Below are 60,948 nucleotides of genomic sequence, written 5' to 3'. Positions count from 1 at the left end.
AGATTCATAAAATGGTTTGTGTGGTAAGGGACCTTAAAAATCATGTAGTTCCAACCCCCCTGCCACAGGCAGGGATGTCCTGTACTAGACCAGGTTACTGAGAGCCCCATCCAACCTGGCTTTGAATACTTCAAGGGATGGGACATCCACAGCTTTTCTGGGCAACTGTTCCAGGGCCTCACCACCCTCACAGTAAAGAATTTATTTCTAATATCCAATCTAAGCCTATTCTGACTCTGAGAGACTGTTAGCAGAGCAGCCCCACGATTGTTTACCTTAATATAATCAATGGAATTTAATTGTAAACTGTGTCAGTGTGCATGTCACACCTCCAAAGCTATGAAGCTAAAGCAACAGGGATGGAAACTTTGACCATGTAAGTAGGAATAATTTTTAAACATGGTGTGTCTAGCTAAATATTCTTAGCAAAGCTGTTAATGAATTAATGGGCGAAAAATTATTTAGGTTTCACATTTTTGTTCATTATTAACTCCACTAATCAATTGAATAAATAAGTTTTGACCACTATTTGATATCACTAAAAAACATTGCTATTATTAAAAAAAAAAGTAGTTTGCTCAGAACACCAGAAGACATTTTAGTGATCATTCTGACATCCATATGAAAGAAGTCAGATTTCTGCTTCATGCTTTTTAGACACACCTAGTATATTTGGCATCACTTTTTCTTGGAAGACGGAAGGAGACTGCAAAACCAAGGATATAAATTTTATTGATCAATCTCAAACTTCTGGAAAAATGATCAATAAAATTCCATATTTAGCAGCATAAATTTCTGCTTCATGACAAGATCAGTACTTGTGCAGACACAAATGGCCAACGTAGAAACTTACAGCAGCACCACAAAACAGGTACTTTAAGAAATAATGACTCTTGGAGATCATGGTATTACTCTCACATTTTTTATAGTAAAAGTGTGTAATTTTTCTATTTCAAGATTTTGTCACTCCAATTCCCATCTTTCCCAGAATGTTATAAACCTATCCTTAGCTTTTCTGCATTTTCTGAAAATCCTCTTCCTGCAAGATTTCCACTACTCCCCACCACTGCAATCAACTGGTTTAACCAGTTTCCAAGAGAAAGGCTGGTGGGTAGTCAGGGCAGGGACAGAGAGCTGCCACGTCAGCAACAGGAACTGTTTAGGGTTTTATCACCACCATCTGCTTTTCTCCCTGTTGCAGAGGCTGCAGCCCTCTGCCCCTGGAGCAGAGGGAGCACCTACCTGGTCCCTTGCAAAGGTGGGCAGCTTCACCTGGATTGCTACAGCTGCAGGTTTAAGCCAATGCTGTGACTGGATGTGAGAGGAACATTAACTAGTCTGTATAAATATGTGTATGCTAAAGCCAAAATGATGCGATTGGCCTTCTTCCTTGGCAAGAGTAATGCTGAGCATCAGCAACTTAACTCCGCAAAGGGGAGTAATAACAGTAAACCAGCATTTAGGTAGAAGCCTTTTTCTGAAGCTCTGTAATGGTTTCTGTGCTTTTTATTTTTGAGATGCTCTGCATGCTGCAAAGGGCAAGAGAGCCAAGAGCTAATATGTACCTCCCCTCTGGAAACAGCCTGAGTGTTCTCAGAACAAGCTTCAATTTTCAGGCACTGAAACTATAAACCCCACTTAAATCCTCTGCTTGTACAGAGCTGCTATCCAGTGTCTATCAATTTAAAACACTTTCAAAGGCTGCTCTGGGAGGACTGGGACTGTGCCCATGCCCAAAAGAGCACACTGTTTTTGACACTAATTACATTTACCTTGGATTCTTAAGAAGCCTTTAGGCTGACAGCATTAAAAAAAAAAAAATTGCCAATACCAAGGCACGCTGATTTGTTGGAGCAGTAACTGATCATTTCCATACTTGTTTTACTATTCTCAATCTTCACTATTCAATCCAGCCTGAATCTTCAGAATGAGCCTGAGAAACACAGGACAGGAAGCAAAGGAAAGATGTTCCTGAATCTAAGATGCATCTTCTCATCCTTTCAGAACCATATGATAAATTTTAATCAAATTCATTTAAAAAGTGGTCAGATTATTATTTCCCTTCCCCATAGCATATATAAACTTATGTGAAAGCTGTTAGAAGCTGACTGCAGGTATCAGGCTCTCTTTTTTGACCCTTAGATCCGTTTATTATGTCTTCTTTTCACGGCTTATGATCCCCTCTCTGACCATGTATTTGTGTAATAAGCATGATCTAAGAAAAATGGTTGGCAAGAAAATAAACACACCAAACCCTTGCTTTAATCAAACCAAGCATCTCTTCATCCACTGAGCTTGTAATCTTTGCACTAGGACAATTACGCAGATAAAGAAAAATTATCACAGCCTATTAGGGAAGAGGTAATGATGGCCATTTCAAAGTTGAGTGCAATTAGAAATGCATGCTGATTTATAAGGTAGTTAGTACTCAAACACACTAAGTGCAATCCTGCTAACAAGGCCATTAACAGCTTCTGCAACCCTCCTCTCCTTCATGTCTAATATTGTCAGATTGCTGGTGACAATTAACACATTTGAAGTAATTTATATGAACTTTTAAATTTTTTTTTTTAAAACCCTAGAACAAACCAATTTTTCTGTTCACCCAGAAGAATCCATTGCTGTAGTTGCCTTCCAAAGTACAGGCTGTGTATACCACATCAGATCCATAAAATCTCTTCAATACAATGGTAGACAGTCCTTGTTTTCTACCTTGCACCTGAGTACCATTTTCTCAGATAAGAACAGGCATTTATGGAAAAAAAAGTCACTCTGTTGAGTAAAGGTGAATTTTATTGAAGTGAAGGCCACATGAAAAGGCCACCAAAAACATATTTCCAAACAAAATACTTATCTATCCAGACTAGCAATTCTGAAATTACTACAAATATATGTTTATCTCTTCATACATTTGGTTTCTCAGCTTGTGAGTGGAGACTGCTATTTGCAAGACTTCTAAAAGTGAGATATTTTCACAGTACCAACAATAGTACAACTAGCAGGTAGTTTAGGAGGTATTGGTGCACTGGGTGAAGCTAAGGCATAAGCCAAATGAAGCATGTATGTTTAATCTGGCTTCAAAGTCACTTAGTACAAAGTAAGGAGAATTTTTAGGCATTCCTCCCCAATTTCATAATAGATCATCTCTTATCACAGCAAACAGATGGAGGGAGATAGATGAAGAAGATTTAAATCTAGAAAATAATATAAGCCTGTATTCTCACAGTTCTACTTTGGGGAAGGAGAGTCATGAAAGAAAAAAAAGCAACCTTACTCTCCAGTGTATAATTTCTAACATGGTTCCCTTGGGCCATCCTGAACCCCACATTCAACTGGCCACATCTATACAACAGCCTGACAAGTTCTCATCTTCTTCCTGTCTTGCAGCTGGAGCACTTTTTGCTTGCACAGATGAGTCTCCCCTCCAGACAAAGGGAAAATGAAAGACATAAAACAGCGTTAGAGAGCTGAAAATTCAGCCACAGTGCAGGTTTGGGAACGCTGGATCACTCCTATTTTTGGTTTTTACTTAATATATAATCTGTATAGTGACAGCAGAATTACTATTATTATTATTATTATTTTCATTATTATGCTCTCCTAATGCTTGGGCTGAAGGAAGGCTGTTAAAAGATAAAAAATGGTCCTAAGCTCATAAACATTTTGGGCAAGGCTGATATTTCCTGTGAAACATTCTAATAAATGTGGCACTGTAAAGAAAACAAAAGGAACCAGAAAGCAAAGTCAGCACAGTGCTCTTCCAAAAAGAGCACCACACTATACTAAGAAGCAGCAGTCCTAGTTAAAACTTTAAACTGTTTCTTGAAAGCAAATCACAGCTACAATGCTGTACATTAAAATGCAAATATCTGACATATGAAAAGTTCTCTATGCAAAATAATCCTGTTTCCAGTTCACATTCTTCTGTGCCATTTACTCAATTCTTTTAAACTTTATTTTCTTACAGTCAGTTTACTGCCATATAGGTAAGTTCTGGCAATCTCAGCAACAGAAAACAGTTTAGTAACAATTATTAAAATATTTTTATACTTATTAAGATCTCTATCTTTCATTGTAAAAAAAATATATTAATGCAAGTTGTTCACTCCATTCATAAGTACGGTACTCAAGTTTTACTAAAAACAGTGAGCATGCAGCTCAGACTTGAAAGAAGTGAATAAGCAACTGGTATTTCATACAGCCAGTGATATATGTTACTTGCACACCTTTATTCACAGCTTACAATGTTCAATAATTTACAGTTCTGAAATATGTGCATTTTAAGAGGAACTTGTCACAGCTCTTAAGCAGTAGCAGAGACTAAATCAGGTCAGCAGCAAACGGAGTGTGAACTGAGTGAGACAAAGCCATTCCCTTCTACTCATGTGCTTCCATTGTTAAAGTCACAGCAGGAAGATGACTAGCACTTATTTTTATACATGTTTTAAATCTCTCCTGTTGCTGTTTTGGCATTCTTCTGAGTGACGTTACCAAATCCAGCTGAATAAGGAGTTGGAATCCAGCATCCGAGATCTGGTCCAAATCATTCCATAGGCAAATGCAGAAAGCCTAAACACAGCCTCCTGCTTGCTACCTACAGACACCTAAAAGACTTGTCCCTCACACTACTGTTGATCAGTTCTATGTTCTGAAAGTTCCCAGAGGATGTTTTCCCCAGCAGCACAAACCATAAAGGTTCCAGTTAAAATATATACTGGAAGGGAAGAAAATAGAAGTGCCTAAAACAGTGGAAAGGAATGAAAATACCTAAATAAAACCTGTTGGCTTTGTTGATTGTGTACTGAAATATATGTAACAAGCAAAAAATTAAACCAAAAGCAAACTCACTGAACAGTTTATTCTCAACATGTTGCCATTCAGCTGTTCATATGTTCAGATTACTCTCAGTCTGAAATAAGGCAATATTAAAGGAACAAGCATCTTTTCCTCAGAGCTAAGGTAGATAGGAAAGGAAGAGCCCTATTTAGTATTTGTATGGGTACCAGGGAAAGACTCTCTGTAAAACAACAGAGAATATGAAAATATGAGTGAAATAGACAGAAAGACTCTGGTTTAAACATAAGCAGGATTCAAACATGTGTATGATTTTTAAAACCTTACAAATAAATTAAGATGGAGAAAGGCATGATGGACTATATAAGGGAACAGACAACTGAAGGTAAAAAGAGGTGCTGTGTTGATAATAGAAGAAGAGATGGTAGAAATTTATTTTTCTTGGGAAAAACCTATAACATTCTGTTGAGTAACCTGGAACAGAGACCATCTCATCTGTGCAAATATCTGCGCAAACAATGTACACACACAGGTAATGGAGAGAATAAGATCTTCAATCATTAGAACATTTAAAAAATGCATCTATTGACAAAAGCGTCATTCTTTTCTCTCAAAAGTTGATGTTATGACCTGTGGGCTCAGATTCATTCTTTAGTGTCTTCACTATGACTAAGTCAGTGTGAGTAGTCTTGTCATCCAATTAGAGACATTGTTACAGTAATGGAACATTTTTTCCTGGTCTTTTCCACAAACTTCCACGCTCAGATTAAAAAACCCTAGCTTAAGCCCTTTGTCATAAAGCTTCAGCTCACTTAGGACCTCTGAGTCTTGGAGTACTATCCTAAGGCCTCCACTCCATAGATGCCATTAATCTCTGCTATAGTACCATGACCAAGTGTGACAAGCACTGTATTTCATACAGATTTTTGCACCCTCTACATTTTGTGAACTGTTGCCTTCATGTTCTGCAAAAGCAAAATAATTTAAGAAAGACAACAACTTTAAAGCAGAAAATGCCCTGGTTCTTAAATATCTTACATTTTGTAGCCTTCACAAGAGAGGAAATAATTTTAAATTTCTAAAATGTGCAGACAGTAACACTAACCATATAGATTAGCTAGCTGACAGTGATATGTGAAAGCAACTGTAAACACTTTTAAATGCTTAAAATCTAAACCTAGTTATTCCAGTTAATATAAGGTCAAACTTTTAAACTGATATCAAAAGAACTATCACAGGTTGACAAATTCTGTTTCCAAACTATTTGCAATGAATTTGTCACTTCTCATAGTTCTTATTATCTGTTTTAACATTTTCAGGAAAAATAGTTCACTGCTGCCAGAGCATAACATAGGACCATCTTTCAGAGCTACTGCAGGCTTCTTTCTTAGTGGAGTCTAAAAAACTGAAAAAAACCCACACAAAAATAAAATCCTGTAGTTCAATGATACAACACCAACAGATCTACAGTAAGATTTCTCAGTTTTGCAGCTGCGGAATGTTTTTAAAGATGCAGTGTTTCCACTGTTTTATCGAAGTCCTGACCAGCTGTGGAGGTACGAAGCCCACCCAGAAGGCCGTGAGGTACTCTCTTCTTCACCTGCAGGAGGAAGAAAAATATACTTGATATTATGTTAGACATTTATTATGTCAGACAGTACATCATTTAGTTACATATCCTTGCCTTCATCCTTTTTCAAATGCTGCCCTCAAGCTTGGCAAGAAAGGAATTCACTCTTGGGCTGCCATAGACATGGATTGTACCACCAAATCCACTTGACTTTGGGTACTTAAGAGTGTCTGAAAAAGGTAATTTATCACTGTTCTCCAGAAAAATCCAATCAGTCTTCATTAGAGGGCCAAAACAACATCAACATGCTTTTAACTTAACTTACATCTTGTTTTTCCAAATGCACAGCCTATCATGGGATGCAATACTTGAACACTTCCCTTTTTAATGTGATTTTGTTCACAAGTTTTAAGTTCTGATATGTACATGTGTTGCTTACTGTTTATATTAATTCTAAGATAAAGTATAAGTCAGTTGCTAATGAAGTACAAGAAGCTACAGTTATTGTCATTGAGAAGTGACAAACAATACCTTAAAGAGCATTTAAGAGAAAAAATGCTGCTGAAAGTGTCTCAAGCAGAAACAGAACACTACTGTACACAGAAATCCAGTGTTTATTTCTTGTAAATGCCTAACTATTTTATGTCCTTCCCTAGTTCCTTTATTTCTCCAATGAAGAGCGTATTTTAAGATATTTTTAAATGTATTATATTGAAACTAATATTAGATCTGCAGTACTGCCTTGAGAGGACCACTTGAGTTATCTGTTTAGAACATCTGCAAAGAAAATAATTCAACTATATAAACCTCTATTTTGACAATTTTTTTTAAACTCTATTCAAAACATGAACACACTAAAATTTTCAACTTACCATTGTCTTCCTAAAATGTGAATGTTTCAGAAGAAATTATATTTTATGTCAATTTTATGGTACTTGTTCTGTTTATTGAAAACCGAATAGTAACTTCCTGACAAAGAAAATGGTGTTATGACTGGTTCATTGGCATTATGATACTAAGTTTTGTTTTTTCTCAAAGGTCTACACAACAGACAGCACAGAACTATATCTTTCCCTTTTCACTTTTCCCCTTTTATGTGACAATATTTTGAACACCACCTACCTTGGGCAATTGCAACCAACTTCCCCTTCTCTTCAGGGCTGAGCTGCAACATGGTGTCTATAACTGGGAGCAGCCGTTCCTTCTCGCTTCCTGATTTCAGAAATATGAACTGCAGCAGAACATTCTTCAAGTATTCTAGATTAGCCACAGACTTTTCTCTCTCTTGATTTCTTTCCAATCTTCTTATTTCATTCTTAAGAAGCTGCAGATGAGAAAAAAAAAGTAATACTGCTTGCCTCACTTAATGAGTAATTGAACAAAGGTCTTTTAAAGAGCTAAAAAATTAATTGTACAGCTTGTTTCAAAAAGAATAATGCATGTTTAGCAACATATTCAGGACAAAAATGCAGTGAAAATAAAATATGTGATAATGTTGTAAGAAATATCTTATTAACTAAAAATACCCTTTTGGGATAAAATTTGTGCAGTATACAGATACAATATCAGTGTTAAAATAGTAGTAACAGTGGAACAGTTAAATAACTCAGAAATCTGATTATATTAATTTACAAGCATATTACAAAAGAAAGCTTAGTACATATACAAATGTCTTCAGAAAGCTCACTCATACATTAGTTCATGTGTCTTCTTTTAACAGCTAAAACAGGCTACAAGAACAGGAACCAGACAATGCTTTACTTGGGAATTTCTGCTTTTATGTAAGAGAAAATAGTACAGACTCTTTACTAAACATTAAACTTCCCAACTCAAGAAGTTTTTGTAGAAGCTTTTACTACTACACACTCCTCTCCCACTTCCCCTCAGCCAACTAGAAAATGTGGTGGAAAAAAATCCCAAAAAACTGAAGTATACTCTAGAAGCACTAATTAGACCTGTGGAATAAAAGGCCCTCCCAAATTAAGTTATACATCACCAAATTTTATACACTGGGATTTTCTGACAGATATTTGGTCTAAGAAAGACACCATGGAAATTAGAGCTGTCCTCACATCTCTTGTGTGTCTGCTAACCTTTATTTGTTCCATTAGGATTGCATTGGTTGCTTCTGATTCACGGAGTAATTCATTCAAGTGATCAGCACTCTTAGTTGTTGTGTTTAGTTTCTGTATCAGCTCATCCTTGCTGAGATCTGCTTGCCACTGAGATGGTTCTGCAATTAATTGGAAAAGAATACTAAGAGAAGGAAAAAGCACTTGCATCTACTTCATTACTAACTTAACATCAGAACTTGATTAATGCAGTTTCTTATGAACAGAATTCATGCAAAGTCACAGTGCAGACTTAACAGGCACCAGTGCTGCTGCTGCATGCTTATTTTCTGATCTATTTCTGTTTATATATTAGAAGGAGGCTGGCAAAATAGTGCTAGAGTACCTTGAGATACCTGGTTTAAACTTATACCTTATTTCCTACCCATAAATGGAGATTTTCGATATTTATCCATGAAGTATTCAGCAGACTTTTAAAACAGGATTATACACTACCATGTATTTTTCCGGTTTTTGGGGACTCCTAAAACATTACTTTTCATGCTGGATTTCACTTTCCTAGGAAAAAAAACTTATGAATAAAGTACTGTTCTAATAAGCCTCATTAAGATAAAGAGAAATTTTATCCTTTCACTAACAGGGTTAAATCAGCACTTAACCGTCCCTAGTCGAGACGTATCCAGAATACAAAAATTTCTGTAACAATTCACTGACTTGCTCACCCAATCTTTTCCCTTCAAAAGCTCAGAAATATGACGTCTTTAAATGACTAAAACCTGTAGAAATGTCCTACTGTAAGTCCTTAATCAATGACAAAACTCCTACAAAAGTTCAGGACAGTGTAAACTCAGGGGCACTTGACTAGACTTGTCTTGCATCTAAAAGCATGAAAACACAATGAGCTAAAATATTTTGAGGGCACGAACTTCTGCAACCTATGTAGGCAAGCACTCCTGACAGCCACGTCCTACCTACCAGGCTTTGCTTCTGGTGAGTTCAGCAGTTGCTCCAAGGACTGAACATAGGTGCTGGCTGAGGACACAGACTCTGTGTCTGTTGTTTCCATACCTTCTCCCTCTTCCCTAGCCACAGTGTGCACATCAAGCACAGGAAGGTCAGTGCTCCGCCGCTCTCTCAAGGTCTTCGTTGCTGGATTTGAAACAGCTGGACCTGAAAGATACTTACTGATGTTCATATCAGAATGAAACTGAGAGGGCCATTTCCTAGGTGTGACTGTCAGGGATTGAGAGTGGTACATAAAATAGTCTTCAAAATGCCTGGGAAGGTGAAGTCAAAAGAAAAAGCCAGCTATGCACATAACATTTGTAATAGTAAAATACAGCCTTTCACCTCTGAATGGCTATTCCAATCAAAGTCTGGTTCTAAACTTGACTAGCAATTTGTATTTCAGTGACTGTGAAACCTTAATGCACATCTGCCTGAAGATGTGTTTTACTTACTGTAAGAGTAACAAATATCTTTAATGGAAAACAATTTGCTTTTGTTTCAACCAGTCCTGTGGGAAGTGTAAATTCTTCTGTTTCATTACTGTGTGCATGACCCCTCTACTTCAGTAATAACAGAGCAACTTTTTAAACTGCTACTGCTGCTTGGCAAATGTCCAACTACATCCTGATTAGTGACTATACAGATAAGAAAACAGCACTTGAGATTGAACATAGTAAAATCTTAAATTGGAAGAAGGATCAAATAGCAAGTATAATAAAGAGCATGTATACAAATAAAATTCTTAAAACAGCTTCCAAAACACTTTTCTTTAGCTTTACACTTCATACTTGAGGCAGATGTCCAGCATGCTCCAAAACCTGAAACATGACAAGAATACCAAATATTTTCAAAGTAGTTTCCCTCCATCTGTCTGATACTGCAGAACAGGTATCAGCAGTGCAGATTCTAGAACAGAATTAGTTCCAGTTGGAAGTGACCTACAACAAGTATCTAGTCCAACTGCCTGACCGTGTCAAAAGTTTAAACATTATCAAGGGCATTGTCAAAATGCCTCTGTTTCAGGCATCAATCAAATCAATCAATGGGAAGCCTGTTCCAGAGGATGATCACCCTCTCAGTAAGAAAATGCTTCCTAATGCACAGTCTGAACCTCCTCATGGCAGCTCTGAACCAATCCCACATGTCCTATCACTGAATACCAGGGAGAAGAGCTCAGCACTTCCCTCCTCACTTCCCCCACTCAGGAATCTGTAAGAGAGCCATGAGGTTGCCCTCAGCCTGCTTTCCTCTAAATTAGACCAACCCAGAGTCCTCAGCTGCTCCTCACAGGACACTCCTTCCTGCCCTTAACACCACATTTGTTGCCCTCCTCTGGATGTATTCAAGGACCTCAGGATTCTGAAGCAACAGTAAATAATAACAAGGATGTATTCCTGACTTGGTATCTGTGGACTGATACAGCATGCTGCAGATTTCCCAGAAAAAGTTGCTGGTGATTTCACAGAAGCAAACACTGTAAGCACATTTTAGTTTCAGACTGAGGTACACAAATTGGTAACTAACCCATGAAAACCTGGTATTCTGCCTGGAAGTTACCTCTAGTGCTTGGTTCACTCTTGAGCTGGAAGAGCTGAGCTTCTACTCTGGAGAGTTGCTGCTGAAGTGTCTCTACCGTCTTCCTGTGCTCTTCTTGCAGGTTCCTGACCTGATCTCTGAAGTTGTTCCGGAGAGCTTCATTCTGGGCTGTCAGCTGACTCAACGCCTGGGCATGCTCTGTTTTGATGACCATGTTCTCAGACTGTATTGTGCAGAGCCTGAAAACAGTGCATGCACAAACAGTAAGACACAAGCAGCAAAACACTGTAAGTTTTACATTTCAAAATTTTTATAGTTTGAGGCAGTTTTCAATTTTCATGCGTATGATTATCTTAGAACGATTATGTGTGTAATTTTTTTTCATTTAAAGTCCTCTTTTTACAGGGAAAATCTGAGACTGAAAAAGTTACACATTACTTATTATATGAATGCACTGTGCTATATAAACTTGACTTCTATTTCAGAACAAAAAATTCAGACATCTTTGGGAAATAATGAAAGACTTAAGAGACACTGTGGTCTAAACATTCTTAAATTTTAAAACTGCATCATGACTGTTTATAGAATCATACAGGGCATGTCACTTATACTCCACTTCCTACAACATTTATTTACCAAGCACTTTGGACTTAAAAACACAGGTTTCTAAGGAGGTAAGTTTATTTTTTCTAAACCTCAACTTTTAGTGCAGAGGAGTGTAACTGTTAGCAAGAAAAATGTCAGTAACTCATCAGTTGTACTTGGTTTGGAGGTACTCCAGAAGCAAACCAAGATTGTCACAGGCAAGTAAATACATTAAATAAATAATAATATACAATATAGACATGGTATATACTAATATAATAAATAAAGTCACAAGCAATTAAATGCATTTATGGAAAAACTAATCCCAGAACTTACCCTTATAAGCATACAGACTTAAACAGAGCCAGAGCCGTGTTTAGGTATAAAGGGAATCTATTGTGAAATGGGTTGTTTCCAGAAAAATGCAGAACATAATTTGGTTGACTACAATGAATCATTATGTAGCTATCAGGAACAGATAAAACTGTACAAAGACAGTGACAAGTCAACAGTTCCTAATATCAATCAGTAATTTCTAATCAATACTTCATGTGACAATCTCTGTACCCTAAATAGAGAAGACAATGATAGATGCTTTTTGTGGAGCTCAAATATTAGGTACTCATGTGATTTTAGAGGGAGTGATACAGATTAAACAGATTCTATTCATTTTGAAAGAAAAATTAGGCAAATTAAGCCTCTGGCAAGCATAAACTCAAAGTACAGTACTTTCTGTAAGAAAGGGGCTTGGTGGACAAGAACTGGGTATTTTGTCAGTGAACCTGTTTGCTTTCCATGTAATTACCTTATTTTTTTAAATAGGAAACATCCATAAAATTTAGTAGAGTGGTACAACACAAATGTGGTGCTGGGCATTAGACTTAAAAACAGTCAGTGTGCTTAAAAAAATGTTAATTTTTAGGTCTGATAGTTAAGAGGTAGAAGGTTTGCAGAAAGCTCAAATTCCCCTATCAGCTACTATCTCACTGTCATTGTGGAAGCTTCTGATGGCTTGTGAAAAACAGCAAACAATCCTTGTGAAATCCCTTAACTTTCTCAACAACATGCCTATTTTTTGTGAAGTACAGTTATAGGCTGTTGCATGTTAAGACCTCAAAATTCAAACAAAATAAAATATCCCTATCTTTTCATCAGCAGACCATACTTTTCACGGAGTTCTGCTTCTTTTGCAACAGTCTCTTGCAGCATCTTATTGTGTCTTTCCAGCAGGGTGTCATGTTCAGACTGCAATGCCTGGAGTTCAGATGCATTCATCTGTGAATTATGCTGAGCATCTTGCAGCTTAACTTTAAGTTGATCTATCACCATTTCCAACTGTTCTCTACATGTGGAAGAAAAAGGAATACACAACACGCATTTAAAATAATTATTTCAGAACTTATATGATATCCACAACATTTTGGATAGCTCATCCAATTTGCATATTTATTAATAAATCAACACAACACTAAGACCAAAATAATTTCAGAATGTGGCTACAGCAGAAACAATCAGATTTTGTTTCAATATAGATACAAATAAGTTTGCCACATCCCATCTGAACTGCTGGGAATGCAACTATTAGGGTAGGAAGCATGACTGATAGCACTTTCTACTTCAAGGAGGGACAAAACAGAAGGAAAATAATATATGGGGATCAAATGGGAGAAAAAAATTCTTCTTGAAAGTGGTGAGGCTTTTTTTTCATTTGTTTAGTAAATGCACATCAGTTCAATAAGAACAAATACAGGGGACAAATGGCTGGAGTAGATTTTGAGCAAATTACTAGAAAGCAACATCAAGTCCATAACACATAAACTCAGTTGGTCAGAAACAATTCAAAATCAGGAAGAAAAAAAATCTTAAGTCACACGCATTCTTTTTCTACTGATTTCTGTGTTTATATATGCAGACCCCTCCATTATCTAATGAACTGTGTATCTCACTAATCCTTAGGGTTGATACTTGTAAATAATTTCTTTGGGAACCGTTTGTCATGTGTTTATTGTTTATCCAATTTGTTTTCAAGATGATTCTCTCTCACAAAAAAAATTATCAATAGCAGAACTTCTTAAAATTCTGCAAATAAGAGAATCAAAGAAATTCAGCTCTTACAGTTTGGATGCTTCAAAAGCAAGAATGTTCCAAAAACCCCAAACCAGCCCTAAATCTGAGTCCTCCAACCAGGCACCAGTCGCCCTCTGGTGGATGTTTGGCCGCAATTGCCGGCACCGAATGCGGGTCAGTCAGAAACGAATCCCGGCACTGCACACATAAACGCCCAGTCTGTCACCAAGGGCAGCCATCGGTGACTAATAAAAATAACCTGCACAAATGGATTGACTTCTGCAGTGAGTTGAGACATTTTCTGTAGTGACTATGAATTTACCTGGCTTATGACTGTACTTAAAGGATTTTCAGGGAACTTCTGGAAGTGTAATTCTTTCCTTCCAAGTCTTTCCTTGTATGATACAATATACAGGATTTCATAAACATGCAGTAACTGATGACTGAATTGGCTTTACCTACACCTAACCACTCACTCCTGAAAAAGTTCAACGTGAGCTCAGCTGAACTGAACCAATCTGCTCTTTACCTCTTTGGTGCAAATGGCACTTGGCTACTTCACATTAGAGAAAACCATGTGCCAAGTCTACACAGAATGTGCAAGCTAACTTCTGCTCATGAGAGTCATAAAAAACTTCCTAAGACCTTACTTGTCCTTCCAACTGTAACAATAGGTGATCTACACAAAAATAATGGCTAAAAAGACAAATCCAGATATTAGAAACTAATATAGCACCATTACAGTAGGAACTGACAATACTTCTTCTGTTCAGTCAGGCAGTGCCACAGTCAGATTACAGATCAAGTAAAAATATTAGTTTTACCTTTCTTGTTTGGCTCCTTCAGATTCTGTCCGAGCAGTAGATTTACTCTTTTGCTGTTTTAGAACATTATGAACACGAACTTTGTAGCTTTCAAATTCAGATGTAACAGATGCTTGCTCAGCCTATCACACAGAAAACAAAGCTGTAAGTTATACTATTGACTACTGCTCCCTTATTTCTCTATAATGAAATGCTTCTTACAGGGAAAAAAATTAAAACCACCTGCTTCACTTCCTTCTTTAAAATAGATAATTAAAACAGCGACCACCATAACAAGTTTCTTTAGATTTTTACTGAGTATTATGTAATGTGAAACTTGAGACATTGATTTTCAACATACCAGTATTAAAAGAAAGAATACTTGAAAATTCAAAAACTGCATTCAACTGAGAGATTCATAAGCTAGGGGATCTGTGAACAGCTTTGAATGAAAGCAAAGGTGACAGAAAATACAAGAGGTGTAATTCTGTTTCTCTCCACTACTACAAGGGTGACAAAAATTCTAACGTGCCATAAAGTTATGCATAATTCTGACGAGTTAAGTCAGTCTTGCAATGGTATTACACAGCACCAGATACAGTATTCTAGTTGACTGTAAAGGTGTTTGGTCTGTGTTTTCTTCTAAATTCAGCTATTGCCTGAGTTTCTGTGGACATACAGAAAGCTGCCTCACATCACAGTAGCTTCATCCTTGACTGTACACTATACAGCAAAGATTGTTGCCACCCTTCCAGTACTCATGTTGCACATTCCTCTTAAAAAACAAAACAGCACTGACACAGGTTTTCTTTCTTGGATCTCAGGACAAGCTCATGGATTCACTAATCACTCCCATTTACAGGTAACTAAAATATTCTCATCTCCAAGAGGAGGATTTGGGAAACTTTCCCTTCAGCTGAACTGGTGACTGAAATTCTACAGAACTGACTCTGATTAGCCACTGGTCCAGATTTTCAGAGTTTGTACATTTTGTAGCCACTTTCTTTAGATTAATCCTTTACTTTTCTTCCTGTCAAACTGTGTGAATATTCCTCAGGTACACAGCCTTAAATGTCAGCATGGTTTCTGTTTTCTACTATCTGCTGTGGTGTCCACATGTCCTTTAGAGGGAATTTTCCTTTGCTAATAACCTTGTAATTATATCTATTTTCTCTATTTTCCATATGTAGGGCATCTAAATAGGAAAGCAAATCCTCCAAGAGGTTCAAGCCATGCCAATATGGAAGATCTACAACGTTGCTGATTTCACAGCACCACAGAGCAAACCACCACAGACAGGTATTGTAAGCACCCAGGTATGAAGAATACATTTGTGAAACCGTGATCCATGTGTACCAGCACAACTAAGGCAAACCTCCTGTAGCAGCAATCACAAAGTCTGTCCATTTCAGTTCAGCTTTTTAAAATGCTTTTTTGAGAGGCTGCATTCAGCTGCTGCTTACCTGCAGGATGCACCTACCACCACACCTACCATACAACAGTGCCACAGAGTAGTGCAGTAATCCCCATAAGGTGGTTTGAACATAAGAGTCCTACTATATTTTGAATCTGTTTGTCTCCAATGCAAACATTGCGTCCAGGACCAAACAGGGTTATATGAGCAAAAAATTCCCAGAAATAATAATAAACTTGAGCAACAGTGTCAGCTTTCCACGTAGTTCAGCTACCAATTAAGAAGCTGCTCATATTTCAGTATATTAAAAGGTGTTTGTAAATATATTTTTCCCAGCTTTTTTTTTCTTTGAAGTAGTATCTGTGTTAACTGGTTATATATGAAGCAAGATATATTCAGTTTTTTCATTTTTGCTCTTTTCTTTAAAGACTTTTCTTTTCCCTGAGCATCTTAAATAAACCCTGGGTCCCCACTACCACAAATTTTTCTCTACTGTAAATAGCAGTATGCAAGTCCAGATGTTCTACTCCAAGTGATACACATCAACCAGGACAGTCTGGCCTGTCCTTTACACCACCACTCAATACTGGGGTAATTCACAATTCCTGACAGACAAAAAGAGAGGAGTGAAAAATCTGCAAAATATTTTTGAAGAAGCAAAGAGTGCAGGTAATCTCCCTTCTTAAGCCTCTAAGATTACTTCTTCCACTGGAATACCTGGGCTGCTCTGCACTCCTCTTGCAGGGTTGCAATTTTTTGCTGGCAAGCACTCATTGTACGCTGGTGCTGCTCCGAGGATGATCTCAGCTGCTCCTGAACTTTGTGCTTCTCTGATGTCAGTACAGCCACTTGAATCTGAAAAAGTCAGTGGAAAACTTCACTATCACAAAAACTTTTCTTACTTCTCCAAGGCAACACGCCACTGAGAACCTAGGACTCTACTACAGTAATTCCTGCACAGAAGTGGTGAATACAAAATTAAAATCCAATAAAAATAGAAGAAAAAAATAGACATGGGTTACCACATAATAATTTTTAAAAAGTGATGCTGTTTAAAGAGAGAATTGAAGACATAATTACAATGCTGGGGTGGAAGCATTTAAGAAAGCCAACCTCTCCCCCTTGTCTGCTTCTTTCATTACATTCTAATCCATTTGTATTCCATATACAGATGGACAACACTTAAGATTTTTGCTGACAATGTTGTGCTCTTCTGTTCTTAAACTGAGAAACTTCCATTTTTAAAGAAACATTAAAAAATATATTCCAGTTACAAGCTTCAAACTCCACAGTCCTCTCCTCTGGTGGAAGGGGAAAGAGGAAAAAGAGAGGGTAGATCTTAATGAAATTCATAGGAAAAAATATTTGGGGAAAGCAGCAAACAGACAAAACTCATTTATGAAAAAGAACCAGTAACCTAAAAGTAAAACCAGCACCTCTTTATTCTTCAGCTTATATTCCATGTGCCCAATACAAATCACACTCTCACTACTTAAATGAGAAGACTCATACTAACAAAAAGTGAAGTTTCTTGCCTTATAAGCTTCCACTTGCTGTTGGCTGGCTTCCAGTTCCCCTTTCAATGATGCCTGCAACATTAGGTGGTCATTTTCCTGCAAGATAAAATTACCTGGAGATTAAAAAAACCCCTCCAAACCTCAGTAACCTAAAAATTCAGCTACCAGCTGTTTTTTAAAATCTAGTTTAAAAATAGAATACAGTCATTAGCATATGGACTTACAGCTTGTTTTGAATCAGCCAACTCTTTTTTGGTTTTCACCAGGAGTTGTTTTATCTTGGCATTTCTTTCCTCATCCTGTTGCATAGTTGACTGAAGTGACTCTAAGGCAGAGAAAAACAATTATATGCAAAGGAAACTTCCCCTGTTATATTTCCTTAAAAATGCTGGAAAATATTTTTAAAAATTCTAATAGATTCCTTAAGAGCTGTGAACAAGTAATTTACACTAAGTTCAGTAAACTTTTCCTAAGTTATCACAAAGACCTTGTACATTTGAGCATAGGAAGAAATGGAATTTTCACATGGTAATCAGTAAAGTTTTATGAGTGTGGTATATCTGAATGAAACCCTTGTCAGTCATCAATATTTAGAACTTCTTCATAACTTTATCAGGTAATAAACACAGTATGACAGGAAGGTAAATTGGCTTTTAAGTGCTGAACACTGGATTAAGTGATTGATAACCTAGTAAAGGTTCATCTAAGACAAAATTGCTTTCCTAATGCAACTGTTTTAGTATTCCCTGCAAAGCTCACTTGCTGACTTGAGAAGTTGTTTCTTAATTGTATCTTTTACCACTGTTAACTATACCATAGTGACTCTTCTGTTTATAGTTTACTTACTTATTTCTTCCTGTAGGGTCTCTTGTTTCTGTTTCTGAATCCCTGTTTCTTGCTCAAGATCTTCTATTCTGTTGTCTTTATCAGTAATCTTCTGATTAAGTTCTTTAACTAGCCTTTCATAATCAGCTATTTCCATATCCATCAGTGTACTCTTCTGAGCATCCTGTAAGGTACACAAAATGAAGTTAGAGCTTAGAATTTCCCTTGCCTGCTAAGACTTTTGTAATTTTGTAAAAAACTATATTGAATCAAGAGCTTTGAAACCTATGGCTAGTTCTATCAGTAGGTATTTTGTATGTATTAGTTTTTGTCATCTTCAGTCCTTACAACCAAGGCAATTTCTTAACAGTGCACTATACATGTACTCCAGACATCTGAATTCTATTCTTATTTCTACTCATTAAAGGCCACATAACCCAAGCTAAACAAGCAAAAAATAAAACCAAAACCAATTCCAAAAGTACATTTCAGCTCTTCAAGCACACAACCAGGGGCAAAAGCCCTTACATTCTCTCTTTTGCAAACCTCCAGCTTTAAAAACCTCAGAACAGAAAGGGAGGCATTCAACACAGCCAGATGGGCCAAAATCTTTGGCAGCCCATCAAGCACTAACATGGATAGCAACTCTACCTTTCTGGCCAGTTCTAGTTCTTGCATAGTTTTCTGCAGATGTTTCTTTTCCTTCTGAAGTTGCATCTGAAGCTCCTCCATTTCTCGGAGAGCACCACTATGTTCCTGAAATTTAAGTAGTTGTCAATTATGCAGTCCAGTTTCAAAACAGATGCCAACATCTTTCTATACTTAGACACACACACACACACACACACACACACACACACACACACACACATTTGTGTTGTACAAAGATAGCTGATCCCTTTCTTAGGAAATCACTGTGAACCAGAGAAAAACCAACAATACTATGAAGTGGTTTTCACATTCCGTATAACTACACCTAACCTGAACTGACAGCCTTGCAAAGTTCTTTCAATGAACAGACCAAGTTTTCAAAAAAGTCAAGTAACACAGAGGGAAAATGCAGAACCTGGTCTATGCAAACACAGTTTACAAAGGCCTAACAGAAATCACATCCATTGAAAGTATTGCTTCAGCCCATTTACCATCTCTATGAAGTATTACCTTTGTTTTCTGCTCTCTTAGAAGTTTTTCAGCCTCTAGCTCTTTGTCAGCCTTTGCTTTGGCTCTTTGTATCTCCAGTATCTGAGTTTCCAGCAGCTTAGCATTATTTTGCACTGTTTCAACACGAGCCAGGAGGTCTTCATTAGCAGAGCGTAACTGATCATGCTGAAATTAGCACAGTAGAATGGTAAAAACATAAGCTGAATTTATGTGCAATGTTGACAGATAAAATGTTTTCTGTATTTAAAAAAAATACCCAACACTGATTTCTATCCAAATCCCTTACAAACACCACTCCTACAGATGAGTCTTGTCCAGCTTAATTCTTTTAAACCACATTAATAAACAGGTGAAATTAAGGCCATTAGCACATTTTGGTTATTTTGTTCAGTTAATTTGCCCAGCTTTCTATAAAATGGCAAGAATCAAAATAAATCTGAAAAAAATACTCAAAAACTTATGCTTTCTGCATTATCACCTTCTCCTTGCAACAATACAGTATTTCAAATACACACTTCAAATAGAGCTGCTGCACTATTAACTCCTAAAAGAGGCTGAACTGCAAACTTTGACTGAACCAGCAAGTCTTCCACCAGAACAGAGTGAGAACTCTACTGCATCAGGCATACTTTTGCAATGCCTTTAACAGATTTAATTTTGACATTTTCAATGATGTATCCTGTTCTTTATTTTGCCTCTTAAGAATAAGGTAAAAGTGAAAGATGTCAACTACCTAAACAGTGTTTTATTTACAAATTGTTTACAACAAACTTGAAAAATGCAAAGCCTACATAATCAGCAGAATATATACTATTATTTCTTATTTCTTCCTATTTACTAGGAAGAAATTTACTACTGCTTTTTACTACTGGCTTGTGTTTATAAGGAAACAATGGCCTAGGTGGATCTCTGGTGTATGGGGCCTGGGAGTTTAAATCCTAAATACCAAACCCATTGCAGTTAGCTCTGGAAAAATGTGTCTCACAGCCCCTTAATTACTATTTTAGACTTTTCTGAATGCCACTATAGTACTCTCCAATGCATCTTAAAGTCTAATCCTTGTGAAAAATGCGAAATTCATAACAAATTTAGTATATTTAAACATTTTGTTGAGTAAATAAAAAAATAAAAAAACCAAAGCCAAATTTTGTTGAAGAAATAGAAGAAAAAATGTCTCAGTTAAAGGTTACTGCACTTTATGAGAAGTGTAGGTGTGCAGTCAGGAGAAACACTGCAAGTTTGATACTTGCAGCAGAGCTGTAGGTCCAAAATCAAGCCAGAGATGATCTGCTCTTTTCTGTGAGTTGACCTGGGATAAATTCAACTCTTTCTATTGACAAAGTCAGACATTCTAGATATAGTTATCTATGTCATGGCCCAGGTAAGGTATCGGATGTTGAAAAGGAACAAACCACTCTGAATTTCAAGTTACTATTTAAAACACATGTAGGTTATGAAACTAGAGTAACAATCACATGATTAGGACTTGCACCCAATAGGCAGAATTAATTTTTATGGTACTTATCAATGGATCAGACCCACATACAGAACTGACCTGCTGAGATGACACCTGTAGCTGTCTTGTGAGGTCCTCTATCTGACGTTCCAGATTATTTGCTCTGTCTTTTTCAGAATCCAGCTGCTCTCCTTGCTTGTCGTACTCCATCAAAAGATTCTTAACACATACAAACACAAAGGCATAATTTTTCACAAGATGTATTGCATAAGCACATTCTATACCTCTGAGGTGTGTTTATCTAGTATTACATTACATGAGTTGTCTTACTGCAACATCAGCAATATCAGAATGAAATTAAAGCTATCATTCCATTGCAGGCTCTGGGAGAAAATCCTTTGAGTTCATGACATTCTAGAATAATTCAGGTTGGAAGACAGCTCAGCAGGTGTCACCCTCCTACTTAAAGAAAGGTCAGCAGTGAGATGAGACCAGGATACTCAGAGCTTTGTCCAATCATGTCTTTCCAAGGACCTGCCTCCAAGATTGGAGATGGCTACTCCACTAAGCAATCTATTCCAAAGCTTAACCATTCTCATAGCATGAAAATGTTTATTCATTTAAACAGTTGGAATCTCTCCTTTCAATTGAGGACTACTGTCTTATCTTGTACCACCATTAATAACCTGACTCTCCTCCCTTCATAACGTCTTTGTAGGTACTGGAAGACTCCTATCAGGCTCCCTCAAAGTTTTCTGCAGGCTGAGCAGCTTCTCATCACTTATTCCAGTCCCTTGACCAACCTGCCATCCTTCCACTGAAATCACTTCAAGTTATCAATGTCTTTCTTGTATTTGGGGGGAGAAGGAGGAACAAGAGTCGATGTAATACTCCCAATGATGTCACAGAATAATTTAGATGGGAGATGACCTTTAAGATCATTGAATCCAACTGTAAACCTAGCACTGCCAAATCCACCACTAACATATGTCCTTAAGTGCTGTGTTTACCTCATATACTTGTATATAAAGTGCTTGCTGTGTTTACTTATCGTACTTTAAATATCATCAGGGAGGGTGATTCCATTGCATCTCTGTTCTCATGCTCAAGCACTCTTCTTGTAAAGAAACTGTTCCTAATATCCATCTAAACTTCCTCTGGTAGAACTTAAGGACAATTCCCTCTGTCCTATCTTGTTGCTTGAGAGAAAAGACTGATCCCCACCTGACTACACCCTCCTTTCAGGTATTTGAGAGAGTGATAAGCCTCCCCTGAGCCTGCTGTTCTCCAGACTACCTAACCCCAGTTCCCTCAGCTTCTCCTCCTAAGTCTTACAGGGAACAGCTTTCTCCTGGAGAAGCAATGCTGACTCATCATCTGCTTCTGCTTCATGTGCCTAGATATGTGCTCCAAGAAGACTTGCTCCCAGGAAATTACAAGTTTGTCTTTATCATTTAAGGATTTTCAAACTGATCTTCAATTTTTTTAACTTCTCAGAATTCACAGGGATGTATGTTTTGCCTAGCAACACATTGCTTGGTATGCATGATACAGAGTCAAAAGAGTTAAAAATAGCATTCCAGTAGAAAGAAAGTGTCTCATTTTCTTCTGACAACAGCTGCATGGTTCCCTTAAGAGAACCTTACACTTCTTGATTCTGGTATTTAACTGCACAATTTCTTTTGCGAAACATAATTGTGCAAGTAAATAGCAATGTATATCCAGGCTAGGCTTCAAACCCAAAGTATTTTCTGACAGATTACCGTCTTTTGTGAATGCAGCACTATTCTTACCTTATAGCTTTCAGCTCCTTGAATTACATCTTTCATTGAAGCAGACAATTGGTCTTTTTCTGATCGAACGAATTCCAACTCTTCCTTCAGAGTCTGCACCTTATTAAAAAGAAGTGTGTGCCATTAAAACAAAGCCCTCCATGCAAAATCTTCTTCATATTAGGAATTAGTCAGGGTACCTCTTTTCGGCTGGCATCTAATTCTTTCTTGGCTTTCACAGCAACCACTTTAATTTTATTTAGCTTCTCTCCTTTTTCAGCAGATTCTTTTTCAAGCATCCCTAAAAGAAATACATAAGAAAGTTAAAAATTACACCCTTCCATTTCTTCCCAAGAAATGAAATTAAGCGAAATTCAATTAGAACACAAACATCAGCATGACTTTAAAACCAAACAAAATATAAAGCATGGGGTGGTGTTGGAGTGTTTCATTCAGTCAAACATTTAATTTGAAGCTAAAACATCCAGACATACAGAGAACTTAGGGGCAATCTTTCCCTGGACAATCTTTCCCTGTTTCAGAAGCTTCCATCACAGTTAGGAGTGATATTCCTGTCTACTTCTACATAAATTTAACAACTCAGAAGCATTTTCCTGCTCTTGTGTTGGGATAACTGCAATAAAACAACAGTAGATTTGGCACTGTTGCTTCCCTTTCCTTCTGGTAGCCTTGGGGATTCCTACTGATAAATTTCCCACATTAAAAAATAAAGATTAAATCCACTACACTGTTTATAGACAGATGTACAGAAAAAGAAAAAGCCTTAAAATATCAAATCATATCCAACTAAAAAATGCTAACATTTTAAATTCCCAATGGAAGGAATACTGTAGGAAGATGCATTAATATCCACTTCCCCATCTTCCTCGACTTGTGGAAATACAGGACAATCATGCAAAGAAAGAAAAGGTAACAATCCAAAGAAGCCAGATCATTTATATAAAAGAAAAAAAGTGAGAAAGATACCAATTTTCTCTTGAAGCTCTGCTACTGAAGATTGCTCATCAGTTTTCTCAGTCATTGTTTCCATTAAATTCTGTATTATAAACAAAGATATAAGAAGTATTACAAACATTTCTTTGTGGTACCTGTTTTGTCCCTAACAAGCCACCAGAAGTTTCAGCTACATCTCAAACTGCCCATGTTCTTACATGGAAGAACATGGACCAGGAAAGCCTTTATGAGCAGCTTTGTATCAGCTTGATGAAAGTACAGTTATGCTAAAAGCAGAACATTCCAATCTTTTAAGAGCTGCTTTCCATCCAGTTGCAGAATGAGGGTGTCTCCCTTTTTTTATCCTGTCCAAGGATAAAAAAGGGGAGACACCCTCATTATGCAACTGTCAGCTTTACAAAACCAGCAATTCCCAAGACCTGAAGCTAATGCAGATGAAGAAGTTTTGTTTGAGATGGAACCACAGAAAGCTAGAGGTGAAAGATTATGAGGTTAGGTAGTCCATCTAGTCAGTTGATTGTTTCAAGGGATATTGATAGGAATAAAGGTTCAAGTACAAGCAACTTTTGTCAAAAAAGCATTATGATTGGTTTTGTTTCATTTTTTTTTTTCTGGGGGGAAGAAGGGAATTCTGAGGTGCTAGAAAACTCAGAAATATGTGCTTTCTACAAGGGAGACTCACTTTCAGGCCAAGGGGAAAAAAAGGAAGAAAAAAAAAAAAACAGAAAAGAGAGAATTGAAAGTATTTTTTGAACCTTAATTTTGAAGACTTTAGAGGTTTAGTCTTTATACTTCAATAACAAAATATAACCTTTAGAGAACTCAGTTCGTCTTTCACATTTCTAAGCTCAGTTTCCTTCTGTTCCAGAATGAAATTTAAGTCGTCTTGTTTTTCAGATCCTTTTTGCTGTTGTTGTATTTGATTTTCATAAAGAGCAAGTTTTTGACTCATCTCTTCAGTATTAGCTAAAAGATCTTGATTTTCAATCCTTGTTTTTTCACTGGCATTTCTCAACTCCTGGATATCACGTTGAAGCGCTTCTTTTTCAGACAACACTCCTTCCAGTTCTTCTCTCAAAAGATTCTTTTCTTTTTCAAAATCCTGAATCAGGGATCTGTGTTCTCTATGTTGAGCTGCATTTTCTTCCTCTAATCTCTCAACTTCTCGCTGCAAACTAATTACGTCCTCCTCCTTTTGATGAGCAAGGCACTGCTCTTCTTTAATTTTTGACAAGCATTCATTTGCAATTTTTAACAGGTTAAGAGAATCATTTTCTTCATTAGAATCTGAAATGCTGAACCCCACTTGCTCAAGTAAGTGGTATAGCTGAGTTCTTACAAGGGATGTGTGCACTTGTTCATTTTCAAGTAATGTTGATATATGGTCTTTTTCTGCAGTCATCATTTGTAGTTTCTTTTCTAAGTTTTCATACTGCTCTTTCAATAGTGAACAACTATCTTTTTCAGACGTAGTCTTTCCCAGCTCTTCAGTCAATTCACCTTTTTCCTGAATGAGTTTCTTATTTTCCTCATGAAGAGTGTGTACTTCAGATGAAAGCTGCTCTTTTTCATGCACCAGAGATTCAATCTGTTTTTCTAATTGTTCTAGCATTTGAGCATTTTCACCCTTAGAAATGAAAGCTTCATTCAGTCTCTCTGTTAATTCCTCTACCTTTTGCTTCAGGTCATTATTGTCCTGGTTAGCACAATCTACTTCTTGCTGAAGTTCCTGCATTTTAACTTGTTTTTGCTTGCATGTTTCCTGAAGGGTTTCTCTCTCTTCACTCAAGCATTTCACATCATTTAAAATATCCCTGTTTTGATCAGTAAGAGCAGTGATCTTCTCTTCCAGTTTTCTTACAGTAATCTCTTTTTGGTCAACGGAGCTTGCCATTGCACTATTGTCCTCCTGAAGACTAACGATTTTACATTTAAGTTCTTCTGTCTCTTCTGAAAATTTTTTTACTTTTTCCTGGAGGTGATTTACATTTTCAAGAAGAACATCCCTTTCATTGAAAGCAGCCCGGAGTTTCTGTTGCAGTTGACTGACATCAGAAGCCTGCTGTTGTTTCATTGATTCCAACTCCTGGCTGATCTTTCCAGCAGATTCACCTAGCTCAGCCTGTAGAGTTTCCATTGTTTCTCTCAGGCTGTTGTAATTGGACACTGCTTCTTCTTTCTCCTGAGTTACCTTTTCAAGTTGTTCTCTAAGTTCCTGCATTTCAAAAACTAATGCCATCTGTTCTTTTTCAGAACCAGATAACAAAGTTTCATTTAGTTCAGAAATTTCTCTCTGGTGCTGATCTTTCAGAGTCTGAACCTCTAATTTGTGCTCTTTTGCAGCAGTTTCATAGTGCTGTCCTGCTGCTTGAAGCTCCAATTTTAGTTTTTCAATTACACAGCAGTAATCTTCTTTAGTAAGCTGCAATTCATTTATCTTAAAATCCAAGTCTTCCCGCTCATGAAAGTACTCATCCTTCATACGATGGATTTCCTCTTCCAGTTTTGTCTTGACATTGCTCATATAAGTTAACTCATCTTTTAATATACTATGTTGGGACTGGAGTTCTTCTAAACTATGCTCCAGGTACCTAATTTTTTCCTCCATTTTTGCTTTTACACAAGGTTCTTCTTGTGTATCTGCAACATCTATCTTGTTTTCTAAATTTTTATGCAGCACTTCTCTCAGCTGCTCCAAGTCATATTCACGCTGGTCAGTCTGAGCATGCATTTCATCCTTGGCATTTTTCTCTGCCAAATTATGCTGCAACTGATTTATTTGATTTTGCTTTTCTTCATTTTCTTTAGATGATATTTCAATCTGATGCATTAGTTCTGACACCTCTTCCTGATGAGCAGTTTTTAATTTTTTAAGCTCTTCATTCAGATTTTTTATTTCATTATGGTAACACTGAGAGGTGCTTTTAATAGTTTCTTGCAGATTTGTCACTTCTTTGTTTTTGTCTTCATTCACAGCTTCCAACTGCTTGTTCAGACACAAAATTTGATCTTCATAAGTAGATTTAATTCTTTGGACATCATCTTGTAATCTTTTAACTTCTTTTTGACTATCATTGTAACATTCAACCTGTTCCACCAGCTCCATTTGTTTCTTCACTTGTTCATCTAATTCCATCTTCAGCTTTTTTAAATCCTCATTGTGCTTGCATTCTGCATTTGCTAATTCACTCTTCAGAGCTTTTATTTCTTCTATAGAGTCAATTCTTGATTGTTCCAGTTGCTTCTGTAATTCTCCTGTTTTAGCCACTGCAGCCTAAACAAACAAGAAAATTATTAAATACTGGTAATTTAGAACACAATATTTCCAAGTAACTGTTTACAATGATGAATTAGAAAATGTAATAGTTCACAGTTTTAAAAACTGTTATAGCTTTAAATATCTAACTGTATCAGGACAACTCAATTCAGAAGACACTACAGAGAGCATGAGAACATTTGAAAAACGAGGAAGGAAAACTAAGTCCTAGATCATGTTTACCAGCATAATTTCACAAAATGGTCACGACACACTTCAGCTTTAGCAACTATTCTCATAATGCATTAAAGATCAGATTAATTTTAGAGCATCAAATCCAGGTATCTGGAATATAACAATATCCATCAACTGCAAGCAATTCAGTCTTCACTTTATCATTAATTGAGATTATTGATATAATCTCAATATAATACAGGTGCCTTGGCTGACAGGCCCTTTCTTATGAATATCTAAAGGTAAGCCTCACATGAATATCTAAAGGTTTACCTTGTAAAGGTAAACTCGTGCTCCCATGGAAAGACAGAGCTGACAGACTGAAGCCTATGTAGGCTTTTAATGCACAGACTGAATTCTTCTTGCAGCTGTGGATCTAGACAGCAGATACAAGATTTTTTTATTTATTACTATAAACTAGGGGGTACAGAGAAAATATGCTTTAATATATACAGCCTTTAGATTTTTAAAGACTTTTTAAAGATACAGAACACAAGTAAGTGAAGAAAAAGATTAAAATTTGATACACAACAAGGAAATGTAGAAAATAAATAAAATTCTGAAATATTTCAGTAATGTTCTATGGCCCATTTCAGTACCTCTGCTTCTTGCTTTATTTGAACATTTTCTTTTTTCAGAGCTATGCACTGCTGCTGACTTTCAGCTTTTTCCAGAAGCACCACATCCAGCCTTTCTGTGAGAGCCTAATATTAAATGAAAAAGAACACTGAAAGCAGGGTTTCTTAATGATGGAAACAGTGTAGAAACTCACATATAGATTATGACACTTTTTGTAAAATAAACACATCAGTCAGCAATTTAAAAATTGCTTTCAGCCCAAATAAAATTGATATGAAATAGGGAGACTAAAAAAATGATTTTGGGTTCTTTTAAAAATTGTACTTGTGATCAGCTAACTTTTGATTACCAGGTGATGGTGGTGAAGTTCCCTTTCTGCAGAAAAGAGACCTCCATCCAAATTATTCAAAACAGTTCTCTAATTGAGAAATTCCTCCTCACTACCAATTTTCGCTTTCGTATGCTATGACCCTTATCTTGAGAAAAACAGATCCTATAATTATTTCTTGTGACATACTATGGAATTATGTGTTTCTAATCTCATCAAATAATTGATTCAGAACTTTTCTAAATGGCTAAAGTCTTTCTGCAATGGTCACTCCAAAATAAACAAAAGCTGGTCTAACCAGCCAAACAAGGAAAAGTCTTGCTGGGGACATTTGCAGAGTCACAGAATAGTTTGGGTGGGTGGGGACCTTTAAAGGCCATCTAGTCTAACTCCCTCTGCAGTGAGCAGGGACATCTTCCACTCCATCAGGTGGCTCAGAACCCCATTCAACCTGATCTTGAATATTTCCAAGGGTGGGGAATCTACCACCTCTCTGAGCAACCTCTTCCAATGTTTCACTGCCTTCTCTGTAAAAAAATAAATTCTTCCTTATATCTGATCTAAATCAACCCTCTTTTTGTTTAAAACTCCATCATCCCTTGTTCTATTGCAACAGGCCCTTCTGAAGTTTGTCCACATCTTATAAGCTCCCTCCAAGTACTGTAGTGCTGTGGTAAGCTCTGGAAAGTGTACTTTGTACTATTCCTCACAGAACCAAGAGTGTTTGCTGGCAAGTGGAGTAAGGATGTGAGGGGAGAAGGGAAAAAAAAGGTTTTAGGAAGTGTCTTGGACTCCTGCAGATTGATTACATTCAATTTGAATAATGGTTTTCAAGCTATTGACTTTTTACCAAATTATTTCTGTGGATTTATTTCAGCTAACTTTACATAATACAATAGAAAACAATCACATATTCCTACCTGAATAATATCATCACCTCCTGCAGTAGCTGCTTTAGATCTGAGTTCTTCAATTTCTTTCTCCAGTTCTTAAAATGTAAAGAAATGTTACAGTATGAATTGATGCTGCATCACAGTAGCAAATTTTAGTAAATCCTGTGCCTGACAACACTTCTATTCAAATCAGAGAAGTCTTTTACTTCACCAATTTTTGTTTGTTACTCAGTGATAGACAGGACTAACAGAAAGAGAACAAATATTCAGTACTACTTCTCCAGTCCTGACACTGAGCATGGTTTCCTGAGGAAGCAAAACTTCCTGGCTTGGATAGAGGGACAACAGATAGAAATTCTTCTAAAGATCATCCATTTTACCTTCTATTTCATAATCAATTTAAGTCAGAGGAAAGATACTCAGTTTCTACTGTTTCTCTAAAAATAGGCAGCAAGCAGAAGAACAAGATCTTATGAATAACCACACTGAGGAAAAGCCTGGTACAGCCCATTCTGTATCCTTATTGTTTCAGAGGGCAGCTACCAGCAGTCAGCATAACTGTCATTCCAAACGAGGGGAAGTGACACCAGTCCAAGTAGTGGGCCACTGGAGAAAAAGAGACTGTAGAGTGGGCAAGGACAGCACATGAGAGGACAGATTTACAGGTACTTTTAGGTGTTAAGCATAAAAATTTGTTTGATATATTTTAAAATTTCCTGTTAAGGCAATAAATGATCAAATGTGAAGTAGGAATCTATCTAAAAGAACTCATTGTACTCTACAACAAACTAAACTCTACTAATTATACAAAAAAAAAAACCAGACATTCCTCCTCCCATCTGCTTCCTGAAAATCAACCTGCACCAATACGGGGAAGAGACAATGACAAATCCCACTTCAACTTTTCCACAAGCTACACTGTCATGCCATACTGTCAGACCAAAATTAATTTAATACCTGACAAAAGCAATGCTTCTTTTCTTTTTCTTAATCAAATTACTTCGGTCCTTATCCTCCCACCATAAAAAGCAAAATTGAAGAAAAATAAAATCTTGTATTTTTGCCTAAATTTTAAATCTACCTATCAAAATCACACTGTGATATTTGAAAAGGTCAGGTAGTGCCAAGCATTAAGGCAGAAATTGCACTCTCCAGTAAGATACCTGCACATCTTGACTTCACTTTCTGTATAAGCATCATTTGCTTTTTTGCAAACTTGATGAGGTCTTCCTTGGGCAATGTGTCCAGCTGTAAAGAAAGTATATATCAGAGAAACCAGTTTCCTCTAACCCAGAGGGAATTAGAAACAAGGCCTTTTATCATCAGACTTCCAAAAAGCTGAATTTTAGGACAAGAAACTCTTAACATACATTTGCAAGAAGTGTAACATTTCAAAGAAGAATAACAGTCCAAGCTACTGATGCTGTTATCCAATTCTGTTATTTCAATTACAGTAACAGAAACTACTCCTCATTTTGTACTTTTCTGAAACAATTCTGAAGCACACAGTTGGGCAGCACTGGTTAGGAAAACTCAGTTAGGACGGATTACAATTCAGTAATACAATTTGAACAATATTTTGAAAATAGCATGCTGACCTAACATTGTCATTGTTTAAATTTACTTCCACTGTATGCAAAGATGTCTGTGTCCATTATGAAAAAGACTGCTGCCAAAACTGGATGCTATTAATAATTTATCAAATATAACAGGAAGTGAACATATAAAAAAGAGACTTTTTTTCCTCATGGTTTCCAAAACACTTTATGTTTATAAGTTAGTTTTTCCTGTCTAGAGGAAATGTTAAAAATATCTTTGTCTTCCTATTAGTCACAGCTTGTATGCTAACCCTTGCAACTATTGCTATCCAAATAAATTAGGTTTGTGAGGACTGATTACCTTTGATTTGCCTGATCCTGGTGTGCCAGAAGATGCCACCATCTCCTGCCCAGCATCTTGAACCTACAACAAAATAAAGTTCAATCTGCAGTAACAGACTTTTTGGTGTAAAACTACCAAAAGAACTAATTGAAAGTCTCCAAACAGAGGGGAACTGAATATAGTGAAAGCACAAGAAAAAAAAGCAAACCAAAATTTTTAAAACAACATGTATTTGTAGGATGAGTAAGAATCATAGCAGACAAAGATCTACTGTCATTATTAGAACAGCAGAATGGAAAGCTCCCAATGTCCAAACCATGATTTTATGATTCCATTACTGAATGGACATCTAGAGCTGATACAGTACTGCAAATAAATTTTATTTACAAGCAGTTTCAAAAGCATGACTCACCATCTTGTTCTTAAAAGAGCCATTAAAAAAAAAAAAAAGAAAGAACAACAACACCACAACCAAAACAAAAAAAAACAAACAAAATACCAACCCCCCCCCAAGCAACAATAAAAAAAAAACCCAAAAAAACTTGTAGAGGGGTTGCAGTTCAATCAAACCTTGAGAACTTTTGAACCACATAAGCTCCTAATATTTTTTTGTTTCCTTCTTAAACACACTAGTTTATCTCTACAACTGTTAGGCTATCAAATATATTCCAAAAGATTCAGCAAAGTCAGGGCTCCTTTGGACAAACTATAACCCTTCTCTTCCTTTTTTTTAAACATGCAAGTCCTCACTAGGATTGCTGGCATGACAAACATATCTGAAAAGGCTCTGCAAATTCTGGGCTCTCTATCTGTGAAATAAATTCAAAATGCCTTCTACTGTAAACTTTCACAGATTTAATCTGGGAGACTGTTGCTTTACAGTGGTTTAGGTGGGATATGCTTATGTATAATCAGGAACACAAAGAAATGTATGTAGCCACAATGCTGCAAAGGAAATGGGAACAGACACTGCCAAAATATCAGGAATAGCATTTCCAAGCCTTCACCTTTACCCTACTTTTTTCTTCATACCATATGTGCATGAGTATAAGAGAGAAGAGGTATATATATAATTGTATTTTTATATATCTAGATGTTTGTGTGTGTGTGTATGAATACACACCTACCCTCACTTTCATTCTGCTACTTTCTTCATTCTGCCAAAAAATCAAAACCCTTATGGTAGAAACTAAGGAAGAACAAAACTGGATCTGAGCACTATGAGTGAGAATGGACAATCACTAATAATTTGGACAGAACAGGTGATACAGATAACAAAAAGCATCACCTTTAGAAATATGAGTTCAAGTACAGACCAAGGGCAAAGGCAGTTATAGTAATCTATGTCACATATGCTACATGTTTGGTTTTTTTTTTTTTTCAAGATGGTAAAAAGAAACTTACAAGGAAAAAATGTGCTGTACAGCATCAGGGAAAAAAAGCTATGAAGTTTCAGATTTTCTTAGGATGTAACTTTGTCAACATTTACACTCCTAATACTTTAGCACTTGGACTGCATAATGAATTATAACAAACTGCATGTACTGTTCAGAAAATGACAGCTCACCACTCTCCATACTACAGCAAGGTCAGATGGATTTTCTTCTCACAATACTTTTACTCCTTTAAGCTAATACAGAAGCAGAATCACACACTGTGTAAAACAATGCATCCAGTTTTGCTGTTCTGGTAACTCAACCCAGAGGCAGCTCATGTAGAGGGCTTCACCCACTTGAGTTAGAAGAAAAATTATGAAGATGAGCTACCAAAAAACCCTGAACTTTTAGTTGCATCTGAACTGTGTGCCAGCAGCTACTAAGTATGCTTTTAAGCCAAATACAATCCTGCATGGTTTCTAGTCCACCATTCTGAATTCTGGATGCTTCCAGTTTACACACACACACACAGACAGACACAGACACCCACAGACACATTCTTTTTTTAGATTTTATTTCAAGCCTACTTTACCCCCTACACCAAGGGGTTTCCATGCCACATTTCAAGATCTATGTATTTTAACTGCTATCTATCCCTTACCTTTGCAATAGCTTAACATCCTCTTAGAAAGTCTAACTAATGCATAAATGCAATATACCAGCCTTTTCTGTGAACTGTGGCATAGTGGTCACCATGGACAGCAAATTTCTGAGCAGTGTGCAAGTATTAGACATCACCTACCTTAAGTGTACCAAGTCACATCAAAACACATTTTGACTTGTGATTGCTTCAACCAACAGTGGCATTGAACATCTATTAGAACGTGGCACACGAGCAGCACAGACACTACTAGGAGAGTTAATTTAATGTGTGAACATAAAATTCCCCAATGTTCCCTTTGGATTTGCCTTGGTTTTTATAAAAGCCACACTAGATACAGACGCCTCAGTGCTTTTATTTGTTTGCGTTGGTAGGTGTTTCACAGCGGACGTCCTGTTAACACATCGGGTCACCTCAGTGGAGAAGGAACCCTTGTTCGCCCGTGGCTGCTGTCACACAGTAACCACGCGAAGCCCTGGCCGTGTGTCCGTCACCCGAGGGTCGCTGCCCTGCAGTCAGCGCTGCCCGCTCTCCCCAGCCCCTGCCCACAGGGCGACGTCCCCACCTCCCAAGCACGAGGGGCACTGAACGAGCCCCTTGCAGCCAGCACCGGCGCTGCCATTTCCGCAGGGCAGGGACAGCGGCAGAGGCAGGGCCCCCTTCCCACCCCCGGCCTCCCTCATAGCTGCGCCACCGGCGGGGGCTGCGAGGCGCCGGCCAAGAGCGCCCAGTGCCCCACGGGCTTCACCGACCGTCACCGCAGGAAGGGACAGGAACGCGCGGCGTGGGAGGGGCTGGTCCGCACCTCCCCGCTCCGCCGTGCTCCATGCCAAGGTCACGCACCGCCCCCTCCGCACCCGTCCCGGCTGCGCTGACCCCGAGGGCTCCGCAGCCCCTCTGCCCAAGCCCGCCGCGTTACCTCCATGGCGGGGCCGGCCGGCTGCAGGGGCGGGGAGATCGCGGCGCCACAGCCGCTGCCAGCGCCGCTACATCCTCCCCGAGCCGCTTCCGCCTCCGTCATCCCGGCACGCCGGGCTCGGCCTGTCCGTCACGGAGCGCCGCCCCGGGGCCGGGCGGGGCTGAACCAAGAGGCCGCGGCCTCGGCGGCTGAGCCCGCATGAAACGGGCCGTGGGCCGGGGAGTCGGTATCGCGGCCGATCTCATGTTCTCCGCCTTATGAAAAGGGGAAGGGGTACGGCTGCAACACGAGTGCAGCCCGCTACTCCCTGTTCCTGAAGGGCGCCGAAGGGCAAAGCAGTGCTGCAGGCACGTCTCTCACTGCCGCCCTAAGGAGAGTGTGAGGTGAAGGGTGACGTGCTCAGGCAGAAACGGAGCGATTTAAGACCCCGTTTTTAATACCTTGATGGGAGCACAAATTGATTTAAATTATTTATCAAATAAATGCGGCCGGTGCCAGACTCTGCATCAGTGTCCAGCGACAGGACAAGGAGCAGTGGCCTTAAATAAAACCACAAGAAATTTCACCCCAACATGAGAAATAATTTCTTTACTTAAGGGTGGCAGAGCAGTGGCACAGCTGCCCAGGGCTCTTGTGGAGTCTCCCTCTGGAGACATTCAAACCCCACCTGGACCCATTCTTTGGCACTTGCTCTAGGTGACCCTGCCTTGGCTCGGGGGTTGGATGAGATGATCACCAGAGGTCCCTTCCAACCCTAACAATTCCATGATTCTGCAAATTCAAAAATGGATGTGAAGGACTACCAGAGCCAACAGCAGAACCTAGGTGTTATGGCTTGTAATTGCATGTTCTTAAAGAGACTTTTTATGCCTGTTTGAGTAGATGTTTGAGGGCAACAGTGCCTACTTTAAAGGGCACACATTTTTCATTGTAACCATGCATGCACTTTGGTAGTGCCTGAATAATTTTTCACATTTCATGATAAGTAATTGATTTTTAATGAAAAGTTGCCTGGGAAAAACAATTTAGGCATATTATTCTGTTTATGGTTCACTGGGTGAATACTGAATATCACCGAATTAATTATATTGTCATGAGAGAATATGTAGTTTAATAAAAAGGAGAGTAGTTTGTTGAAATGCTTGTCTCAGAAGAATAATTGCGTTTTTCCAAGTCTGCTTACTGTCCTTCTTGTAAAATTCAAATGGCAAATAGTGACAAAAAGCAGAAAGCTTCTTCACATATACCTAAGAAAGTGGTTTTTTTCCCACCTCCAAGGCATTCACTGTCCATTACATATATTCATATATCTCTACTTATGCAGCTACACAACAGTAGCAGGAGCACATGGTTCCATGCTCACAGAGGTTGCTGGCAAGGAGCACATGTCCCTAACCAAAAAGCATGACAGTGTTTTTTCATTACTTCTATTATTATACTTTTTAGAAGCTTCAGAGGAAATTAAACAGATTTATTCTTTCCTTCTCCTTTCACAGTGGGGTACTCTGAACTGGTTACCTATGCCTGTGTTGCTCTGGTCTAAGGTGGGGATTTCATACAATTTCAATAAGAGCTTTTTGAGATAGAGTCCTTCCAACACCATTCCAGAGCAGAAGCTTTTCACCCCAAACTATGCCATACTGCGTGGCTCTGTGCTTTGAGGTCAGCCTCCAACTGAGTTTGAATGTTTGGGAAGAACACTGTAGGAAACTAACCTCTTTTGGGAAACCACAGAGAGAACAATGTTTCATGCACATTTGTTCCTTCTGCCTGTCTTCAGACAGTATGTATTGTGTACCAACTCTTCGGTCATCTCATTATTTAACCTACAAGGGAATTGATTTTGGAGCTCATCCAAGGCAGACACAAAAGACTTTTCAGAGGTGTTAATACTGAAGACAGTGAGCTACCAGCTCACTCATTGCAGGCTTTCTGTAGTGGATTCTTGCAAGGGACCACTCAGACCTCCCTCTATTTTATGTAACAGAGTTTAGGCATATTGCACATTTGAGATTGTCTTAAGAGTCTTGCATTCTGGTCCTGAATTGCAACAGCAATTGCAAAGAATCCTGGTTAGGGAGTGGTGAAGAATTTTAAAATTTTCTAGAATAACTAAGAAAAAAAGTTGAGGACTTTGTCTGTTGATTGTTTCAGTTTGTTATAATAAAGTGCAAGTTGCTCTGAATTTTTCAGGGAAAAATGTTGATTTGTACCTGTAATAGTCTGATAAAATTTTCTTAAACACTTTAAGAATTGTGTCTTGCCTATCTAGAAGGAGACAGTAAGCTGATACATAATAATAAATGCAGCTAACTTGAGACAAGATAAGTGAGAAAAACAAGAATAATTTACATAGTCCATATATCTCATGATTTTATTATCTTTGTAAAAGATAATTAATTCATATTTCTAAATAGCATTGTCTATGTAAAACAAGATTGCCAAGAGATTTATGGGATGTGTTGGGGCAGAGCATAACAAATTTTCAATTCTGCTTTCATTGAGAAGCCAGGTCTCACAGGGCTGTAATTAGTCTTTACATCAAGGTAGAGTACAAATGCTTGTTCACTATCATTGGAATTATTAGACCTGCAAGAATTTTCTGAAGAGCACAGAATGAGAAAATGCCTGTAATTTTGCTACTGGGGAATGTGTTTTCAGCATAAAGGAGCAGATGCTTTAAATACTTGCCACTGTATTTTGCAGCAAGTTCTGAGGATTGCAGACTCTTAGTTTTGACCCATGCTGGGCCAGTCAGAGTGCTTGCTTTGAGCTGCTTCTATGCCTTTTTTACATGCCAGGTTAATATAAAGGAAAACAACACATGAATTTATAGTATGTTAAGTATTCTCCTCTGTTTGGAAACTTAAAGCACACCCCCCTGTGCAGATGAACTGCAAATTATTTGGCTGACTATGGCCATTTTGTTGGGTTGAGGTTCAGTAGGCTCCCACAGGAGTGGAAGGGTACAGTTAAAAAAGAGTTATTTATCTCAGTACTAATTTGTGAATGAAGGATTTGGTTAGGTGTTAAAAAATTAGACTGTATATACAGTCTTTAATTCTAGTCTTAAAATGTAATAAGAAACAGAGGTAGGTAGTTTGTTGTTCTCACCAGCAAAAGCCAGCAAGCCTTCTGATAGATTAATGTAAAACTCACACAAGGGAACATTTTTTTCACACCTGGTCTGAGGTCTGGCTGCAAAAGTCTGTTCTATTGTTAACAGCACATGGAGAACCTTTAATTGCACACAGAGGTAGTAGCAAATGATGCTGAGTGATATTGGTACAATAACAAATTACTGTGAATCAAAAGGCCCAACTTTAACAAATAAAAAATAAGTTACCTTAATTTTTAGGTGCCTGACCTAACATTCTACCTGTATTTATATTGCCTGTACCAGAGCAGGACCCAGGGTAGCTTGCTTTTGACATGATGCCTCTGTCTCCACAGTGATGGTAGATGGATATGATTCTACTGGGAGCCTTCAGTTCAGTCTGAGCTCACACAACTGATAGATACCAAGTGCCCTTGCAGCAGCCAATGCCAAAGCCCTTCTGCAAAAGAATCCATGAGTAATTTGCTTCTTTGACGTTAACCACAGGGTGCTGCTGAATGATTGCTTTCCTGATCTACCTACACACTGCTTGGTCTGGAGGGCAGGCAGAGCCTTCTTTGTTATCCAGCCTAAGCCCATTACTTTCAGTCTGGCAGCACAGTTTGGCTGCATCTTAAAAGTATGAAAGACTTAACTCTCACTCTCTGTGTGCCTCTAGGCTCACCTTCAGCCTACACTGAGACCTTGCAGCATTCACTGAGAATGTGAGGGAAATGAAACCTTCAGTCCAGGCTTAAAATGTGTTAATGCACTTCTGAAAAATGCCAGAATTAATAATTAACCTTGTTGTCAAGGTAAAACACTTTCTGAACATGTTGATGTAAACCGTTAATATAAAGTATGATTCCATATCCAGTATGGATAGGGCAAATTACATAAAATCTTCTTCCTCTTCATGGTCTGTTTTCCTAACCAGAGAAACAGAGACTTTCAGTTCAAGTGTGAAGCAGATCATCTATAGTTGGATTACTGGAAAGGAAAGCACTGTCCCTCTGTCTTTGAATGCTAGCTAGGATGATAGAACACCTCACTTGTCTGTTTCTTTCTTTAATTTTTTGGAGCTCTGTGCTCCTTTCATTCTTTTTCACAAATTACCTTCACATTCCATGTGAAGGTAAAATGTCTCCCGTAGCTGCTATTGACACCCAAGCTCAAGGAGGAATACAACTAATCTAGAATTAATACAGCAGTGTCTTTTAAATAGTCAGTATTGAAGCAGGAATCTTGGTCATTCCCATGGGAGGATTTGTTTTGACTGTTGTTAATGCAGAGCTGCAAAACAGAAGCACATGAACAATTAACATGTATTAGTCAACACTGACCCTGAAACATTTTCAGAGATGAATAACAAAGTTTCTGTACTATCAAAACCCAGCAGGGACACTTTCTTATAGAAGAAGAAACAAGCAACATCAAAGAAGTTGCTGTGGGATTGCATTAGCTAAACTGACTCAAGTCTTGTTAAACTGACATTGAAGATGTTGCATCTGAGAAGGTAAGTAAAGCTGTGCATGTAGCTAACTGGATGAAAATAAAGCATGGATGTATTTTTAGGACTTATGTCTAATGTATTTCTGTACAGTTTTATCTCCACAGTAAACGGAGTCATGTGTTTCCATCAGAAGTGTGACAATAGTTTAAGTTATTTGAAATAATGTGGCTGTACACATACAGTCTCCTTCTGCAGGTGATCATTGATTTACAGTATCTTACATAAAAATATATTAAATCTCTTAACCGACTTTTGTTGGTATTAGTAAAAAAATCATCATATACAAACACATCATTTAAAGCTCTTCTGTACATAGCAACTGTCTAACCTAAAGACATGGAAGTTAAAGGCACTCTAGATGAGGGCACCCTCCAGGCATATGCCCAGAAGCATATGCACAATTCTATTGACATAAAGTCAAAATAGACACCAAACCATGGTAGAATCTATGGCCTTTGAGGGATGCATACAATCCATTAACCTTTTTCCCAAATTTTCTTCATAACTACAGGTCAAATAATCTTCACTGGTAACAATAAACTACTCCCTGTAGTTTTACATTAGTGAATATTTTGCAAATCATGATTGAATCTGTAAATTGATCTCTCAGCTATGGTGGCTTGAGAAGGCATAAAAAGCAGAAAGTCTCCACTTTTCTATCCTCCTGCCAGCTATATTTTGTCAAAATAGTTGAGATTCCTGTCTCTGAATATAAAGAAAGATAATATCAATAGCATATGAAAAGCCACTTCTTATGTAGCCACACATCAAGTGTTTGTTTCTCCCCTCTTGTATTCTAGGACTGCAGTCTGACCTGTGGTACTTCTTATCTGTTGTTTATAGCAGCTGAATTGCAGCTGGGTGAAAAGTTACCTAAGGAAGTGAGAGCAAAGGTGAGTTTCCCAGTGTGATTCTAGTCCCTTATAATATGGTGTCTCTATCCTTGCAGTTGCTATGCAATTCCCTTTTCAAATAAGGCTTCCGCCACTGTCAGCATTTTGCTATTCTGATAGTTTTGAGATTTCAAGGGAGGAGCAAACAGGTCATCTGTGTGACCTTTTGTACAGCACTGCTCATAAAAAGTCACCCAAGCTCCTGAGTTAAGCATGTTTTCCATTTACTGATACCTCTTGTGGCACTGAATGAGGATTAGATTGACAAACTGTGCTGACTCACGAAGTTTCATAGAGCAACCCAAGAGAGTGGAAATATCTGAAAGAGCAGGCAACACCTTTTCTTCATACTAGTGAGACAGTAAATCAAGTCAATCATAAACAAAACACAAATAAGTAGTAGAAAGCTCCTCAAGCTGGTATTTAGCCTTGCTCTTGCTGTGATGAACAGCAGTGCCCCTGACAGATAATTTTTTCTTGGGTAGTCATTTTACAGAGACATCCTTTGTTTGTGGGCAGGAATCTGTGGACTTGAAGTTTAAAAAGAAAATTACACTAATGTAGTAAATACATGCTTCCAGTTTCAGTGATTCTAGCATTTTTGGGGAAAACTCTGTGGGCCAGGACAATGTAACTCCTACATTTACTGGGCAACTTTTAGTTTGTTTTCAAATTGATGCAAGGTATTGCTGCCCTTTATGACTGCATTCATTTTAGATATGTGCTGCCCTTTATGGCTGTGTTAAGGACTGCAATATGTGGATTAAATAAGTAGCCTGAAATGAGCTTTGCATTTGGCAGCTGCTCATATTGCTACAGCTTTTTAGCTTACTTTTAACTCTCCATGAGCCAAAGAGAAAATATCCCTGGCAAACATTTTGTATTAAACTTGACTAAACTAGGATAAATGAGACTAAGGCATACTTTTCTTTAGCTGCTGTAATCTACGTTCTGTTCCCTCTAACATTCAGAGTGCAAACTCAGTTAAGCAGGAAGTGGCCTTTTTTGCATGCCAACTCCATGGTGGCACTTTAAATCCAAAAGTGGATTAGTAACAGTTGCCTGTAATTAAATGAGTTATGAATTGCTTTAGTTAATTTTGCACAAGCTCAAAGCAAGCCTGTAGTTTTGGTACTAATGCTGAAGCAGAACTGGTTTTTATTTTACAGTATCTACCAGGTCCTATTGCAACTAAGAGCCTCAACAAGCTGTTTATATATTTGATTGGTAAGGCAAAGGAGAAGGCAATGACATGAACACTTTTACAACAGTGAAGAGGGAGATGGCATTTGCAGCATTGACTCTTTACCTGGTTCACACCAACTCAGAATTTTCCAAATGTCATGAGAACATTATAATGTCCAGTTTAGAAGGCAAAAGTGAGATGCAATAAGGACTACTGTGCCCATGGCTAGGCTGTAAATAAATGCCTCTATATAGCCCTTCAGCAGTTTTTATCAAAGGAAGTAATGGGCTTTTGGTGTTTTTGGAAATGTTGCTTTCATTTCAACAGCATTTCTTATGTCCAACTTAAAATGAGAGAAAATGAAATTTATTCTACATTGTGCACTTCTGTTCCTCTCTTTATACTTGACCACCTTTAAATTTATATATTGTTATTGATTGATTAATGTTCATATAATCTGTTGCATTCTTTTAACACCTTTTTTCCTGTTGGCTCCTAGTTTCTGTTAAGAGTTTGATTTGAAAATGCCAGCAATATCAACTGCTGTTTTACAAAGGTGAAAACCCACAGCATCTTTGAAATATTTTTATTAATGCTAAAAGTAACTGTGGTGGGGGTGACTGAGAATTGTCCAGTGGAGTTATTTTCTTGAGGGAGATTTAAACTTTGGCATAATTTTGGCACTCTCCCAATAATGAAAAATCAGTGATGTGTGAAAGGAAGATCTTAGGGACGCTGGCATTTTGTGAAAGAAAAGCAAAATATTTAACATGGGAAAAGTTGAATAAATTTCAACTGCAAGTAATTACAATTCCATGCGAAAAACAAGAGAGGTATCAGACATTTTCTTCTTATAATCTTCATCAAATTTCTCATTCTGTGCCACAGTGAAATGATTCTTCCAGTCTGCAACGGTGCCTAAGAAATTACAAAGCAAAAAAAGAGAAAATATTGATTTACCAGTAATCCACAATTTATTGGATACTTGTACTTCAATGCTTATTTCAGAATGACAGAATGACAACCAGACAGGGTTGATGTCAGTAACAAACCTCAGTACCTTTTCTCATGAATGGGGAAATGGAATGATCCATTATTCCTTGAAAGTCTTTAGTGTAGTTTGCCATGGGGTTTTCCTTCATTACCTCAAATGAGGTGCTATGGACTATTTTGTTTAGAACCTCCTCACTCAGATCCTTCTCCAGGAACTTTGCAATCTTCTGAATTTCTCGCTTTGGATTCTGCAAAAACAATTACATGGGATAAGACACAGAGCTAGGAAAAAGCAAAGAAATCAAAGGTCATGTGAGAGCTGCAATCCTCACACAGAGAAGATCAGGTTACTGTATTTACTGATACTGGGATTATAATATAAAACTGTTGCTTGTAGTTAGTTTCTGCTAGACTTACAGATTTCAGAGCTCTATAGACATATGTTCAGCCTTTTACCTCCTTCATGTCTTCATAGAAGAGATAGAGGATATGGTGCTTATCTTTTGCCTTCCACCATCCTTTTACGTGGTCATACCAGGAACCCCAGAGGACTGAAAAAGAAGTAACATCAGCAGCTATAAATGCTGATTGTGTCTTTAACATATGTGGCACTCATGTTTGCCTCTTAACCAGTACCTGTGAATTTCTGAGCTGGTTTTGAATCAGTATGGCTGTGATAATAAGCTCTACTGTGCTCTGTGCTTGCTACTGCACTTTTGCTATTAATCCCTCAGGTTTATGGATGCTCAGAACTGGACTCCTGTGTAACTTTCAAGGGCAGCAAATGCAGATGCATTATAGTCAATGAAAACACACACTTCCAGTTTTCATTTGATCATCTGGCCAAGGCTTGTGTTAATTAGCCCTGCTTGGGAATGTATGGACAACAGAAATCCATTCCAGCTTGCATGATTCTATGATTCTACCTGGTTTCAATATTTGCCATGCTATCAGAAATGCCTACTTCTCTCAAGCAAGTGCCAAAATGATTAGCAGAAGTAAATATGTTCTATACTGTATGTCTGCTCTGGGACAGATAGCTCCCAAGCTGAGCTGGTCAAACACAAGGCATAAGGGCTCCTTTGGACGTGTGACTCTCATGCTGGTTCAGACAGTGGTATCTCTAGGCCTACATGGTGACAAAAATATTAATGACCGAAGGAAGCTTTAGTGACTCAAACCGTAAACTGCCATCCACTTGACCAAATTTTGTTTCTTGGATATCCTGTGATATCAGCACCTCTTTTAGAAAAGGAAGAATCTGCTTCTGGGGTTGCCTGCCCTTAGTTAGAGAACTGTCTTTTTTCCGACACTTGTTTTTTATATATATTAATTTAGGTTCAAAGACTTCCTTATTTCTATCCAAATTAACTCTCCACTTCTTTTTTAAATTTCAAATTTTATCAGTTTATAGTAAGACCAGTTAAACCATTGTTCCTTTTCAAGTGGCTTATTTTAATCTTAGAGAGAAGAGATGAAGCGTGAAAATTGTGATATATGTTTCTGAATTATAACAGAATAAAGATTAGTGTTTATATTTTTTCTCAAAATGGAAGCTTAAAGATAGATTTAATTCTTTAGGTAATAATAAAAATTTGTGAATGAAGAAAAATTATGACTGAAACACCTTCAGCAGATATCCTTCCACAGTGTCTGCACAGGATTTCAAACCATAACCAAAATTAAAAAACCAATGCCATGCATTCTTAAAATGATCAAAGTCTCATATACAAGTGATTGCAGTTAATCACCTTTTCCAGTCACAAATTTCTCCACAAACTCCTCCCAGGTTCCTGGATCAGGCAACCCTTTATTCATTCTGTGGAAATGGTAGTATGACACCAGGTTGTCTTTTGCATTTCTTGCCACGTAGATTATCTTTATTGATATGAAAAGAGAGAGAGAAAGAAATTAACTTGCATATACAAATATAGATATTGAGCATCTCCTGGAGTTTTCTCTTAGAGCCTGCTGGTAGAGATTTAAGAGTTTTTGCTTTCAAGCTGCCATTTTCTAGAATCCAGCTCAGGTAACATAGTTGTGACTTTTGATTCCCACAGACTTCACACATTAAAGGAAAAATATTTTTTAAGACCTTTTGATTTCCCTGCAATTCTGGAAAACACCTGATTTTTATATACATTAATTTCCCTGGTTTATGTCACTTTCTTTGCTGTGAGGTAGAACAGGGCTCTTCAGCCTTACCTTACAGTTTTGTTCCCAGAAGGATGGAGGCAGCAGCTGCACAGGCAGATGAGTTTTCATTGTCCGTGGAGATGGCATGGCTTCAGCTAACTCCACACCTGTGGGATGTTTAATTATGAAAAGTTGTTCTCTAAATTGAATTAGCCCTTCTTTCCTATGCTCACTCATGTGATTGTGACTGTGACTTTCCAGCAGTTCACCTTGCATTGATCACTCATCTCCAAAGCTCTTACCTAGCAGGGTAACATATACAACATTACTTAAACATCTTCAGTGTTTCTAGAGAAAATTTGAGCTGTGTATTTGAGTAGAAGAGATTTATATCTTTTTGCTTTCTTGGGCCCATACTTTCTTTCAAAGGGATTATGATAAACATCGGTTTCTATTTATCCAACCAAAGCTTTTCCTTTGCAATATTTGGTGGTCTCCTTCCACCTTAGAGGTAAGAAATATTAGTTTCTTTCTAGGATACAAGAATATGATGGCTGACTTTGTGGGTAGCACATAAAGAGAAAGGAGGAGAATGACGGTGGATTTTCAGTAGCTATGAATATATGGGACTACTTGGGAATATCTGATAATATTTGGAGATGTGTTATCTCCTCCCGTTTCCCTTTTAGACATCTATCATTACTTCCATAAATTTTCCCTGTCATCATGTATCATCCTCTGTCATCTATCATTTTTGTCTCTCTCTGAGTCAACACAGTCTAGTTTAGAAGAGAAAAAGTAGCACTTCTGCAGAGCTAGTCAAACTTTTTAGCTTCAGATGTGAGAGTCTGACGTAACGATTTGTGTGGAAATGCAGCCCTTGCTGAGGGAGATTTTTGTAAGAAGCTGCAAGCCAGTGAAACCTGCTGGTTGTCTGAATGTTCCATAGCTTGTTTAGATGACTAGACTCTAGAACTGAGCAGCAGTTACTTGAAAGAGTAGCAAAACCACTAAAAACATTATGCACCTCTCAGAAATATGTCTATGACATATGTTTCTCTTCCATACAGCCTGAAATCTCAGAATGGCATTCAATTGCCTCCATGCCTCATTCAATTGCCATTATATACATATCTGCTGCTGGTTTCGATACTGTGGAGTATCAAACACAGCTTCAGATACTACTACAAATATCATGGTCTTCAGTAGCACCTGAAGCAATCCCATCTGCCAGCCTTGCAACACCTTGAGTAGCACTAGATGTTTATGTTAAAGCACCTGAACTGGTCCTTAAGAGCCAAAATGGTGCTTAGTTTAAGAACAAAGCAAGTGGGACCTTTTCCAGGATACTTGCGGCATCAGCATTATGAGCTTGTTTTGTTTCATTTTGTTTAAAATACAGATAATATTCACCTGAGTAACGTGCAGACGGAGGCTCTGCCAAAAACCACTCGAGGAAAGGGTGGCGTTTGTAAGTAGTCTCACGTTTACACTTCTCGGTATCTCCATTTTGTTGAATCATATCCACTATCTCCTGGGTCCATGTGGTACCTGAAAATGTCAAGTGTTTAGATGCTTCCCTCCAGGATAGCCAAGAGTTTCTTCTATTAGGGCACTGAAAGCCAGAAGGATGGACTCTGTGCTAATGGGGGAAAGAATAGCATAGAAAATAGTAGACAAAATGGAAAAAGAGTACAATACAGGCAAAATGCCTAATTGAGCAACAAAGGTAATTCTCAAAGCTCAATTCCATTTTAGACAGACTTCTTCTTGCCTAAAGAAATAAGTCCCCACACCAGTACTGAAAAAAACACTGGGATAAACTCACTATTGTTGGGAGAATATTATTTGCAGAGGAATGAAACTTCCTTCTTTAATCCCTAACAAAAATTCAGCTATTTTGTTTTCATACTGAATTTGAGTAAAAAAAATGCGATATCTGAACTTCAAGTGTGTTAAAATTTCATACAGTTTGAAAATATTAAAAAGTTGAAGTATTTGTAAAGTTTCCCTTTGAACCATGTTAATGAAAGTCTGTACATTTCATCTGCCTGAGTGACTGCAACATTTGTGAGAGTTACAGTACAGTGTATCTCATGTGTCACTTTTCTTTTATAGCTGTCATCTCTGTGTCAGCCGCATCTCCTCTGAGGTACTGTGGCAGGTCAGCTAGAGAACAGGCTAAGGGTTAAATTGGAAAGCAGTTTAGGCAGGAGATTCAGCCCTTCTTAAGATGCTTGTGTGGTGCCTCTCACACAGATATGGCATCATGTCAAATGGAATCCTAACTTTATTTATTTTCAGTTCAGTGGCTAGAAGGTTTTAATCCCAACTGGGTTAAATAATGTGGTTTTGCCTTTAGTATACAGGTAGTAAATCAAAAGCCTTCAGGTTTTACAAAACTAATGGTGGATTTTTTTGTTAAAAACATTTTTCCCCTACTGACAAAAAAAAAAGCCCTAAAAATTCTTGCTAATTAAAATAATTATTTTTTATGATGATCAAATTCTCCCATATCTGTTCCTGAATCTCCAAAACTGTATGTTTTTATTCATACAGAATTCATATTGATGGTTGTTATTAATAGTTTTCTTTTGTAGTAAGTATAAGGGGTTTGATGAAGAGGACAAATATTGTCCAGTCACTGAGTAAAATGCCAGATAGCTAGTAATAATAGTGGTATTTTTCTTTGTTGGTTTGTTGACCAAAATTATTAAATTAATTTGGTTATTTTAAAGAATTAATCAATTTTCAGAAATCACTACTTGTTTGCACAAAAAATCATTCTCCAAATACATAATATGTTTCAGAGTCATACAGTTAGTTTTTATTATTTCTTAGTAATGATCACTTGTTTCTAGGCACTGTTAAATCACTACATATTGGTGGAAAACTCCTATTGTCACCATTAATATAAATGTATATAATCTCAGTTAAAGGTCACAATTTTAGGTCATTAGACTTTGGGTGTTTGTACTTCAGTAGTAACAGGTAGTTGTTGCCTCTGCCAAAGAAGTCAGGAGTTACTAGTCACAGCTGACACAACTTCATGTCTTTAAAATATGTCTAACCTGGAGTTAAACAAATATTAGTCACAAAAAAAAAAATCTCAATCCCATCAATAAGCATGATGCTAAACTTTTTTATTCTGTTTCCTACCCACACCAACCTGCTTTTGCATAGGTTGCAATGAGCACATCATCAGGCTTGGCTTTGAACTTCCACACTTGGTCCCAAATGCTGGCAATTGGTTCTGTGAGGAGAACGCCATCCAATTCAAGTAACCCAGGTCGAATCATTGTCTCTCCCAGACTCAAATCTTTCATTTTATTCATGGCAATGAGTACTGCATGAAGAAAGGCTTAGAATTAACATGGCTGCTCTGAAAAAAAATCTGAGTTACTCATCTTGAGGTCTCTCTTATTGACAAAATTCCATGTCCTCTGATTTCTTTTTGCCATGATTTGGTCTATCTGGATATATATAGACCCCTTAAAGCTGGATCTCATTTTCAGAAATGCATGGTGTATTGCTAGTGGTAATTTTCTGTGTCTCTAAAAATCACTTTGTTTACTCAGATACAAGAAGAGAAAAAAGTCATTATTCTCATATCAAACACATTCATGTAAAATTTGGATGATTGCTATGAAGGCTTCTAAAGGCAAAAAAAAATAGTAATCAGAGGTGTGATTCAAAAGAAGGCAGAGAATAACAGCAGGTAATGAAATCAGCACACAGAACCCAGCCCTTCCTCTGTGAAGAAAATAAACAGAAATGCCTGCTAACACCCTTTGTGCCTTAAACTCACAAAAATATTTACAGACCTTTTCTGTGTTTCGTTCCTAGATCTTGGCACTCTTGGAACTCTTTGCTGTGTTTTGAAATATGTTGCCCTTAAATAACCTAAACTTGATTGATCATTAACTAAAGGTTGTTAGACTTTAATTATGTGAATCAATCTGGTTTATAATAACTAGGTATTGATTTCTCAATTTCTCCCAGGAAGACCTCTTAAGCATAACTTTCAGAGCTCCAGAGTCTGGTCAGAAGAAAGCTGTGCTTAAAGGGAGGCTATAGAAATAATCTCGACTAAAAATATCATCCAGAAAAAAAGACATTTCAATCCTAACAGCAAATATTGCTAGAATATTTTCTTTAGTTTTCTTGTTTACTCACAGCAATTTCCTACAGATTCAGCAGAGCGGAGATGTTGGATTGGTGGCTGGGCAGTCACTAAAGAAATTTTTAAGAAATGAAGGCAAAAGAAACTTGCCTGAGAATTTTTGCTGCTTAAATGTCTTCAGTCCTTGGCTGTATTGACAACTACACAGGAACTTAAATCTTCAGGCACAAGTAGGTTGAAAGCTTGTGTGGGTGGAGATTCCATTCTTCCTATCAGTATGAGGAGAGTAAAGGAGGAAGTGCAGCAGCAACCAACAGCTGAGCACTTTTTCTGGCATGGTTTGTGAAATCTGATTGAATCCTCTGAAAGAAAAACACTTGGAATTCTCATGTAAAGAATGATTCTTTACTGGCAACAACATAAAATATCAGTCAATAGCTCCAGCAAGGTTATTAATTTGTATCTCTCATTGTCAGCAGTCTTGGAATAATTAATTTTCTTCCTAATATCTGATCTAAATGGCAAAGATCCTGTGTGTACAGGCAAAGGAGTAAACATCCCAAAAATCTTATTCTCTACTTCCCATCAGCAGGTGATCCAGCCACCTCCATCCAGCAGGGCTTCAGTCCACAGGTGGTTGCTGTATGTAAGCCTACTGCACTTATACTTACTAGCACTGTGGGAGTGCTATGGGGAAAATAAACTCCATCTTATGCATGGGGCATTTCCAGTTTCTCTGGGCAGCCTGTTCTACTGTCTCACTACCCTCACAGTCAAGAATTTCTTCCTAACAACTAATCTAAAGCTACTCTCTTTCAGTTTGAAGCTCCCTTGTCCTGTCATTCTATGCCCTTGTCCAAAGTCTCTCTCCATCTTTCTTGTAGATTCCCTTCAGCTACTTCATGGCCACAGTTTGGTCACCCTGAAGCCTTCTCTTCTCCGGGCAGAGCAATTCCAGTTCTCTCAGCCTTTCCTGATAGGAGAGGTGCTCCATCCCTCTGATTGTCTTGGTGGCCTCCTCTGGACTCACTCCATCAGGTCCATGTCCTTCCCATGGTGGGGACCCCAGAGCTGGATAAGGCATTCCTGGTGGGGTCTCACCAGTGCAGAGTAGAGGGGCAGAATCACCTCCCTGAATACACTTCCCAGCCTTCTCTGGATGCAGCCCAGGACACATTTGGCTTTCTGGGCTGCAGTTGCACATTGCTGGGTCATGTCCAGGCTCTCATCCATCGGCACCCCGCTAGTTCTTCTCCCAGGGCTACTCTCCATTAGCCAATTCTGTTAGGATTCTGGGATGTAGCTCTTTGGGTCCCATAGACTTTAGGTTCAGGTTCCTAAGATAATCATGAACCTGATTTTTCCTTACAGTGGAAGGGACTTTGTTCCCTCAGTTCCCATCCTGCTGTCCATCGGCTTAAGAGTGGCAAGAGAAGCTGCCATTGGAGACAGAGGCAGAAGTTTGAGCACCTCAGCTTTCTCCTGCTCCATTGTTACCAGTTTTCCATCACTTTTTATTGTTGCAAGTTTACCTTCTATAACCTTCTTTTTCTGGTTAACATACCTAGAGAAGCCCTTGTTACTCTTTGTGTTCTTTGCCATGTGTAGTTCCAGATTTACCTTGGCCTTCCTCACCCCATCCCCATACAACCTGACTATCTCAATAATCTTGCCAGGTTACCTCTTCTTTTCTCCACTATCTGTGGACTTCCTTCTTTCCCTTTAGTCTGATCAGCAGTTTTTTACTCATTCCTGCTGGTCTCTTGCCTTCTCTGTTTGATTTCTTGCTTCTGGGGATTGATACCAGATTCCATAAGCTTCATAATATGCTGACAATATAAATTATTAGTATGAAAGCTCATGTAAGGGTGAATAAGGACCTTGTGAGCCTGACTAATAAACCATCCACATCAGTCCCAGATAGGAGAGATGTATTCCCTCATTGTCCCCACAAGGCAGATACAGGACAGCAAAGCCAACAATTCCAGGGCAAAATACAGAGACGTTATTTGTATTAACATGTTCACAAAATAAGGAGAAAAGCAGCACAGCCTGCACAGGAGCTTGCCATGTAATACATGCTATGGCTACAGCACACTTAATACAAAACTGCTGTTATCTTGAGCCCCATGGTGGGTGCCATAAATGACTGTGGTGAGTTGACTTTGGATACCAGCTGCCCACCACATTCCTCCATCACTCCCCTACTCAGCAGGACAGTGGGAAAGAAAATAAGAGGGAAAAACACCTTCTGTGTTGAGATCACGCAGTTACTAAAGCAAAAGCAAGGGTCATGTAGTGAAAACTGAAAGATTTTATTCTCTACTTTCCCTCAGCAGGTTTTGTATGTCACTTCCTGGGAATCAGGGCTTCAGGGCATGTAGTGGTTGCTCTGAAAGGCAAGCAGTGTAAATTAGGAATGCCTCTCTTCCTCCTCCTTTCTCTTAGCTTTTATTGCTGAGTAGACAACATATATTATGGAATATTCTTTTGGTCTTTGGTTAACCACTTGATCTTTTTCTGACTCTTACACCAAGTTTTTCTTCTGAAGGCTGACAACACCAGAACGATTGATTAAACCACAACAAGCAGAGAAGGGTAAGGTACAAAATTTTTCTTTTTACTTTCAAGTTGTGTCATGGGAAGATTTGCTATTTTCCTCTCTGTGTTAAGCCCTGTGCTGGTTCTGCTTGTTCTTCTCGTACCTGGCAGGTCATTTACTGGTTTGTAACATTGCTCACTACTCTTAGTTATGCAACCATCCTGATAATGCAGTAATCCCCAAAGCATATAATTTGTGTGTATGACAAAGAAAACTCAAGACTGCTTATTGAGCGTCTCTTTTCTATTGCAGCTGTGAATCTGAGTAGCCCTTGGACAATGCTCTGTGCCAGATAAGCTGCAGTGAGGTCAAAAATCACTGCCTGTAGCTTTAAAACTGCTTTTGAAGTAGGCAATGAGTGATGAATTTCTTCACTTCTGAAAAAGGGAGATGAAGGTGGAACTGGCTGCTCCAGGAACTGGATTTCTTCTCTGGAGCCATGATTTACAGGACCACTATAAAAAAAAAGTCTCTGTAGAGAGTTTCCTCCAGGTTTCCTTTCACCTTTTCCTGAGTGCAAAATGGTGGCTGGTGTTTCCTCATCCAAAACACACTGTGCTTGTTTTATTTTATTATTGAATTTGATTTTATTTTTGCTTGTCTTTGTTTTCTTTTATTATTTCCATAGTATCAGACTTCAACTCGGATGAAGGCTACAAATCCTACATCAGTATCAAGCACTATGATATGGTTTTAAGTCTGATTAGCTTAATATTTTGCCTACACTTAATGGTCTATATAATATAAGGTACTATTTCTTATAAATTAAAATTTATATTGGATACATTTGAATGAATGTGTTTCTGTGTTATGCTTCATGTTTCTATGCTTCATATTACATTTCTCTTAAACTCAGGTCTCCCTCTGCTGGACAAAACACAATTTCTTTATTCCAAAAGATGTTGAAATATTTTGAGTTGAAAATTACATTTGATAGCTATTGCTATCCTTAGATACCAACCTGTGTTCCTCATTCAGAAAAATGCATCCTTTGGAGAAATGAAAGAACACTCTGGACTGACCAAGGTGTCACTTTGAGGCTTCTTGAATTTTAAAACTGCATTCATCTCTTGGTGACTGAATTAAGCTTGATCTAACTGTAAGACAGTGAGCAGCCTTAGGCAACAAAAGCTTTTGGTTCTGTGGGGTACATTTAGACTCAATCACAAATATATCCTGCCACAGGCTCCTGGCTACCTCCATATGCTGTGGAGAACAATCCTGCAGGTGTCTGTAAAATAGAAACACTATTACAAACAATCTACCAGACACTACCAACACCACCAATACCACCAATCTTGTGATGGGTATTTGGTATTGGGTTTCAGCCAGATACAGGTGAAATAATTGTCACAGATATATTTATGCAGTAGCAAAGTACTAAACGATATTGTAAGTGTAACCATGGAATGAATAGTCCTAAGGCTTTAATTAAGAAACAGATTAAAGCACCATACCTAAGTGCAATCCCTATCAGTAAAGCATTTATGTTCCATTACCATCAAACTCCTGAAATTTCTTGGTTTTAAGTATTCTCTCTCCAGCAGAGTTTCCTCAAAGGAAAATTGTTGGAGTCTACAGTGTGTATAACACTGACCAGCTCCACATGTGTTGGGGTCACAGTAATATTATTATAAAGTCTTGTTATTCTGGGCATGCATACTCAAGTGATAAAGTATAATTGGAATCCTGCAGCTTTTTAAAGTACTTTTCCCAATAAAATATGCATATGACGTGCTTTGTGGTTTTCTGAACCCTAAATCTAAGTGTAACCCTAACCCTAGGCAGAACAGGAAAAGCTGCATTTTTCTGAGGTGCCTAGCACATGAGTATAGCCAGCAAGAAAGCTGTGGAGAGAGCAATGTTGTGGCAATGCTCTCTGGATCTGCAAAAGGCCTGAGCTCCTGAAGTTAGGCAAGCAATACCCAGACTCAACTGTGTCTATCAATAAATGGATTTTAAACTGCAAGTATTAAATAATCTCACCTGCAAGTTGACATATGAGGAATAGTATCCTATATAAAAGCAAATCTGTATCTAGAAATAAACAAAATCCTTTAGTGTAAATCTTTGTTGTCCAACCAAATGCTGAACAGAAGGTCTGAAAATCTGTACAAATTGTATAATTTCTAAAGTGCATGCCAGAGTTCTGCTTCCATAAAAATGCAGAGTAATATACATATGACTTTAATGAGAGAAGAGCTAGTTTGGAATACTAGCTTGGTGGGGGATTAAAAACTATTGTAATGTTTAAGGGTTTAAAAAATGTTACAGGCATGTGAATATTCTGCAATAAGCAAGATACTTTTTCAACTCTGCTTAATGGCATTTCTCATAGAGGACAATCCTCTTTTCTGGGGAATGTAAAGGAGGTATGTGAGGTTCTGGCTCTCTGTGTACTTTGTGTCATACTTTCTGTTCCTGTAGGTCCAGACTTGTTCCTTGGGATGCTGAGCTATATGGTTGCACATGTCATCTGCAAGACAGAAAGACAAGATCCAGCTGTCAGTTTTTCCCAACAAGAAAAGTAGAGTTTAAAGTCAAAACAGATATGAAGCAAGAATGCTGTAGGAATAACAAAAAAAAAAAGACCAGTCATGTATTTGTGCTTTGATCTAAACTGTACAAATGACAAAAGTGTGACAGGATGGTTTCTGAGTTATGAGGAAGTTCTTACCTTTTAACAATGTTCATTCTTCATTCTTCTAGTTGTCTTGAAAAATATCTCCTAGAAAGTCACTACTGATGGTTAAATCTCAGTTCAAATCTTTTAAGTGTAACTTCACTACAAAATCAAGAAAATATGGCCAATAATTTTTTTATAAATTTGGATAGGTGTCTTTCCTTAGATTGCTTATGTCTGACCTAAAACTCTTCTGTTGAATTTAGTGAAAGTTCATAAACTCTAACTCTGTTTGCAAAACTCTGTTTGCAGCTTTCCAAATGATAAGAAAATCCAGCAACATAGTAATAATCCAGTTTCATGTGACTTCTTTTTCAACTAGAGTGACGTCAGACATGTGGATTCCTAATGAAATTAAAGAACAGAAGATAGCAAATTAATGGCAAATATTTTACAAAGTAATGTCCTTATAACAACAATGGCTGAATTACAAGGATTGGGTAATTATGACCATTAATATACATTTCATTTTAGATGCTGAGAAAAATTGCTCCTGTCACAAGAAATGACAGTCCTAATACCAGATGAACACACTTGATATTTGTGTGCTTAAAAGACAGCTATTTTTCCAGCATATTTTAAAATATGCTGTTCATCCATGTCATTAAAGTACTATCATACTTTTATACTGTATTTAAGAACAGTTTCTAATGTTATCCAGTGTAAGAATAGTTTATTTTTGTTTATTTAATGAAGATGTTTCTTCTAAAGAACAACGAAGACAGGGAGAACTACATAAAAGAGATGTGTGAATTATTTAAGGCTATTATACCAAATTAGGGATTTTTAATGTCAAAGAAATATTTTGGATGCTTTGATTGCATTCATCTTAGTCTCTTTTGTATGCATTGAATATGGAAGCTGTCAAAAGTGTTGAAAGTCTGACAGATTTTTTGAGCTAAGTATTTTCTTTTTTGACAGAACAGTTTGCTTTCTGAGTCCTGCATCCTTGCTTCACTGAGCAAGGATGCTGTTATGTTTGGCTTAGTTCATTTTGAAGTCTCCAATGGTCATAACCCATAAACCAGAGTGACACGGCGCCATCAATCAACATGCAAAGACTCTTGTCTAAGCTTTGAATTCTTGAGCCTATCTTTGCACATGATGTTCAGAGTTCAGCTTGTGGAATATCAATCATTTTTATCATGTGTTTGTGAAGCTCTGAGATTGGAGTTCCTGCTGACTTCTCCATGTTCTGAACATTTAACTGCTCTGTGACCTACCTGACAGCACTGTTTCTTCAGGCATGGTGTTTTCACATGTAAGAAAGCCTCTAAATGTTTTTGAGTTATACCTTAATTGACATAGCATTCAAACCAATGAGCCATGATTGATCCTGGGTTTTGGTGGCTAAATGGCCACTATATGATGGTGATTTTCTCCAGGCTGATCATTCATTTTATTCTTTCTGCTGTAACACTAGCTAGTAATTACAAGATAAATATTGACATATATGCCAAATGTAAAGTTTGGCAAATTAAAAGAGTGAAATAACCTGCCTGATTTGTACAAGTATCTGTACTTATTTCCAAGTTTTATGTAAGCCTTTGTCTTTTGCACCCTTTCCATACAGTCAGCCACAAAGATTTTTTAAATTAATTGAGGGAAAACAGAATCTCTCAGCTCAACTAAACTATTAAAGACAACCATAACCTAAATAATACTGGTAATACTGTTCTCCATAAACTGGACCTGGATTTTGACAATGTGCTAAATTGTGATTTTGTCATACCAGGAGGTTTGTGACTTTTAATGACCACTCAGTTTAGGGAATTCTGAACCCCATATTTTACAATTTGACCAATTCAAGAAATTTATTTAGAAAATAAAAAAAATTCCCTCCCCATTACCTTCTTTTTTTGTGATGAAGTGACCACCTCTCTTTATCCCTGGAAAAATGCTGGTGGAAGCCTTGCCAACACCAGTTACTTAAATAGAGGTGGTCACTTGGTCTCAAATTTTGAATGAGCTTTAACATTAAAAATAAACGTTCACTTATGACCTACTTCTGCATGTGTATCATGAAATGCTGTCTTTTTAAAATTTTTATGTGTACTTAAAGCACATTTGCAGTCAGCTCCTGATCAGTTGTGAGTGTGCTCAGCCCCACCACAAATCTGTCCCTAGGTCTTTCCCTCTGTTCTCCAGACAATGTGTTGTTTTACAGTAGGATTATGTACTATTTACTATTCTCTTTCTTTTCCAGCATGTAAAAGCCAACAGCTTTTACACTTATCTGTTTATAAGAACTACTTATCAACATTCCTAGTGTGTCTCTAGATCTCCCACATGTCAGAAGTGGGTTGGAGCACTATTATGAGGACTGTTGCAGAAAGAAGCATTCTGTCTAAATTAAATCTAAGGACTGCATCTCACCTTATGTCATCTACAGTGACCTGAGCACCCACCAGCTGCCTTGTCCTATCCCTGGTATCTGCAAGAAGGTAATTCAGTGGTGGGCTGCTGAAGAGACTAGGTTTCTGTAATATATAACAGTTGGATATGTGATACTAAATCCATAAGCAGATTTTCTTGCTCTATTTATGTTGTATTTTGCTTGTAGGCTTATTTAAAATCCAGTGCCGAGGGAGTACAGAATTAAATAAAAGAGAATGAGAGAGAGATTCCTGGCCCAGCAAATACAAGCCTGCACTCAGAGACTGAATTACACTCATGGAGGAAGCCAGGTCTGCAATAACCCAGAAGCCTCCAAGTGCCCTGGGTGCCATCATCCATCCTGCCTCCATCCCAGAGCTGGACCAGCAAGGCTGCACCAGTGAGTGCTTGTCCTTGGTCCTTGGCTGTGCTCCCCAAGACCTGTTCAGACTGTCCCTCAGAATGGATTGTTCAGGATTCTCTTGAGCCCAGGGATCTAAAAAGGATCCTTAGCATCACAGTCCTCTGATTTGGGAGCGAAGCAATGGAGAGCTAGAAGGGAGCGACCAGGCATTGCATTCAGCACAGAGCTTTAGAGCATCAGTGACAGGATCACTCATTTTAAAGACTTAATAACACATTCAATTCCTTCCTGTAGATGTCTCCCAGTAATAATCCTATCAATTTGTGGCAGGCATAAAAAAACTACATGTAATTAAATTCAGCACGGAGAGTGTAACTGTACAGTAGTGTGGTTTTCCTTTTGTTGAAAAGTCTGTTGCAGCCATGTTGCACATTGCAAAAACTAATCTTACAAATAAATTACAATCCTGTCCTTTTGCTCCAGGGGCAATGCATTAATGCTAAGAGATACTGTCATATGTATTTATTAATCTCAAATTATGGGCATTTACATGTATGTGTAGAGTAATTTATGTGACTGTGTACATGTATGTGTGTATGTGGTATATGACTGAAGGATGCTTCAGGACTCCCATTGTGCTTACACTCCAGACAAAGATATTCCCGCCAGTTCTATGTTGTAGTTCAGAATGAGATAAAGTAAAATATTATGCAATTTACATGTAAAATACAAAATGAAAGGAAAGGAATGATAAGCACATTTTTCCCTCTAAATTCAGCTTATTTTTGGTATCTCATCAAAGGGATTTGTTTTTTTCCTTTCTTGGTAAAAACCCAAAGCAACTAAATGATTCAAACCTGTGCAGTTTGCTTGGGGAGCAAGCAGCAAAAATGTCCTTTCACCAGTGTTCTGTGAGTGCTCAGAAGTGTTCCATTTAGTGGATGACTGTCCTCACTGCATGTTCCCTTTTCTTGCTGTAAAACCTAATTTCATATTACTTTCCAGTCAATTGGTCACTCATCCAGCTCTCTTATTGTTACTCACGAGTGGTGGCAAGCCACAGGAGCAATCACATCCTCCAAGATTTAAATGAGATGAGTTTTGTTCCAATAAGAAGGACTGGCTGATCTCCAGAGCTTTGCTGTCTCTATCTGCTTTTCTGCCAGAGCCTTCTCTTGCTTGCACTCCTGCTCTGCTCTTAGATCAGTGCAGATGCCTTCATAACTATGGAGCTGCTTTCAATGCCTTATTATTTGATGAATTTATAATCCCCTGCTTTCATCTTTAAAAAGCTCTAAAATCATGATGTAGGATGCTGGGAGAATTGATACAGGAAGTTAATATTGACATGAAGACTTCCAGTCCCAAAAACTGCAATGTTGCACCAGGCCCTGATGGATTTGGTACAGACAGCAAGCAGTGCTGGTTGACTCTGGCATGGCTGGAATTAGGTGTTTGTGGGCCTGAAGGCAGTCAGGACAGATAGTAGATATTTCTTATTTCTCTCACTTTGTACAGCTTCCTGTGCCAGCTGTAGCCACTCATCAGGTCCTAAACCAACCAGCTTTCTCTCAGAAGTTTTTTTTCTTCCACAGCTATGGTTCCCCTTTGAAGCATAAAACTTATCCTAGAGAGTGCTCTGATGCTTTCTGTTGGATTAGATGTTGAAGGTATCACCAGCACTTGAGGAAATTCCATCTTAGTGGAGTTTAGGAAAATGTGCTGGCTAAAATTGCATACCAGGGATTTAAGCAACTTCCACCACTTTGAAGGAGCTGCCTGGCTTTTCAGAGACTCCCTGGCTGCCAACAGAGGCCATCACAGAACACATGAGTGCTCAAAACCTTCCTGTAGTTGTGGCAGTAAGCTGCAAGGCAAAATCAAAATGATCACAGCTGGCCACCAATGATGTGTGTCACATTGTCTGGAGAACAGAGGGAAAGACCTTGGGACAGATTTGTGGTGGTGCTGAGCACACTCACAACTGATCAGGAGCTGACTGCAAATGTTCTTTAAGTACACATAAAAGTTTTAAAAAGGCAGTTTTGAAAAAAAAAAAAAAAGAATGTGGCATTATAACTATTTTGATGGAATTATAATCCATAAATTAGGATAATACTTTTGGAGCATATTTCTATACTTTTGATACCCTTAACAAAGTGTTGCACAGAAGTCCACAAGTTGTTAAAGAATTTATTTCTTTAAAAATAAAACCAGGAAACTTTCACTAAAGGTCCTTTATTTTTCTTTTGAAAATTATTTCCTTATCAGCTTCTTTGTACAGTCTAAAAAGTGGTAAGGCAAACACCTTTTATATTTGCCACAGGCTCCACTGATTACTCAGGTTGCTCACCCAAGATTGATTAGCACAGCTTAAGTTTTAGCTTTAGACACTCTGTGTGTCTGAGTTTCTAGAGCGTAAAAGTAGAGCTGGTATACAGGTTGTTAAATTAGCATTATTTAAAAGTTCAGAAAGAATTTGAGGTTATAAGTTCTGCAAAGTCTATAAATAATTTTAAAACATAAGAAAAGAATTTTTGCATTCCTCAATACTAACCTGTTAATGACTTTAAATGCTCTGTTGTCGATTTGTTCTAGTTCAGGCAGTGGAGTGATTTTGCAATATGTATTTTTTCTTCATATAAGAATTAAAGTTTTGCTTCACATACTCTTCCTTTTGCTTTTTCCCCCCCATGGATGGTTCTGAATCCAGAATATTTCTGGGAGATTCCTTGGTAAATAACAGACAGATACTTTTTCTTTGGCAGGTACTTTTAGAAGTATGTTTTTTCTTTTTCCCTTGATCTCACTCCTTGCTCTACAGGACTTTGAGGACCTGCAATTATTTCTACCACCATCGGAGAAATCACTTAAAGGTGAGGATTTGCTTAAGTGCTTTACTGATTGAGCTTTTATTGTGCTGGAGAGTATCAATTAAAAAAAAAAAAAGTCCCTTGTCTCTCTCATGATTCAAAACATCTAAAGAAACTGAGCACCATACCGAGAAGTTAAACCTTTAGAAAACATTTTGTGAGGCATTTTAATGAAATGTGAAGGGTACTTCTACAATCCTTAGCATTCATCAGCCTTTGTCTCGTCTATCAAAACACCCAAGTTAATTGGAAACGGGAATAAAACCCAAGGAAAACAAGGCTCCGGCAGCCGGCTCCGGTAGATGGCAGTGCTCCGAATCATTTGAGCAGGATCCAGCGATTTCTGCAGGATGCTCCTGCCCCGCACCTGGGCAGCGACACCGAGCCGTGTCCAGGCACCGTCGTGAGAAGGCGTTTGCATTCTCTCGAGAGATTTTTGCTGTATTTTGTTTAAGTAATCAAGAGTTTGTTGCTAGCGAGAAAAAATAATCGTACCCACTGCTGTAATCGTGATTTGCTGGCTGCTGCTGGTACTTGTTGCTTCACTTCATGATAACTCTTCCCTCTGCCCGTTTTGGTTTTCAGCAGATTCAGCCTTCATTCTGTCAGGTCACAGGTGATGGGGCAGGGACAGGAATTCCCTTCCTGATTCCGTCTGAGCTGCTTTGAGAGATTGTGTCTCTGCTGAGGGGCGGGTTTGCCTTTGGGTGCGCATGTGCTGCTGATTTGCTTCCATAAAGGGAAACAGGGACCTAAATGCTCCCCCTGCAAATGCCCTCAGGGACTGGGAAATTTAACTTTCAGATAAGTTACTGCCTAGAAAAATCTTTTGTCCTTGATTAGAAGCTCAGGCTTCCTTGAATGAGAGTACTGTTGGCATTAGACTGGACAGGTGTTCACATTCGGGGTGAACAGAGTTCCTTTTCTGTTTTTGTTTCCTACTTTTATTGGTGAATTACCTTCTCAAGTTTGGTGCTTGAATCACACCACTCTTCTCAGGTTAATAAACAGGGACATTTTTTTTCATCACTTTTTGACTGCTGGCTTTGGCAATTTGATTTCTGGGAAGGAAACTGTGAGTGCCCTCAGTACCTCTGAGCTGGAGGGGAGGTAGACATTAACATGAGGAACAGCTTTGATATGAACTGCTGAAGGGAGTTCACAGCTTCCTTCTTAGGATTCTGTAATTTGAGGGACCTAACTTTTAGTTAATTCTTGTTATCAAGCAGGTGAGAACTCTGAATATAGGTCACTTCCTTCTTCTTCCCCTGGGTATAACAAACCACAAACTTTCTGGATCCTTGTGCTGGAAGGACCTGCAAGTTGCCACAATCATCTGGGATGAACTGTCTCTACAGGTAGATAATTCTCTTCAGTTTGAGAACAGCATGAGGAGTTCTGGTCTTTGTTTACTTCTTTTGGACCCAGTCCTCTTCAGCTGGGAAACAAGTGCTGGTTTAAAGCTTTTTTTTTTTTTTTTTCCTGAGGTAGTCATTGACTTGCGGACTAAAACTGGAGCTGAGTAACTGGTGTAATCACTAGCCTATTGCACAGATTATTCTCTCCAGCACTTGGGCCAACATCTATTAAGACAAATTATATAAAATGGAATTAATAAACTGGGAGGATCACAGTCATATATCCTTGTTGAACTTTCCATTATGTGGTTGGAAAGGCAGGAAGAAATCTTCCCTGGATTTGGTGCTCCAAGAAAGTGGAAGGAGAATTTGTTTGGAGGTGAAGGTAGCCCCTTCCCTTTCAGGAGAGAGCAGAACTGCTGATGGCAGACTAGAGGTCAGCGCTGTCCTTCTCCATCAAGCCTCTGTTGTGCAGTTCAGGCAGCTCCCTGCTCAGCCTGCAGGGAGTTTTTTGATAGTTCCTACTTTTAGCCCTATGTAAGATCCAGCCCTCTTTGCTTCTGCAGGTCCCAGCCTTCATTGTATCCACGGTATTCCTTTTTTTTTAAACCTCCTTTCTTCTTGCCACTAACTGGTTTTATCTCAGTTCTCAAATGGAAGACTTAGAAATGCCAGTTTCCCCTTTCCCCCCCTTTTTTGTCATCTTCCATCAGCAAACTCCAGGGGCAATTTGCTGGCAATGTGCTGTGTTGCGAGTCAGCAGTCTCTTGAAGGAAAGAGCATTATTTTTCTCCTGGCTAGTTTGACTGCTAGGAAAAACAAAGTGGAGGAAAACATCTCTTTTATAGGCACCCAAGGGCAAGACACTCTTGGAAGGACTTATTCCCTGATTGTGAGGTTCTGGGGATTATATCCCTAACAAGAGAAACTTGGCAACCTGGTAAATTATTTATTTGACACAACCCTACTTAGCGATTTGTGAATTGTGTTCTGTCTTGTTGGTGCTGGCCAGACATGGAGGTGGGGGAGTGTTGCCTTCAGCAGCTGTTCCATAACTGAAATTGTGTAA

The 60,948-nt window shown here is 38.1% G+C and overlaps 2 protein-coding genes across 3 annotated transcripts; both read right to left on the bottom strand.

Annotated features, from left to right (window-relative positions):
* Nucleotides 1–2,775: 2,775 nt before the first annotated feature.
* On the bottom strand, nt 2,776–33,784 carry GCC2 (GRIP and coiled-coil domain containing 2). The gene is made up of 23 exons (XM_059493334.1): nt 33,683–33,784; nt 30,745–30,807; nt 30,009–30,093; nt 28,873–28,940; nt 27,645–27,749; nt 24,367–26,829; nt 23,568–23,637; nt 22,781–22,881; nt 22,602–22,700; nt 20,908–21,027; nt 19,353–19,517; nt 18,843–18,947; nt 18,213–18,375; nt 17,591–17,691; nt 17,385–17,462; nt 16,567–16,704; nt 14,457–14,578; nt 12,731–12,907; nt 11,002–11,219; nt 9,412–9,606; nt 8,458–8,597; nt 7,487–7,688; nt 2,776–6,394 (listed from the first exon to the last, which is right to left on the bottom strand). The coding sequence occupies exons 1-23, from the start codon at nt 33,782–33,784 to the stop codon at nt 6,324–6,326; spliced, it is 5,151 nt and encodes a 1,716-aa protein (XP_059349317.1). The 3' UTR covers nt 2,776–6,323.
* A 7,157-nt stretch (nt 33,785–40,941) lies between these two features.
* On the bottom strand, nt 40,942–47,789 carry SULT1C4 (sulfotransferase family 1C member 4). Of its 2 annotated transcripts, none has more exons than XM_059494007.1 (8): nt 47,677–47,789; nt 46,670–46,846; nt 44,914–45,051; nt 43,570–43,667; nt 43,116–43,242; nt 41,821–41,915; nt 41,432–41,612; nt 40,942–41,289 (listed from the first exon to the last, which is right to left on the bottom strand). In XM_059494007.1, exons 2-8 carry the CDS (start codon nt 46,833–46,835, stop codon nt 41,177–41,179), a joined length of 918 nt encoding a protein of 305 aa, XP_059349990.1. In that variant the 5' UTR covers nt 46,836–46,846; nt 47,677–47,789; the 3' UTR covers nt 40,942–41,176. The 2 variants fall into 2 exon arrangements, with proteins under 2 accessions (XP_059349990.1, XP_059349989.1); XM_059494006.1 differs by lacking the exon at nt 47,677–47,789 and adding an exon at nt 47,325–47,356.
* Nucleotides 47,790–60,948: the final 13,159 nt, after the last annotated feature.

The sequence above is a fragment of the Ammospiza nelsoni genome, chromosome 2 (genome assembly GCF_027579445.1).
Source record: "Ammospiza nelsoni isolate bAmmNel1 chromosome 2, bAmmNel1.pri, whole genome shotgun sequence".
In the NCBI taxonomy this organism is placed as follows: domain Eukaryota; kingdom Metazoa; phylum Chordata; class Aves; order Passeriformes; family Passerellidae; genus Ammospiza; species Ammospiza nelsoni.
This window is presented reverse-complemented; position numbering and strand designations above follow the sequence as displayed.

Coding starts and splice junctions, on each gene's coding strand:
- GCC2 (XM_059493334.1), bottom strand. CDS start 33,784: ATGACGGAGGCGGAAGCGGCTCGGGGAGGATGTAGCGGCGCTGGCAGC. Junction 17,463..17,590: donor TGGCTGATTCAAAACAAGCT/GTAAGTCCATAT, acceptor TTTATCTTGCAG/GAAAATGACCACCTAATGTT. Junction 9,607..11,001: donor GAGTGAACCAAGCACTAGAG/GTAACTTCCAGG, acceptor AGTATCTTTCAG/GTCCAGCTGTTTCAAATCCA.
- SULT1C4 (XM_059494007.1), bottom strand. CDS start 46,835: ATGAATAAAATGAAAGATTTGAGTCTGGGAGAGACAATGATTCGACCT. Junction 45,052..46,669: donor TGCAACCTATGCAAAAGCAG/GTTGGTGTGGGT, acceptor TGACATTTTCAG/GTACCACATGGACCCAGGAG. Junction 43,668..44,913: donor TCCGTCTGCACGTTACTCAG/GTGAATATTATC, acceptor AACATCCCACAG/GTGTGGAGTTAGCTGAAGCC.